General features: G+C 46.1%; 2 protein-coding genes and 1 long non-coding RNA gene across 4 annotated transcripts; 2 read left to right on the top strand and 1 right to left on the bottom strand.

Annotated features, from left to right (window-relative positions):
- The first annotated feature begins 2,452 nt into the window (after window positions 1-2,452).
- Window positions 2,453-7,991, top strand: LOC143268379 (uncharacterized). Its single transcript, XM_076550526.1, has 3 exons — window positions 2,453-2,521; window positions 4,435-5,221; window positions 6,783-7,991. Exons 1-3 carry the CDS (start codon window positions 2,453-2,455, stop codon window positions 6,836-6,838), a joined length of 912 nt encoding a protein of 303 aa, XP_076406641.1. The 3' UTR covers window positions 6,839-7,991.
- A 7,410-nt stretch (window positions 7,992-15,401) lies between these two features.
- On the bottom strand, window positions 15,402-44,771 carry LOC121822388 (uncharacterized). 2 transcript variants are annotated; one of them, XR_013044381.1, is made up of 3 exons: window positions 44,407-44,771; window positions 16,945-17,400; window positions 15,402-15,532 (listed from the first exon to the last, which is right to left on the bottom strand). It is a non-coding gene; the product is annotated as an uncharacterized LOC121822388 (long non-coding RNA). The 2 variants fall into 2 exon arrangements; XR_013044380.1 differs by lacking the exon at window positions 15,402-15,532 and adding an exon at window positions 16,068-16,505.
- A 105-nt stretch (window positions 44,772-44,876) lies between these two features.
- Window positions 44,877-65,446, top strand: Sgpp1 (sphingosine-1-phosphate phosphatase 1). Its single transcript, XM_006973157.3, has 3 exons — window positions 44,877-45,666; window positions 57,479-57,568; window positions 63,040-65,446. Exons 1-3 carry the CDS (start codon window positions 45,010-45,012, stop codon window positions 63,589-63,591), a joined length of 1,299 nt encoding a protein of 432 aa, XP_006973219.1. The 5' UTR covers window positions 44,877-45,009; the 3' UTR covers window positions 63,592-65,446.
- Window positions 65,447-70,962: the final 5,516 nt, after the last annotated feature.

Genomic DNA, 70,962 nt, shown 5'->3' with positions numbered 1-70,962 from the left:
GTTTCCCTGCACATGCGGGATACCCTCGGGGTCCCCTCCACATAATAATAATTCATAACATTGGCACCCAGCATTGCTAGGCAATCCCACTGCTTTCCCCTGCCCACCAGCAGTCTTGAGGAGATTTTGGGACACTATACTTATGTATAACATTAAAGGTCCAGCTTTAATATTATACTCTCCCAGGGGCCCAGTAGGGACGCTACCATCAGCATGGGAACGAATTCAGATGCACAAAGCTCTCTGGTCCAATTCGTTTGGTCGTCTGCCACCATTATTCAGCCACCAGTTCAGCTCTCTCAGCTCAACTCCCTCAGTTCCACTCTCTCAATTCAATCCTCTCCTCCTTCTCGCGGGACTGGTCTCTATTCTTTCCCCAGCAGCAACACCTCATGTTTAGTATACAACACAAGAACGCAAGGTCCCCACCAGAAGCTTCCTGGCAACTTTATTTGCACCCCAAAAGGGGAGAGACAAGGGTGGAGTCAGATAGCATAGGAATAAACCCGAAAAGGAATTTGTGTGATAGAAATATATCCTTACTGTGGTTAGGTGAAATCATTAGGGGTCTATCATAAATGTGTTCAACTACAAGCTTATGGTGATAGGATAGGGAAAATCTGTAGGTCACTAAAAGTTAAAACCGTCACTGTTTTCCTCTGCTGCCAGTTTCCTGACGGGGGTGGGGGTGGGGGGGCGGGGGTGGGGGGGCGGAGGTGGGGGGAGGGGGCGTGGATAGTGATAGCTAGTCAATCTGCATCACAGCTTGGAGCGCCTGGTGAGAGGAAACCCCTTTGATCTAAGAAGTTGCTCTGGCACCTTCTGATTGGTTTAATAAAGAGCTGACCGGACAATAGCTAGGCAGGAGAGGATAGGCCGGACTACCCAGCAGAGATAGAAACTCTTGGAAAAAGAGAGGTGGAATTTGCTGGCCAGATATGGAAAAAAAAATGGGACATACTGTACTGAGGAGAAGTAACAAGCCACATGACAGAATGTAGATGAATACAAATGGGTTAATTTAAGTTATAAGAGCTAGTGTGGGGCTGGAGAGATGGCTCGGGGGTTAAGAGTGCTGATTCTTCTTCCAGAGGACCTGAGTTCAATTCCCAGCACCTACACAGCAGCTCACACATGTCTATAACTCAAGTTTCAGGGGATCCCCAAACTCATGGCAAAAACACAAAAGCATATTAAAATAAAATTTATAGCTGGGCGGTGGTGGCGCACGCCTTTAATCCCAGCACTCAAGAGGCAGAGCCAGGAGGATCTCTGTGAGTTCTAGGCCAGCCTGGGCTCCAAGTGAGCTTCAGGAAAGGCACAAAGCTACGCAGAGAAACCCTGTCTCGAAAAACCAAAATATATATGTGTGTGTGTGTGTGTGTGTGTGTGTGTGTGTGTGTATAAAAGAGCTAGTGTGAACAAGCCTAAGCTAAGGCCCAGCTTTTGTAATTTAAAAAAAAAAAAAAAGTTGCTCTGGGCGGTGAGAAAGAGAAGACCTGACCTGAACCTGAACCTGATTTGCACAAGAAACAAAGCTATGCATCTAGGGGACAGGCACTTGGTCTGGGAGACAGATTGTCTCTGAAAGGACGGTTTACCTTAGTGAGGGTGGGGCTACAAGTGTCTAGCAGGTGGTCTGGTAGCTATCTGTTCCTCACTTGTCTTTCAAGGGTTTGTTTGGGGTTGACCCTATCTTAGAAGTAGCTTTGGGAGGATATTTGCAAAAGACAGATAACCAAAACAAATACTAAAAAGGAGCCAGCCGGGAGCTCAGAGGCAGAAGGTTCTGTCTACGTGACTTTATCCAAGTACTTTGAAATGGAGGTTCACACACACATACACATTCTAGGAGAATTATGACCACAAGGAATTCATAGCAAGGTACAACTGAATATTAAGCTGTGTAACACCAGGTAGACCTTGCTAAAAGGCTTCCCATTTGACTGACCCTTGGTCTGGTCAAGGTAGAGTTTATATTATACAGTTGGACTTTTCTTCTTTCTCCTTCTTCTTTCCTTCTTTCTCCTCCTCCTCCTCCTCCCCTCCCCTCCCCCTCCCCCCCCTCCTCCTTCTCCTCCTCCTCCAAGACAGGGTTTCTCTGTGTAGCTTTGGTGCCTGTCCTGGAGTTCACTCTGTAGACCGGGCTGGCCTTGAACTCACAGAGATCCGCCTGGCTCTACCTCTTGAGTGCTGGGATTAAAGACCTGCGCCACCACTGCCCGGCTACAACTAGACTTCTATTTCATATTCCTGTGGCTCGCCACACTGTAGCACCCACTATTTTTCCTGATGGAGGACCACGGAAAACTCTTGACCCTATTGGATCGGTAGGATTCTTCCCTTTCCTTTTGGCCATTTTCCCACAACTGAGGATTGGCTCGTCTCTCTTGATCATGGTGCTGGTACCACTTCTCTTTCGGGTTCTAAGCCCCTTGGGCCTATGCCCTCCATGGCCCATGGCCATTGTGACGGCAGTCCATTAGCTATCCTGAGCCGTTTGTTCTCTGGGATGCTGGAGGTCAGTCTCGTTTCACTTGCTCTCTGTTAGGCTTATAGCCCCTTGGCCCGTGCTCCCATGCCACAGCATACGGAGGCAGCCTGTGCCCTTCTACAGCCCATGGCCGCCGTGACAATGGTCCTTTGGACATCTTGCACTATTATACCTCGTTGTGGAGAAATGCGCCTACCCGATCCCAGCCTCTTCCCTGTCGTCCACCCCTCCCACGTTTCTCCAGCCTCAGCTGACCGTTACATCATCGCCCGACACATGTACAATTGCCCCTCCGGCAGCCCATGGACTGGCTGCACAAATAATTGGTTACTTTGAAAGACCCCCGCTCCATTATGAGGATATGGGGCGTTGGGCCGATGTTATGCCCCCCCCAATAACTTGGCCTTAGAAACGCCATTCTGCAGGAATCAGAAAAACAGGAGTTCACAGCCATAGCCAGCTACCCGGCCTTGACAGAGATAGCTATGGCCAGCCTTGAGAGAGATAACTGTGGTCAGCAGCCTTGGGAGTAAGACAGTTGATATTTTATGGCTGGCCCCCTGGCCTTGAGGAATAAGCAGCTGGCCTGGACAAGGCCAAATCAGCCACACACATATGACCCCAAGTTCACCCTGGCCTTCTTTGAAACAACCAATAGGGACCCTGTAACTATGCTTCTCGCTTCTGTAACCGCGCCTCTGCCCCTGGGATCCCATAAAAGTCCCCCTTGCCCTAGGAAGGCGCGCAAGTCCTCCAAGAGACTTCGCCCCAGGTACCTGGTCTAAATAAACCCTCTTGCTTTTGCATCTGATCTGTGGTTTCGGTGTGTTCCTTGGGTTTGGGGTCTCTCCCGGAGAAAGATCTCAGCCGGGGGTCTTTCATTTGGTGGCCCGTACGGGGATTGAGACCCCTCCCTGGGACCACCGACCCACCATCAGGAGGTAAGCCGGCCGGCCTTGATTTATGTCATCCCTGTCCAGTCTGAGGGTTGTCTGTTTGTCTGAGTGTTAAATGTTGTTTGTTTGTCTCCGCGCCTGCGTCTGATAATCTGTCTGTGTCAGTGGATCTGAAAGGGGGGACCGACGGGTCTGGACTTCGCCGCTGAACCCTAGGAGACGTCCTAGGGAAATCTGAAACCCTGGAAGGGAGTTCCACGGGAATCTGTAGTGCCCTCTGAGGCACGATCTGTAGTGCCCTCTGTGGCACGGTCTGAAGACCCCTCCGGGGGCACGGTTTAAAGACCCCTCCGGGGGCACGGTTTTTCTGGTTTTGCTTTCGGTTTGGAACCGAAGCCGCGCAGCGCGTGTCAGTGTTATTTGTATTGGTCTGTCGTTTTTTGTTTTCTGTTTAACCGTTCTCCTCTTAAAAACAGCCATAGGACAGACTGTCATCACCCCCTTGAGCCTCATGCTTAAACACTGGTCAGACGTAAAGAAAGACACGAGCCAACAACAAAGGAGTCGTAATCAAGAAAAAAAAAAAAAAAATAGATCACTCTTTGCGAGGCCGATTGGGTTAAAATGGATGTAGGATGGCCTCGTCAGGAAACCTTTAACCTCAGTCTTATTTCACAGGTGGAGAAAAAAGTTTTTGCTTCCAGTCCCCATGGCCACCCGGACCAGGTCCCATACATTGCCATATGGAGACTCCTGACAACAGAACCTCCCCCATGGGTTAAGCCGTTTCTCTTCCCCTCAGCCCCCCGGCGGCAGCAGCGCTCGCCGAATCCCGGGGCCGAGGAAGCCAGATCGGCGGATCCCTCCCACTCCCTGTTCCTCCCTAACCCCACACCAGCGAGTCTTTTCCTCTCCCCGCGGGCCGCTGCTCCGGCGCAGGCGGGCGCGCGGGCAGGCTTGCAGGCGGGTGCGGGAAAAGGAAACGCGCAGGCAGGGCTGCCGGGAAGCTAGGGCGCCGGGACGCCCCCTGCCCAGTCCCCGCAGGCCGTCAGCGGTGATGGCGGTGGCGGCGGCGGGTGCTGGAGCTCCCCGCGCCTCCTCCCGTCCGCGCGGCCGCGGCGCGGTCGCGGGGGTCCGGGACGGCGCTGGGGGGGGCTCCCCTCACTCCCCGCTCTCCCCGGCTGTCCATGTCTCCCGTGCGGGCGGAGGAGTCCGCCCCGCCGGGCCGTGGTTTTCCGCGTGGCGCCTAACAGCGGACTTGGAGCTGGTGCAGACCAGGGGAATCTGATCGCGGAGGCCCGGGGCGGCGCGGACATGGGCACCAAGCAGAGTGGCCCCGCCGCCAACGGCCGCACCCGCGCCTACTCGGGCTCGGACCTGCCCTCCGGCGGCGCGCGCGCGCGCGCGGCGGCCCCCGGCGCGGCTGGCCGGGACCCGGGCGGCGGAGGCCCGCGGCGACACAGGCGGGGCCAGGGGCGGGGCCGGCGACCAGCCGGACCCGGGCGGCGGGGAGCCAGCTGCGGCGCAGGCGGACACGGGATGTGGCAGGGGCACGCAGGCGGGGCCGGGGATGGGGTCGGCGAGGGACCGCCCCCTGGCCGGCGACCCGCAGCGATGTGCCACGACCGGCTCCGGCCCAATATGGGGAAGGTGACTAGGGGGCGGCGTCACCCATGGACGCCGAGTCACCCCGCCCCGAGTGTTACAACCCCCCCGACAGCGCCGGAGGGACCGGCGGCTCCTGCAGCGGCCCCCAAACAGCGGAGGATGAGTTCCTGCTTCCTCCCCAATTGCCGGTCGCCTACGAGAAAGGCGGGACAAAGCAGCGAAGGTAGGGAACACCTACATCTCTGGCCAGTTGCTCTTAGCGGGTCTCCAGGGGCTCTAACCCCCTACCGATTGGGCTCAGGTTACCAGAAAGAGACGCCGGCAGCGCGTTTTTAAAAAAAGAACTTAGAGAGACACGGAGGGAGAGGAAAAACAAACAAAAAAGTCCTGGCCACTGTAATGTCTCAGGGACAGGTCAGAGAGGGAGTTAGGAAGTTAGGACGGGAGATCAAAAAAAGAACACTGCTTGACAAAGACAAAGTGCTTACTGTAAACAGAGAGGACATTGGGCTCGTGACTGATCAAAAAAAGCCTCAAGGGTCTCGGAGACCTAAGCCAAGGGTCCTCAATCTGGAGGATTGGGGAGGTCAAGGCCAGGAGACCCCCTCCCCCCGACCTAGGATAACTCTCAAGATTAGGGGGCAGCCAGTGACCTTCCTAATGGACACCGGGGCTCAACATTCAGTCCTGACCCATACCGGAGGCTCTCTCAATGACCGCACAGCTTTGGTCCAGGGGGCCACAGGTAACAGGAGGTATCAAAGGACCACCGAAAAAAAAAAAAAAAAAAAAAAAAAGGTTCAGCTGACATCTGGACAGGACCCAAAGGGAGCCCCCTACAAGTCCTAGCCCTTTAAACTGTTCGTGGACGAGAACTCAGGCTTTGCAAAAGAAATGTTGATACAGAGACTGGGGCCATGAAAGCCCGGTAGCTGCAGGATGGCCCGCCCCCCTGTCTACATGTGGTAGCCATTGCTGTTTTGCTCAAGGATGCAGGGAAACTGACTTTGGGACAGCCATTAACTGTGTTATCCTCCCATGCGGTAAAAGCTCTGGTCCAGCAGCCCTCAGATCGAATGGTGTGCAGACCAGTTGTCTCCCTCAACCCCGCAACCCTGCTGCCTGGTTCATGGATGGGAACAGCTTCCTCCAAGAAAGAGAACGGAGGACTGGAGCAGCCGTCACCACCGAATCGGAGATAGTTTGGACCTCACCACTGCCACCTGGAACATCGGCCCAAAAGGCAGAGCTGATCGCGCTGACCCAGGCCCTCCGGATGGCGGAAGCCCGGAGGACCAGGAACTAACAAAGAAAATGGGGGCGAAATAAAGCCCCGAGCGACACGCTTACATCATAGATGGACAGAGGCCTTGCCTACCAAGAAAAAAAGACCACTAACGTGGTAACCAAAAAACTCCTAGATGACATCTTTCCCAGGTATGGAATACCCCAGATATTGGGGTCAGACAATGGGCCCGCCTTCGTCTCCCAGGTAAGTCAGGAGGTGGCCAGGCTACGGGGGGGATCGATTGGAAACTTCATTGTGCATACAGCCCCCAGAGCTCAGGACAGGTAGAACGTACAAATAAAACCATTAAGGAGACTTTAACCAAATTAACGCTTGCAACTGGCACTAGAGATTGGGTGCTCCTACTCCCCCTAGCCCTTTACCGAGCCCGGAACACTCCTGGGCCTCATGGCCTAACCCCGTTCGAGATCATGTATGGGGCTCCCCCACCAATTGTAAATTTCCTTTACTCTGATATCTCCTCTTTTGCCACTAGCCCTCCAATTGATGCAAAAGACGGTGCAAAAACCCCTGCCTGCCGGGAGCAACTGAACCGCCCGGTGATGCCTCACCCATTCAAGATTGGGGACTCTGTCTAGGTCCGACGCCATCAATCCAGGAACCTAGAGCCGAGGTTGACGGGACAGCGGCTTGGGTCCACACGTCACATGTAAAGACTGCCAAGGAACCCGACGAAGCTGAGGGCACCGAGACATCTAGTTCAACGCTCTCCAAACCCACTAAAGATAAGACTCACCCGGGGGTCCCCTTGATCCCCCTAATAGTCCTCCTGACATAAGGAGGGACATCACCAGAGAGCCTGTTTCCCTGACGCTGGCCCTGTTACTGGAAAAAAATTACCATAAACAAAATAGCTGCTGGGGTAGATACAGGGACTGCAGCCCTTATGGAGACCGGCCAATTCAGACAGCTCCAAGTAGCCATGCTCAACAAAAATGATTTAAAAGATAGTTCCAAAGGTCACCGTGGTTTATGACCCTTGTCTCCACCATTATGGGCCCCCTAATCGTCCTCCTGCTCATTTTATTGTTTGGGTCATACATCCTCAACAGATTGGTGCAATTCATCAAGGATAAGGTTTCTGTTGCCCAGGCTTTGATCCTAACCAAACAATATCAGAGGCTCAGACAGTCAGAGATAGAGCTAACCCCTTATTCTCCATCCTAAAATGAAAGATTTCATTTGGTACAAAAGAAAATGGGGGAATGAAAGACCCCCGCTCCATTATGAGGATATGGGGCGTTGGGCCGATGTTATGCCCCCCCCAATAACTTGGCCTTAGAAACGCCATTCTGCAGGAATCAGAAAAACAGGAGTTCACAGCCATAGCCAGCTACCCGGCCTTGACAGAGATAGCTATGGCCAGCCTTGAGAGAGATAACTGTGGTCAGCAGCCTTGGGAGTAAGACAGTTGATATTTTATGGCTGGCCCCCTGGCCTTGAGGAATAAGCAGCTGGCCTGGACAAGGCCAAATCAGCCACACACATATGACCCCAAGTTCACCCTGGCCTTCTTTGAAACAACCAATAGGGACCCTGTAACTATGCTTCTCGCTTCTGTAACCGCGCCTCTGCCCCTGGGATCCCATAAAAGTCCCCCTTGCCCTAGGAAGGCGCGCAAGTCCTCCAAGAGACTTCGCCCCAGGTACCTGGTCTAAATAAACCCTCTTGCTTTTGCATCTGATCTGTGGTTTCGGTGTGTTCCTTGGGTTTGGGGTCTCTCCCGGAGAAAGATCTCAGCCGGGGGTCTTTCAACTTGACTGTATTTCTGTCCCCGCTGCCACCTCACGGGCCAAGCCGTGCAGAGTCAGGCCTCCCCAACAGACCAGCTTTTCCCTGCCCTGCAACCAGAGCTCCATCGACTGCTTGGAGCCCTGCCCCGCCCTCCTCCAGCAGCCTGCCTTTCCTCCGCTGCTGCCCCTACCAGGGCTTGAGAGATGGCCACGTTAACTTGTTTCTACCTAACTTAAATGCTGCATTTTGCCTGTTCCTTATCTGTTCAGTTTGCCTTGACAAAAAAAAAAAAAACCCCAAAAAAACTCCCAACATGAACATGTGGTCAGGTGCCATATTTGATAGGGGTGACCACATGATCAGGCAGTGCCATCTTAAATAAGGACAACCACGTGATAGGCCACCATCTTAAGTAAGGGCAGTCACATGGTCTAGCCGCCATCTTGGCTAAGGTCAAAACAGGCAGGTCATGTGACCTCGCTGCCATCTTTACTAAGGGCATCGTGGGTGGGGCGCTCACATCATCAGTATGGAAGGAGGTTAGGGAATTGCCGCCTGCCCGCATATTGTTTCACCATTGTTTTATGGGCGGAGGAAAAGTCCTCTGGCTTTGGCCTGGCGTTCCTTCCTCCACAGCTGCTTAGGTAGGCAGAGGGAATTTCAGTCACAGCCTGGCATTCCTTCCTCCACAGCCGCTCAGGTGGGTGGGTGGGGATAGCATACTCTTATGCCAGGATAGAATAGCGGCACTATTATAAATTTAAAATTTATAAATTTCAGGCCGGGCGGCGGTGGTGGCGCACGCCTTTAATCCCAGCACTCAGGAGGCAGAGCCAGGCGGATCTCTGTGAGTTCGAGGCCAGCCTGGGCTACAGCGTGAGATCCAGGAAAGGCGCAAAGCTACACAGAGAAACCCTGTCTCGAAAAACCAAATATATGTGTGTGTGTGTGTGTGTGTATGTATATGTGTATATATGTATATATGTATATATATATACACACACATATATATATGTTTCAGATTTTAACATTAATACAATTTTTATACTATTTGGGTCACAAACTCAGAATTTTAAACCTATAGGTATGAATCTACTGCTGCTTTTCAGCCGTCCTATCCCTGCTCCAGTTCAGGAGTCTTTCTCATGAAAGACCCCTGGCTGAGATCTTCCTCCGGGAGAGACCCCAAACCCAAGGAACACACCGAAACCACAGATCAGATGCAAAAGCAAGAGGGTTTATTTAGACCAGGTACCTGGGGCGAAGTCTCTTGGAGGACTTGCGCCCTTTCTTAGGGCAAGGGGGATTTTTTATGGGATCCCAGGGGCAGAGGCGCGGTTACAGAAGCGAGAAGCATAGTTACAGGGTCCCTATTGGTTGTTTCAAAGAAGGCCAGGGTGAACTTGGGGTCGTATGTGTGTGGCTGATTTGGCCTTGTCCAGGCCAGCTGCTTATTCCTCAAGGCCAGGGGGCCAGCCATAAAATATCCTGATTCGACTCAACTGTCTTTCTCCCAAGGCCGCCGACCACAGTTATTTCTCTCAAGGCTGAATGGCTGGCCATAGCTATCTCTGTCAAGGCCGGGTGGCTGGCTATGGCTGTGAACTCCTGTTTTTCTGATTCCATTAGAATGGCGTTTCTTAGGCTAAGTTATAGGGGGGGGGGGCGCATTTTATTGGCCCAAAGCCCCATGTCCTCATAATGGAGCGGGGGTCTTTCACTCACATGTCTATTACCAAGGATGGCATTTTTCTCCCCTGGTTTCCAATTACCAAAACTATAGGCCTGAAGGTTCCAAATCAATTCACAAATTTTAACTTCCATCTCTAGCCTATATTCCAGCAGGCTGGCAGAAACATCGAAGCAGCAGTGTAGATGTAACCAACCGTCTTATTAAATAAGAAACACAGAAACAATGTAAAAGAGAAAGCCGAGAAGTCAGAGCTCAGAGCTAAAATCTCACCCTTCCTCCTGCTGTCCCAGCTTCGCGAAAAGAGAGCTACTTCCTCTCGGTTCGTATTTTTAAAGTATGTTGTTCTGCCTTCTCATTGGTTGTAAACCCAAACACATGACTGCCTCGTCACTGTCTGAATGTACAGCCCCCTAGGTCTTAAAGGCATATGTCTCCAATGCTGGCTGTATCCCTGAACACACAGAGATCTTATGGGATTAAAGGCGTGTGCCACCACCGCCACACTCTTGCTATGGCTCTAATAGCTCTGACCCTGAACACACAGATATCTATGGGATTAAAGGCGTGTGCCACCACCGCCACACTCTTGCTATGGCTCTAATAGCTCTGACCCCCAGACAACTTTATTTATTAACATACAATCAAATTAATATTTCAGTACAAATCAAAATAATATTTCAATACAATTAGATTACCACCACACAGCAGTTATAGAACCTGCAGGGTTTTCTCAGCCATGGATGCCAGCAGAGGTTCTTGTCTATGTGACATGGACCTGCCCAGCCAAACGTAATTATTTTCTTCCTCTACTGCTAGGTCAGGTGATAAATACCCTGAACACCTGGCCCCAGTTCAGCTTGAAGCAGCTATGGAGAATATGTCCTCCCGTGTTCCCTGTTCCCAGGACAGGCTGAAAGACTAGGTCAGGAATTAAAACCCCCTGGCATAGAGGACCGATTGGCTATTTAATGCTCATTGATATTTATTAATTAAAATGACTCTGTAATAAGATAAGACACTTGACCTTTATGCAGAATCAGAGAGATATTGTATAATCTTAAAAAGTAATTATTTCTGTATAAATCATTCAGGATTATAATCTGGTTGTACTCAAAGGTTAGTCCCCCAGCCTTGCTAACTTCATTAAGCTGTAACTAACTGGGAAACCTCTATATTCAGCTTTAAGCCATATATATATGCTCTCAAAGTTATAAATACATCTAACAGATTTTCTTCTCCCAGTCCTCAAATACCTGTAGAGATCTGAGAATATGGCATTTAATAGGAAAGCTTTTTATGATAAAGAGACATGTCAGCTCCTGGCAGCAGCATCCTGTATCTTCTCCCAAGAAGACAGATGGCCACAGAACCTTCACCTGGAAGCTTAAGGCAAGACCAGCCATGCAGCAAAAAGCTGAGATCCTGTCCAGACTGTGAATTACTGGAGCAATGGAGATCGACTGTCCCCTGTGCCAAGACAGGTAGGTTGATCTCTCTAAATTCCTACTCCACAGAAAAATCTGTCAGATCTTCTGGGCCTACCACCTGAACAAATGCTTCCTTTGGGGCTCCTGCCCCCACCCCCACCCCCACCCCAACCACAGAGAGACTTGGGATTGCTACCTAGGCAGCTGGAAAGCTGTCTCACTTCTTAAATTTATCCTTCTCAGACCTGATGATGTTTGATGACCAGGGTATCAGTTTGACAGCCCCAATCCCAAGATTACTGACAGTTCATTAATAAGTTTCCTATTGAAACTACAGACAGCTATGCCTCATTCACGGACTTCATGGTACAGGAGAGATGGTTTTCAAATATAACTCCAGACATTCAAATTTTAATATTGATAAATGCAGCTTTGATAAACTGATACAACATTGACTATAAACAGTTCTTTTTTTTTTTTTTTTTTTTTTTTGGTTTTTCGAGACAGGGTTTCTCTGCGTAGCTTTGCACCTTTCCTGGGACTCACTTGGTAGCCCAGGCTGGCCTCGAACTCACAGAGATCCTCCTGGCTCTGCCTCCCGAGTGCTGGGATTAAAGGCGTGCGCCACCACCGCCCGGCTGCGACTATAAACAGTTCTTAAGAGTCCTTACATTTCTATGGATTTTCAGCCCTTTTGCTATGATGTAAATCTATTCCAGCTGTCTTACAGATACTTACAGGTCCCTGTCAAAAGTTCTACTACTGCATCAAAAAAATCTGGTCTGATGAAAACAGTCTACAGGGCCCATTCTGACCTCATCCATTTTTGAGAATATTTTGCAGTTTCCCTACTTCTGCCTGGGCCAAGGGGCTTTCCAGATACGCCAGCCCGTGCACCAGCTGGTACCAGCTCTGAGGATGCCAACCCCCAACTGAGGATGCCAACTGGGATGGATGCACCCCAACATCCAGAGAAATGGCCAGATGGGATGGCTCCTACAATCCTGAAGAACACATCCTGTGGTGATATGTTGTGTCCTCCAATATATTGTGCACCCTAATAAACTTATCTGGGGTCAGAGGACAGAACAGCCACTAGATAGACATAGAGGCCAGAAAATGGTGGCACACACACCTTTAATCCTAGCATTCTGGAGGCAGAGATCCGGATGAATCCAGTTTAAAGCCATACTGGAAACAGCCAGGCATGGTGACACATGCCTTTAATCCCAGGAAGTGATGGCAGGAAGCAGAAAGGTATATGAGGTGTGAGGACCAGGAACTAGAGCCTGGTTAAGCTTTTTAGGTGAGATCCATTTAGCTGAGATCCATTTGGATGAGGACACAGAGGCTTCCAGTCTGAGGAAACAGGATTGGCTGAGAAGTTGGCGAGGTGAGGTTAGCTGTGGCTGGTTCTGTCTCTCTGATCTTTCAGTGTTCACCCCAATACTTGGCCCCTGGGTTTGTTTATTAATAAGACTTTTTAATATTCATGCTACAACATCCCTCATTTCACTGCTGGTACCACCTCTCCAGGCTCAGGCAGGCATCTGCCTAGCAACTGGAACCTGCCTTTCCAAGATGTCCCAATGAAGGACATACCTGCTCTCATGTCTTATTCATTCATGATAACCATCTACTTTTTTCCTCCTAGTAACCTGCCCTCTCAGCACATTCAAAAGAAGATGCCCGAGATCTCTACCATGACAGCTAACTGGATGCTTCTCCAGCCACACCTCCTGCCATGAGTAACTCCAGGGTTCCTCCCGCCCCACTTTGCCCCTTTCCAGCTTGAAGTAGTCTCAAGAATCCAGTGCCCTTGTCCTCCTACTTGCTCTCATAACCCGCCTCTTTTTATAATAATCAAAATGGAGAAATGTTAATATTCTGATCCTGCCCCTTAGGGCCATCCTGTCCTGATGTAAAAGTCTCTTTTTAAGAAAAAACTCCCCCCATTTCTCTCCTCCTCTTCTTCACTCCCATGAGGTATGCGCCCCTCAGCCCCCCTCTGTCTTTCTCCCTCTTTCTGTCTATCTGCCTATTTATCTATCTATTATAATAAACTTTCCATGTGGATGCATTGTATGGGTTGTGTATCACTGGCGGCTGCTGCCGCCATGCCCTGCATGGCATGTATATCTGCCCAGCCCAAGGCTGCATCTGCCCAGCAAGTTTCCCTGCATGCTCGAGATACCCTCGGGGCTTTCCCCCACACCCCGAGTAATAATTCCTAACATAGGTCACTGTATGAAGTGTGTAAGAGAATGTCCTTGTTTTTGACAATACACACAAAAGTTGCTAGCGGCAAAAGGAACAGTTGCTTTATAAGCCTCCTAAGAACTCAATTTCAGTGGTTCAGGAAAAAAAAATATATTCATGCTTGTGCACACACAAAGGAACAAATGAATGAATCCACCATAGAGAGAATTGTGTAAGATGTGAGTAATCTGTGAGTCTGATGGATATATGATAATTCCTCAAACTATTCAGCAAGGGATTGTAATTTTTTTTTTAACTGCATGGCCAGGGCTCAAGCCTTTTGCTAGCTAGCTCTTATATCTTAAATCAGCCCATAACTATTAATCTATATATTGTCACATGTTCCGTGGCTTTACCTGTGTCCCATTACATGTTGCTCCTTGTTGGACGGCTCGCGGGCGGCTCTGGATTGTAAATTTTAATATGTCAAAACAAATCCTTTAAAGGTTGATCACCAGGATATATATGTACATGTACTAGGCAGGGCCTGCATGTATATATGTGCAGTAAGTGTGTGCATTCACCAGCTGCATGGGAGGTCATTCTATTTGTGAGAGTAGAAAAAAAAATGAGAGTCTTGACTATTAAGTTTGAAATGTGGTGGTGTGTGGTTCCCTGTACTCTAAACACCTGGGAGCAGGAGGCAGGAGGATGGCCAAGAGTGTGAGGATGGCCCAGTTTACATACTGAGTTCTAGGCCGGCTGGAGGCTCAGCCAAGATTTTTATTGAAAAACTACTACACAAAACAACCAAACATGGTGGGCGGCGGTGTGGCACACGCCTTTAATCCCAGCACTCGGGAGGCAGAGGCAGGCGGATCTCTGTGAGTTCGAGGCCAGCCTGGGCTACCAAGTGAGTCCCAGGAAAGGCGCAAAGCTACACAGAGAAACCCTGTCTCGAAAAACCAAAAAAAAAAAAGAAAAAACAAAAACAAACAGACAAACAAACAAAAACAACCAAACAAAAAGACATTGTTTAGGGCTGGAGAGATGGCTCAGCGGTTAAGAGCACTGACTATTCTTCCAAAGGTCCTGAGTTCAATTCCCAGCACCCACAAGGCAGCTCACAACTGTCTGTAACTCCAGTTCCAGGGCATCTGACACCTTCACACCAATGCACACAAAATAAAGTTAAATAAATTATTTTTTAAAAAATAGAAAAAAGCTTGAAATAGCATCCTTTTATTTGTTTAGGTTTTTTGGGGGGGAGGGGGGGAACGACAGGATTTCACTGTATTGCCTAGTCTGCCTTTGAACTGCTTTAAACCAAGTGCTGGGATTGCAGGTAAGTATCAAGACACACAGCTGGGACAGTCTGTTGATGTATATTATATATCCAGGCTGGCCTCAAACTCACGACAATTCTCCTGCCTCAGTCTTTCAAATTCAGGCTTGCAACACCCTGCCCTGTGTGATTATCTGCATACTCTGGAGTTAATTAACTGTCACGTTTTTCCATTGACTTATTTTTCGTTTAATTCCAAACCCGTTGACAATTGCTTAAACCGCCCTTCAAAAGCGCTGCGCCGACTGTGGGAAAGCCAATCCCAGGCTGTGGGAGTGAACGCTGGAGGGGCTGGAGTCGCTTTCCACCCTACCGTCAACTCAAGACCAGTTCTGCATGAGACCTCGTCCAAGGAAAACAATAAACAAATAAATAAATGAGAGATTAAGGGCCGGAGATGTAGCTCGGTACCTGCCCAGCGCAGGCGACAGAAGGAAAGAGGGAAAGGAAGAAAGAAGAGGGAGGAAGTGAAGGAGGAGGAAGAGGGGGAGGGAAGGAAGAAAAAAGAAGAGGGGGGAAAAAAGGAAAAAAAAAAAAAAAAGACTCCAATCTAGGAGTCAGGAGAAAGCAGAGTGCAGTGAGTAAGACACTGCTTGCCTCATCAACGCGAGGTCTGCCAGAGAGCACCCAGCTCCAGTGAATGCCATCTGACACTTTGCAGAGGCGGCTGGCTCTGTGCAAAAAGAATTGCCGCAATTTTCCAAGCGCAGCCGAGAGCATAATAACTTTATTGTGCCGCTTGTTTACTTCCTAATGGCAAGTTCATTCTCACTGGGCCTTCTTCAAGCCCTGGTGTCTAGACAGAGAAGAAAATTCCATCTAGAGACCTGGAACAGAGAGAGAAGTGACAATTTAATAGCTACCCCAGACCTGATGTCGGGGGACCATTGTCACCGGAAGGAAAGGATCTATTTCCTTAGTCACCAAGCTCTGTGTGTGTGGTGTGTCTGTGTGTGTGTGTGTGTGTGTGTGTTTTCTCTCTCTCTCCTGCCTTCTCTCTTCATCCATTATTATGTGGGTTCTGGGGATCAAACTCAGGTCTCCAGCTTGCCGTCCAGTCCCCCACCAGTAGAGTCTTTACCTCCACAGACGGCAATGACATTGAACACTTTTGTGTCACCTCTTCTCAAGGACTGGGAATACAGGTATGCAACATCACACCCAGTTTTATGACATTCTGGAAATCTAACCTAGGGCACTGTATATGTTAGCCAAGCACCCTACCCACAAGGCTATAACCCCAGCCCTTCTTTTTTTTTTTTTTTTTTTATTAAGAGATTTTCTATTCATTTTACATACCAACCACAGATTCCCCTGTCCTCCCTCCTCCTGCTTCCCCCCAGTCCCCCCTCCAAAGCTCCCCCATTCCCACCTCCTCCAAGGCAAGGTCTCCCATGGGTCAACAGAGCCTGGTACATTCAGCTGAGGCAGGTCCAAGCCCCTCCTCCCTGCACCAAGGCTGTACAAAGTGTCCCACCATAGGCACTAGGCTCCAAAAAGCCGGCTCATGCACTAGGAACAGGTCCCGATCCCACTGCCTGGGGGCCCCCTAAACAGTTCAAGCTAAACAACTGTCTCACTTATCCAGAGGGCCTAGCCCAGTACCATGGGGGCTCCTCAGCTACTGGTCCACAGTTCATGTGTCTCCATTAGTTTGGCTGGTTGTCTCTGTACTTTTTCCAGTCATGGTCTTGGCTTATATAATCCCTCCTCTCTCTTGTCGATTGGACTCCTGGAGCTCTGCCTGGGACCCGGCCGTGGATCTCTGCATCTGCTTCCATCAGTCACTGGATGAGGGCTCTGTGATGACAGGATATTCAGCCACCCCATCACCAGAGTAGGCCAGTTCAGGCACCCTCTCGACCATTGCCAGGAGTCTATGGTGGAGTCCTCTTTATGCATTCCTGGGAACCTCCCTAGCACTCTGCTTCTCCCTACCCCAATGGTGTCTTCATTTATCATGGTATCTCTTTCCTTGTTCTCCCACTCTGATCCTGTTCCAGCTCGAACCTCCCGCTCCCCTAGGCTCTCATTCCCCCGTCTCTTGCCCTCTATTACTCCCCTTGACCCCCCAGTTTGCTCATGTAAACTCAGAAGAACAAATATAGTATGTACTCACTCATAAGTGGATACTAGATGTAAAGCAAGGGATAACCAGACTGCAACCCACAGCTCCAGGGAGGCTAGCTAGTAAGAAGGACCCTAGGAAAGACGCAAGGATCGCCCAGGCCTTCTTTACCGTTAAGAACTGTAGATTCCCTGTGAATTCCATGGGCTCTGATTCATGAAGGGCCCCACAGGCTCATTTCCAGCTTAGCTCTGTTAGGACTGTTTGGCTTTCACTGGGTCTGCCTTAGTGGTTTGCCGTGGGGTTCTGGATTGTCTCCTTGTGGCAACAGTACCAATGGGCACCTGCTGCCACCCCCAGAAGCTGCTTGATGACTCCTTTTCCATCTCTGGCCAAATTGATAGCCTGGCTCTGCAAGCATTACCACACACAGCTGTGAGCTGTTCCCCTCGGGGCTGGCTTCGCAAGCAGAGTGGTTTTCCCCACTGAAGTCGGCAGTACGGAAAAGCCCCTTGGGCTCTTTATTCGCCTAGAATCCCTGAGAGCCACTGGACTTTAACGCACGTGCATTTCTCAGGCTTTGTGTTTCTCTTCAGTTATTGGAACTTCGGAGGTTTCTGGTGGAATCTGTAAAGAAAAGAGCCAAGACATGTATCTCTAGCTGGCCAATAAGCACGTTTAAATTTTTAGAAACAAAAATAAATTCAATTTCATTGCCATGTTGCACACACGCGCGCACACACACATTAATTTCAAGGGTTGGAAGGACACACGCCATGGCACACATGCAGAGGTCAAAGGACAACTTGCAGGAGTAGGGTTCTCTCCTTCTACCAGATGGGTCCCAGGGGCCAAACTCGGGTTGTCAGGCTTGCCAGCAAGCACCTTTACCTGCTGAACCAGTGATTCTCAACCTTCCTAATGCTGACACTCTTTAAAACAGTTCACGTTGTGGTGATCCCAACCATAAAGTTGCTACTTCATAACTGTCATTTTGCTATTGTGATGTCAACATCTGACATTTCTGTTGGGTCTTAGACGACCCCTGGGAAAGGGCCAGTTGACCTGGGAGTCGTGGGACCCACAGGTTGAGAACCAATATGCTAAACCATATCCTGTAGCGATAACCACCATCCGTTCACCATGTCCGAGCGAGGTGCTGTGGATTAAAAAATAGAGACAAGAGACAGCGAGTCATTCACCATGGCTGAATGCCGAATGCTGTTTATTGAAAGAGGGAGGAAACCTTAAATACAGGCTTACAGCACAATGGAGGATCCCCGGAGGGCAGAAGTTCCCTACCGAACATTCTTGCATCTAACCTGTTTACACCAAATGCAGGATACAGGAACAAAAAACCTCTGGTGATCTCTCCAGGGATCTTTAGGTGAAAAGGAAACCGGCAGGGAATCTGAATAGGGAGGACATCTAGTCAAGGTCAGCAAGCAAGGTGGCAGCCACTCACAGTGGGGGTCCAGGGCCCACAATTTCCCAAGCCCAGGGCTCAGTGTCATAAAGTGCTTGATACATTTGTTGTGCAAGAAAGAGTGAGGAGCTGAGCTCAGATCCCCCACACCCATGTAAGAGCCAGGCTCCCAGAGAAGCAGCTGTAACTCTAGCACCCAGAGAGAGGTGGCAATTAGATCCTTGGAGGCTTGCTGGCCAGCCAGACCAACTGAGAACAGCCAGCTCCAGATTCAGTGAGAGATTGTCTCCAAAAGGATGTGGAGAACAGCCGGAGGGGGATGCCTCAGCTTTGGAACTTCCCCTGCCCAAGGATCTACCGTGGAGAGATGTGCAAACCGCTGGGGCAGCGGACAGCTGTGGAAGCAGAACCCGAGGAAGGCTGACCCAGACAGAGAAAACTGTGGGGGCAGGAAAGGGCAGTAGAGTAAAGGAACGCGGGCAACAGTTTAAGAGTTGGGTGGCTATGGGTGTAATCCTGCTGTGAAGGCTCTTTGTATGCAAATCAGTAACGCCCAGGATTTCAGGCAAAGTGTTTTGCAATCTTCCAGCCCTACCTGGCAAGAATAGTTTACTGGGCACGACTGCATCTCAGCACTGTGCTAAGGGTGCTGATTAACATCAACATTGTTCTTCTATTGGAATTATTTATATGGATTTATACATCAATATGCATGCAGCTTATGAATAAATACTATTGCCCTTAGCCAGCCAGAGTGGAGCACGCCTTTAATCCCAGCACTTGGGAGGCAGAGGCAGATCTCTGAGAGTTTGAGGATAGCCTGGTCTACACAGTGAGTTTCAGGGCAGCCAGAGCTACATAGTAAGACTTTCTCTCTCAAAAAAAAAAAAAAAAAAAAAAAAAAAAAAGCCCACAGAAAATTACTTCCCTTACTGCTGCATCAAAGTCTTCAGAGGAAGGGTTTTCTGGAGAAAAGAGGAACAGAGGCAGCACTTGGGAGAGGACAAAAAATATTTGCTTCATTGACTATGAAACAAAGAACAAAGGAACAAAAAATTCCCTTAACTGTGCAAGAAAGGTATGATTATGAATGTAGATAGAACCCTTACACACACTAGCATATGTTGACTGGTTCTAGATCTAAGGGGAAGAACTCAGGGGTCTCACTAATAGTATGAGGTTATCTCCACGCTCTTTACAGCGGTTCCTCTTTCTCTAGCTTCACAGATGACTAGCTCACTGGCCTGTCTGTTTATTTAATATCTTTTGAGACAGGGCTCACCACAAAGCCCCAGCTGACACAGGACTCCCTATGTAGACCAGGCTGGCCTTAAATGCACAGACATCCATCCACCTGCCTCTGCTTCCTTTAACCCTAGCACTCAGGAGGCAGAGGCAGACAGATCTCTGTGAGTCCAAGGTCAAGCTTGCTCTATAGGGTAAGTTTTAGGTCAGCAAGGGCTGCATACCGAGATACTTAGACCCAAAGGTGTGCGGGGGAGGGAGGGAAACAGAGTTGGTGGCATACATCTTTAATTCCAGCACTTGAGAGCTTGGGAAAGAGAAGCAGGCAGATCTCTGTAAGTTTAGAACCAGTTTGGTCTACATATTGAGACTCTGTGTTTCAGTAATAAATAAATAGATAGATAAATAAATTAAATAAATAAATAAATGAGAAAGATTATATTAACCTGTGTGACAAGTGTAAATAAATGATACTAACCACATAACCATATCTGGACAAGTTTCCCCCAGTACTGGTTCGTTTTTCATGAATGGAAGAGAAAATAGGACTTCCCTGTTCTTGTCTGAGTTGTAAGCACCCCATCTCCTAAGACTATATGAAACAGTAAGCAAGGAAACCTATCAGCTGTGTGCATTCCTGGGTATCAAAAGTCTCAAGTGTGGTTTCTTGACTTTCTACGATCTTTTAAAAAAAGGTTTACTTAATTTGTGTGCACTACATGTGTGCAGTACCCACAGAGGCCAGAAGAGGGTGCTGGATCTCCCAGAACTGGGGCTGTCAGCCTTAATCACTAAGCTGTCTCTCCAGCCCCATTTTCTCCAGTTGTAGACCAAGGAGAATTTCCTACCTCCATCCAGATAGTTCTGTTTTATTAGTTTTATGTGCATATCTATCACATAACATTTTATTTAAAGATTTGTTTTATTTCTGTGTATACTGGGAACCTAACTCAGGTCCTCTGGAAGAATAGCAAGAGCTCTTAACTACTCAGGCATGTCTCCAGCACCATAAGATGCTGTTTAAAGAAATAATGACATTGTTTGCTCTTTTAAAATGACTTGTAAGGGGCTGGAGAAAGGACTCAGAGGTTAAGAACATTTGCTGTTCTTGCAGAGGACCCAAGTTAGGTCCCCAGCACTCACATGGTATCTCATAACTACCCATAATTCCAGGGAATGAAGACACAGAGGCATCTTAAGAATGAATCTAGCCTATCATGGCTGCAGGGCAGTCCAGCCTCAAAGGACTGAAGCACTCTTCCCTTCACCTATGGCATATTTATTTACTCTTTTTTACAGTTTAGATAGTTAATTTCTATACCTTCAAAGCAACCCAAAAGGAGCTCACAGAGACCAAATGCCAGGTGCAAATTACTTGAATTAACAGGTGCCTCGGTTTTCCGGGTTTCCTGGACCAACTTTTGCATAGGCCTTTGATCCTTGGAGCACTCTCTGATCCTTGACTCTCAAATAAGATTCACATAGGGCGATAAGAGAAACAAAAGGTAAGAGAAACAAAAGGTGTGGCTAAACAAAGGAATGATTAGGGCTAGGTGCTGTTCTCTGGAGCCAAGCCAGGAATGCCACTACAGCCCTGTCTGTCCTGGAACTCACAGAGACCCGCTGGCGGCCTCTACCTCCATTTCTTGAGTGCTGGGGTTTTCCATACCTGGTAACATTTTCATAATAACAACAACAAAGAGGCCAGGCATGGTGGTCCGTGCCTTTAACACCAGCACTCAAGAAGGCAGAGGCAAGAGGGTCTCTGTGAGTTCAAGGCCAGACTGGTCTACGTAGGTGAGTTCCAGGACACCAGCCAGGCCTACATAGACAGATCCTGTCTCAAAAGAGCCAAACCATGCTTAACCAACCAAACAACAATAACAACAAAACTATAAGAGAAAAGAAAAAGAAAGAAAGAAAAAAAGGACAAAACTATAAGAGAACATGAAGATTTGGGGCTGGGATGTCCACAGCTCAGTGGTAGAGAACTTTTGCCCAGAATATATAAGTCCCTGTGTTTGATCCCCAATATCAAACTAAGAAGGAAGAAGGGGGTGGGAAAGGAGGATTTTTACTGAGACATTTCCATGGTTTACAGCAAATGTTGCTTGGGTTCAAAGGCATGAGTGCCGCTCCATAGAAGAAAGATGCCTTTCCAGAAGAGCTTCAGTGCTCCGGAGTGTGATGTAACCATTCCTCTGGTTTATTGCAAGCTTCAAGGTGAGCATCTGGATTTTCCTGTTTATCAAGGAAGTGGGACTCATCATTATCATTATCACTGTGACTGCCTTATCAGCTCCATCAAGGAGAGGGCTATTGAAACAGACAATTACTGCTAACCTCCCATGAACCAAGGCATCGGGTAGTTACAAAACACTGTGGGCATATAGGTCACTCTGTTCCCTCCCCCTTGGTGTGCACACACTCTGAAGGTTTTGATGGTAAAGGAAAAGTACTCGGTGCTCTTCTTAGTGGGCCGAGAAGACTACGGCTCCTGCCTTAGATCACAAACAAAGCTATTAGAATTCCTGATCTCAAACCCTGGCAGATTGCACCTCCTCTACTACATGGTCACCCTTGATCTTTGTAACTTCCCCCATGCTCACCCCTCAGTTACTGAGGCCCACAGTTACTCAGATGTGTTTAACCAAATTGTCATCAAACATTTGTGAAGTAAAATCCATCAGTAAAGCTCATTGGTTTGACTTTATTTGGGGGTGCAAAGGATTAAACCCATGGTCTTCTGTGTGCTACGCAAATGCTCTACCACTGAGCCACCACCCAGGCTGACAGGAATACATCAGGACCTGACACCTTTTTTTGTGCACCTACCAGGTGAAGCAAGCTTGAACCTGAGGCCTTGTACATGCCAGGCAAGTGCCCTACCACCAACCTACGTCTCCAGATCTGTTTTCTAATTTTTATTTTGAAATGGTCTTCCTAAGTTGTTCCAGCTGCCCTGGAACTCACTCTGTCGCCCCGGGCAGACCTTGAACTTGACATTTTCCTTCCTCGGCCTCTTGAGTAGCTAGGATTACAAGCCTGAGCCACGAGGCCTTGGTCTGATAACTCAGTTGTCTTTTTTAGTATCTCACAGGGATAAACTCCAGGTCCCCTTTGGAGACTGAGCATGTTCAAATCTCTTATGTCAAATGATTTAATATTTGCATATAACATATACATATAATATGCTTTACATTATCTCCCAGTTATTTATAATACCTTTACATTGTATCATCCTTAGGAAAGAATAGTGAGTCTGCATTGGGGGTGGAGAGTCTACACTGTCTGGTATAGAAACAATGTCGTTTTATTTTGTTTTAGAGAAGGAGGGGATGGGGGAAGAAAGGAGAAAGAGGAAGTCTTCTTCCTTGTCTCTTCCCTGCAACTGGAGAGCTCAGCACGAAGGCAGCTGCTCACAACCCAGGCCAGGGTCATCTTGAACTTGGCCATGACCTCCTGAATTCCAAGACTGAAGAACTGTGAGAAATGGGTAAGTCTATGTTTAAGCCACTCAGTTAGGGAGGGCTGGAGAGATGCTCCAGCCCTGCCAGAGTCCTGATTGCTCTCCTAGAGGACCTGGGTTCAATTCCCAGCACTCAATTGTTCATGACTCTAGTTTCGGGGCATCTGACACCCTCACACAGACATACACGTAGGCAAAACACCAGTGCACATAAAATAAAAACAAATTATTTCAAAAGGAAAAGAAGCCGGGCGGTGGTGGCCTTTAATCCCAGCACTCGGGAGGCAGAGGTAGGTGGATCTCTGTGAGTTCGAGGCCAGGCTGGTCTACAGAGCGAGTTCCAGGAAAGGCACAAAGCTACACAGAGAAACCCTGTCTCGGGGGAAAAAAAAAGAAAAGAAAAGAAAAGTTACTCAGTGAGGACATTTTGTAAGTGTGGCCAAAACTGGCTGAGAGAGCTATCATGGTAATTAAAACTCTGTTTACCTTAGAGTTATTTTGCTGATAAGGCCTCCTAAACTGTGAAAGAGGAAAACTTTTAGTGACAGTTGATAAGCAGCAGAGTGCCACACAAAGCATTGGTGGACCAGAGTTGTGAAAGTCCTATGAAGGTCAGGATTCCAAAATCTGTAATCATATTGCCAAAGCAAGAAGCGCTCAGTTCAGAACAAAGAATTGCCTGTCAGGAAGATAATCATCAGGGATCCCTGATAATTGCACAGTGCCTGCTCCCTTTATTTTAAACTTAAGTCTAATGCTTCGGGCACAACCATCCTGATACTTAGAATCATACTTAAAAAGCACTTTAGAAGAGCTTTTTAAAATCAACTTTCAGAATATACTTCATTAACTGTGGGGGAGAGGGAAGGCGGTGGAGACAAGGTGTCCTATAGCCCAAGCTGTCTTTTAACTCACTATGTAGCTCAAGCTGGTTATGTACTCCTGATCCTCCTGCCTCTGCCTCAGGACTATTAGGATTGCAGTGTGTGTTGCCACACCCAGCTGTCTTACTAACTTTTAATCGTTTTTCGGAGGCTGGAGAAATGACTGTTAAGAAAGTGCCTGTTGCTCTTGCAGGGGACCCAGATTCACTATCCAGCAGCCCACGGGTGGTTAGATTATCTGTGACTCCAGTTCCAGAGGATCTAAGATCCTCTTCTGACCTCTGTGGGCACCAGGGACACATGTGGTGTGCATATGCATTCCAACAAAACATGCACACACATGAAATAAAAATAATAAAATCTTTTAAAAAATAGAAATGAAGTAGCTTTCTCCTCTTTTCTTTGTTTTTGTTTTGTTTGAGATAGGGTCTTGCTATGTAGCCCTGAAAACTCACTATGTAGACCAGGGTGGTCTCAAACTCATGGAGATCCACCTGCCTCTGCCTCTTGAGTGCTGGGATTAAAATCATGTGCCACTACACCCAGCTAAAACAGCTTTCTAAGATACCAAAAAAAAAAGCATTAACATTAAAATGTTACTACTAATCACTAAGTAGTTAAAAAAACTACTAATATTTAATTCTACTATTAATAAATTAAATTGAGAGGTAGGGGGAGGGAGGGGTGTGTGGTTGGTATGTAAAATGAATAAAAAAATTTCTTTGTTTTAAATCTTAATGATAAAAAATAGAAAAAAACCAAAAAAATGAAATTCAACAAGATAAAACTGGTTATGTTATGTCAAGTGTGGCGGCATATCCTTTTAATTCCAGCACTTGGGAGGCAGAGGCAGGCCTGGTTAACCTAGCAAGTTATATCAGGTCTGGGAATATAGCTCAGTTGGTAGAGGGCTTACCTAACAAAGCCCTGGGTTCCATCCCTAACACCACATAAATTTGATGTGACGGTGCTTGTCTATAATCCTGGTATTTTGGAAATGAAAGCAGAAGGATCAAGATTTCAAGGTCATCTTTAGCCACCGTGAGTTCTAGGTGTGCTAGGTGTGTAGTGGGTAGCTGCTGTCTATGACCTTGAAGCACCGCCCCTAGAGATACAGCAGATAACTGCTTTACTTGCCTATGACCTTGAAGTGCATGCCCCTAGGGCATGGCCTTTGGGTGACCTTTAAGACCTGAGATACAGGGAGGCAATTTCTCTTTGTTCCCTCTTGGGTGTGGATGCTGAGAAGGAAGACCAGCGTGGGAATATAAGAATTTGGGACTATAACTTGGCTTCCCAGGACCCTACAATAAATCTCCCATGATGTAATGAGTTTTTATCCCCTAATAAATTCCTTTGCTCATTAAGCAGACTCCATGGATTTCTTGTTATATCTGGCACCCCCCACATGGGTGGGCCATCTGTGGCCCTTATCCATGCAGAGAAGCTTCCACGTGAGCCAGCCTTTTACCCCTTCCGGCTCAGATCCTGCCCACAGACTCCGTGAGCAGTCCGTCAATCCTGGTATTTTGGGGGTGAAAGCAGGAAGATCAGGTTTCAAGGTCATCTTTAGCCACAGTGAGTTCTAGGTGTGCCTGAGTTGCATGGGATCCGGTCAAATTAAGAGTTCTCTGAGCCAGGCGGTGGTGGCGGTGGTGGCGGCGGCGGCGGCGGCGGCGGCGGCGCACACCTTTAATCCCAGAACTCAGGAGGCAGAGGCAGGTGGATCTCTATGAGTTCTAGGACAGCTAGGGCTACTATACAGTAAGACCCTGTTTAGAAAATAAAAAGTGTGCAGGGTGGGGGTGGGGAGCCACCAGCCGGGAAGGAAGTTAGGTGACTTCCTAACTTCAGATACAATGTGACCTCCGGCCTTAAGATCCAACCATCATTACTTCTGCCATCATAGTGGATTTGTACCTCTTGAACTGTCCTTAGATTGCCTCTTGTCAGGCGTTTGGCTACAGCAGTGACCGAGGTACTAATACATTGGCTGGTCTCAAACTCCTGGCTTCAAGTGGGGCCTTCTGTTGGTTAGGCGGGGGCGCTCCTGGCTGGTCACCACCCACGGCGGCCTTGCCGATGGATGTTGCGGTGGCGGAAGAATCACGAGCCATGGTTACCTTTCTAAAGCCTAGAGCTTTATTGGGAAAGGGGGGGGCGAGAGAGAGAGAGAGAGAGAGAGAGAGAGAGAGAGAGAGAGAGAGAGAGAGAGAGAGAGAGAGAGAGAGAGAGAGAGAGAGAGAGAGAGAGAGAGGCGGCGGGGAGGGGGGAGAATACGGAAGGGGAGAATGGAGAAGAGAGAGGGCACAGAGAGGGCATGCCTGCTTGCCTTTTTAGGCTGGGATGTCCTTGCAGGCTGGTGACGTAATTAGGACATAATCCTTCCACTTTCCACCTCAGCCTCCTGTCCCACTGTACTTGGTTCTATCAAGTTTTTAAAATGATGGTAAGAAGTATGATTTTTTTTTTTTAAATTTTAGACTCACTTATTTTGTGTGTATGAGTGTTTTGCCTGTCTTTCTGTAGGTTCACCTTGAGCATGCTTAATGTCCATGGATCCCCTGGAACTGGAGTTACAGACTGATGTGAGCCACCGCATGGGTGGTGTAAATTGAATCCAGGTCCTCTCTTAATGGCTGAGCCATCTCTCCAGTCCCCAAAAGTATAATTTTTTTCAGCAGATGTGATCACGGTCATCTTTGGCTACATAGTAAGTTGAAGACAGCCTGGTTTGTGTAAGAGTCTGTCTCAAAAGCAGAGAAACAGTCCGCTGTGCATACAGGTGTGTTTAATCCCATCACTCGGGAGGAAGGGGGTGCAGAGCTCTGTGAGTTTGAGGCTGGCATGATCTACATAGAAAGTTCCAGGCTGAACCAGGAGGATCACACAATGGAAAAATCACAGCCTAGGCTACACAGGGAGGCTCTGTCTCAAACACAAACACGAAAGGCGGAAGTATATGTGAAAAAGGAACCGGAGAATAGTAAGAATTGCAAAGGAAAAGGCCAGAACTGAGTGAGAGAAGTCACCGTGTTCGTGGACTGGTGTGTATCAGACCTTACTATAGAAAGCAGGACAAGGTGGTCTGGATGACACTGAGAGCCGTGGATCCTCGGGGAGGAGTTCGCCCACACTATAGGTAGGCCTGCCGGCTTACAGGAAACCTCAACGGCTCTGGAGCTGACTCTGATGTTTCCTGCTACTGACGGTCTTGTTCTAACCTAGTTACCACTGGAAACTAGTAATGGAATCCTGGCACCTCCCACAACCTCACTGCAAAGGACAGTTCTTTCTCAAGATTCTTATCAGAAAACCAGTTCTTCTTCTTTAATTGAATTTTTTTGGTTAGCATACATCATGCAAATGAGGTTCCCTGTGGCCTTTTCTTTTCTTTCTTTTTTCCTTCCGTCCTTTCCTTCTTCCTTCCTTCCTCCCTTCCTCCCTTCCTCCCTTCCTTTCTTTCTTTCTTTCTTTCTTTCTTTCTTTCTTTCTTTCTTTCTTTCTTTCTTTCTTTCTTTCTTTCTTTCTTTCAAGACACACCTCTCTGTTATGCAGTGCTGGCTGTTCTGGAATTCACTGTGTAGACTAGGTTGGCCTCCAACTCTTCGAGGTACTAGAGATCCCCCTGTGTCTGCCTCCCGAGTGCTAGGATCAATGGGGGGTGCTACCATGCTGGGCTCCTACATACATATTCTTCATATTTATACATTTGAAATCTAGCGTATATAAGAGAAATCACATTTGCCCTTTCTTTTTCTTTTCTTTTCTTTCTTTTTTGGACAGGCCTTAACTCTACAGCCAGGCTGACTTGAAATTCACTACACAGCCCAAGCTGATCTTGAACTCATAGAGATCTGACTCAGCTTTCCAAGGGCTACACTTACAGGACTGTTCCACACATCCAGTATTGTAAACCGACTTTGCTACACATCAGCTCAGTCTTTCAGTTGCCCAAAGAGATGCATTTATGCATGTCATCACAGAATGACTCCCGTGCATCCCTCTTTCCCCCCAGAATCTGAAGGGGCAGATCAAAGGCCACTGCACACTAATTTCTCACTTGTGTTTTCATTAGCTCAATTAGTGACTTGGCAGGTGGAATCTAAGCTTTGTAGAAGTTGATCAGATGCAAAAGGACAGACCGTGAGGGCTCTAGTGCAGATCCTTAGCTGATTGAAAATGGAGACGAAAGAGGGTGGCCCCGCCCCCGCCAAGCAATGTCATCCATCTTGAATATCTTCCAAATGCCCATGTCTTAAAGGTTTGGTCCTCAGGATGGTGCCACTGGCAGATGGTGGAACCATCAGGAAAAAGGGCCTGTGGGAGGATTTTAGGTCACTGGGAGCATGCCTTTAGGGGGAACTCTGGGGGTCTAGAGAGGTGATTCAGCCAGTAAAAGTAGTAACCACACAAGCCTGACAAACTGGGTTTGATCCCAGGACCCAGGTAAAAAGTCAAATGTATCAGTAATCCCAGCGTTCCTAGGGAGACAGAGACGGAAACTGGCCTGAGGCTTGGTGGCCAGCTGATGGGAAGTCAGCCTGCAGCAGAAATGAGAGCGCTTGTCTAAAACAAGGTAGAGGGTGAGAACTAACTTTGGAAAGTTGTTCTCTGACCTCCACATTTGTGTTCCCTCCCTGACCACCACACAAAATAAATTCGCGACATTAAAAGCAAAACTTTCAGGGAGGATTGTGAGACCCTGTCCTCATTCCATTCTTTTCTCCTGTTGCTTCCTAGCCACAAAGGTAAGCCTTTTGACCTGCTGTGGGTTTTCTACCACAATCGTCTGGCATGCCTGCCAGAGGCCCAAAGCAATGTGTCACCCCGTTCCTGGGCTGGAACCTCCCAAATGATGAACCAAGACAATCTTTCTCAGTTCGTAATTATCCCGGAGTTTCAGTATTGTGATGGATGGCTGATTAGCACATCTGCCCGCAGGGGCCAGGCATGAGGAAACGAGTGAAAGCCAGGTGTGTGTGGGGGGCTGGGAGACTCAACCCCCTGCTGCTGTGTGAGCTGGGGAGGGTGAGGAAAGGCTGCCATTTGCAAAGCCAGGAAATCAACACTCAGCCAGAGGAGGTAAGAGTCGGGGTGCCACACACTGAAGAAGTGGCTCACACTTCCAAGAATTAAAGGGCATCCATGGAGGCTTTGAAACACGATTTCCATCAAGCTAATCCTCCTCTAAGTCCTGGATTTCTTTCTTTGGTCATTTGCCCTAAATTGCTCAAAGCACGATACTGTACTTGGCAAGAAACAGCTAAAGCAATTTAGGCCTTTAGCTTCCAGTTGCAGAGGTGAGGCCAGTGCCTCTGATAGCGTTTGAGGTTAGACCTTTACTTGTGTTGCATAGATAGATAGATAGATAGATAGATAGATAGATAGATAGATAATATTCCTATATAGTTTATATATATGTATAATTATAGAGGATAAATCTTTTGATAAGTATAAAGTTGGTTTAATATCTCCTTCTGATTTTTATTTTATTTTAGACCAGAGTCTCACTCTGTGTCCCAGGCTACCCTCAAACTCACCGCAATCCTCACCATGCCTGGCCTGGCGGGGTCACTTACAAAACCGCTGGTGCCTGAGAGGCAGTGGTACTGCTGAAACCAACCAGCCCCAGGGATCTCTGTCTTTCTTTATTACCTCCTATTTACTACAAATAGCTGGGCAGACGGGAACGGTGAATGGAGTCTAAGGGAAGATGTCGGGAGGGTCTTGTACCTAGTTAGTTGCTGTGCCCTTCTGCTTCTTTCTTTACCAGTAATGTCTGGTTTCATTTTGAGACTACCTCATTAGCACAGGTTGGCCTCTGAGCACAGAAGACCATGAGCATGGTCTGCATGTTTTTTTGTTTTTTTTTTCTAGTATGCCTTCCTTGTGGGAACTCCGTTTTGAGGGGCCAAGTTGGGCTAGCCCAATCTCCTTTCTTACGTATCCCAACACCATCATTGCCACAGCAGCAAATGACCCTGACTCCCCACATCCTGCATCCCTGAGGTGGCAGAGCCCAGGCTCAGAGGAGCCACACAGGGTCAGCACAGCGTTCTTTCCTGGCCTTTGAACTCACTATGTAGCTGAAGATGTCATCAAACTTTGAATCCTCTTGTTTCTACTGCTGGAGTGCTGGGGTCACAGCCGTGTGCCACCTCAGCAGTTAGGAGTTCCAAGACAGGCGCCAAAGCTACACAGAGAAACCCTGTCTCAAAAAACCAAAATAAATAAATAAATAAATAGGAAGTAAAATTAGATAAAAATGTGAGCTGTAGGGGATAGTGATATTTGTTGCTCAGTGGTAGAGACACCCCCCCAAGCCCCTATTTTCTGAGGTAGTCTTGTGTCATGTAGCCCAGGCTCCAGCCTCAAACTCACTATGTAGCTGAGGATGGCCTTGAACTCCTGATCCCAAGTCCTGGGTTACAAGTGTGAACCACCATGCTTCCACATTACACTAAGACCCTCATCTTAACACGTAAAACAGTCTGGGGAGATGGCTCAGATGGGACCTGAGTTTAGATCCCAGCACTCACCTTAAAACATCAGGTGTGGCTGCCTGTAACCCCAGTGCCATAGAGTCTGGAGACAGGAGGATGACTGGGTCTTGCTGGTCTTCAGCCTAGATCCAGGTTCAGCAAGAGACCCTGTCTCAAAGGAACAAGGTGGAGAAAGATACAGCAGGATCCCCAGTGTTCTCCTGGGCCTTCCTATACACTCAGGTGCATGTACTTGAGCATACATGTGTGCTTATACATCTCGTATAATACACACTAAACCTTAGAGTGTGCTATAGTAGACTGTACGTTTAGCATGCTCAGTGCACCTGCCCTTCAGTTCTAAACCCAGCAACAGAAACACACACACACACAAACACACCATCAACAGTGTGTGTGTGTGTGTGTAAACAATACACATTTAACTCCCAAATGACATTAAAAAACAAGCATACACTACGGAAATGTTCCAGGACATGGCCCCAAACACATCAGCTCTGCGTGTTATTTTGAGACGCACCGGGTGCAGGAGGGGAGCCTTGCCCTGCTCGTTTCTTCCTGAAACTGACAGTGAAACCTCCCTTGAGATAATGTCCTCTTTGCCAGGAAGGAAGAAATCTCTTATCACAGGCCTCTGCAAACCCACGCTGGGATGGATCCGAGAAAACAAAGCTCCTCCAATAACTCTTCTCCGCCACCCCACCCCACCCCCAGCACCCAGTGACTTCTGTACGAGTTACCGTTTCCTGGCTCAGATCCCTCACTTCTTTACAATGTAGAATTTCTCTAAAAGATGCGGCAGCTTTCTGTCCTGGCCACTTAGTGGTCTGTCCATTCCCCTTCGCAGGTCCCCAAAATTAATAGAGTGCGTACACTGTTCTTCTGTCCCTCCATCTTGGCTCATTTTATTTCTTGATCACAACTGTGGTCTCAAGCACAAGAGGAGAATTTTTTTCTCTCTCTCTCCAACACTTCCCATTGAATTGGACCATATAATAATGGTCTATTGTGCCTGAATTTTCCAGATGAACCATGCTACTTAGATAATCAATCACTGTGAACGACAAGAAGGCAAGATTACACTAGAATCACACAGAGTTTGACTTTAAGACGTTAAATGAGACAATCTTTTTATTTTCTTTGTGTTGTGCTGGGTATGAAGGTCAAGGTCTTACACATGCTAGGGAAATACTATTACCACTGAGCTCTACTCCACAGACCAAAAATTGTTTTGTTTTGTTTTGTTTGTTTGTTTTGTTTTTGTTTTTTTTTTAAACTTGAGTATATACCCTGTGAACGAAGATGTTCACAGAAGCCTGAAAAGAGCATCAGATACCCTGGAGCTGAAGCTACAGGCACATGTGAGCCACCAGGTATTCGTGCTAGGAACCAAACCCAGATCCTCTGCAAGAGCAGGCCTTGGATCTTAACTACTGGGCTGTCTCTTCAGTCCAAAAAACTAGTTCTTATAAAACACACTGGTGCCGGGTGTGGTGGTGCACACCTTTAATCCCAGCACTCGGGAGGCAGAGGCAGGTTTAAGGCCAGCCTGGTCTACAGAGTGAGTTCCAGGATAGGCTCCAAAGCTACACAGAGAAATCCTGTCTTGAAAAACAAAAACAAACAAACAAACAAAACAAAACAAAACAAAAAAAAAAACCAGCTATGGGACCAGGACCTGTCCTTGGTGCGTGAGATGACTTTTTGGAACCTAGGGCCTATGCTGAGACATTTTGTTCAGCCTTGGTGTAGGGAGGAGGGAACTGGACCCTGCCTCAACTGAATCTACCAGGCTGAGCTGAATCCCCAGGGGAGACCTTGCCTTGAAGGAAGCAGGAATGGGGGGGGGGTGAATTGGGGGGGAAGGCTGGGGGGTGGGAGGAGGGAGGACAGGGGAATCCGTGGCTGATACGTAAAATTAAATTAATTATAAGATGAAAAAAAAAAGAAAAACCACATTGATGATTTCATTAACTCATTCTGGTAGCCACGGTGGCTTTATGTTAGTAAGGATTGGCAGAAACGATCAAGATTAGCTATGTAACTCAGGTCTCGGATCAGGTTTTATTTCTTAGGGACCACACATACTACAGGAATTGGTTTGTAGCTCTACATGTAAAAAAATCATGGTAAGTGACTGCATACAATTTGAACCCAGGGCGTGCACATAGACTTATGCTTATACTAAATGCTTATTTTACTAATCCAGGTGTTTATGAGTCATGCTCTCTGCATTTATAGATATAGATTAGTCATACCTGAATGCAGCCGTTACTGCAGAGACTCTGGTGAAAAGTGCTGAGCGTAAGTGACCAGTGAATGCTCAGCCCCAGTGGGGACATTTGTACCACTCTGATCCTCTAAGGCTGGAAGAGAAGGCAGAGAGAGAGAGAGAGAGAGAGAGAGAGAGAGAGAGAGAGAGAGAGAGAGAGAGAGAGAGAGAGAAGATGGAGGGAGAAGAGGATCAGGAGGAAGTCTGTCTCCCTGCATGACACAGCCAGAGCAGCAGGGACCCTAGGGTAAAGTCACTTTGATTGAATTCTGGAGAGAGCCACCCACATAATATCCAACCTTCAAGTTCACTACACAGTGCCTCGAGTTGGTCTTCAGCTGAGATTTGGTCACTGGGTCTCAGAGAGTGTTTATCAGGGAAATCTTCGTCTGCTTCAGACTTCAAGAACAGGGGTTTCCCATCTCAGAGAGGATATCTGCACTGAGGTCCTGACTTCACCTTCCTGTCCTGCAGGCCCCACCGACCGCATGGCACAACGGATATCCTCTGCTCTGCAGCCACAGGGCAGCAGCAGGTTCTTCTCTGCAGCCACAGGGCAGCAGCAGGTTCTGCAGACACTGCTGTCTCAGTCGGATCCCTATTAATTCCCTGGGGAGCTAAATAAAGCCTTCTGGATGCCGCCTATGTGTTTTCTGTAATTCTATACTTTTTTTTTTCTTTGTTTTGTTTTTTTGAGATAGGTTTCTCTGTGTAGTTTTGGTGCCTGTCTTGGATCTCACTCTGTAGACCAGGCCTGAGTGCTGGGATTAAAGGTGTGTGCCACCACTGCCTGGCCAGATTCTATACTTTTAACAGATATGTCATAGATATTTAAACTCCCCTCTCATTGTTTTATTGATTTAGTAGTGTGTGGTTATTACTTTTTTTTTTTGTTTTTCGAGACAGGGTTTCTCTGTGTAGCTTTGCTCCTTTTCTGGATCTCACTCTGTAGACCAGGCTGGCCTCGAACTCACAGAGATCCGCCTGCCTCTGCCTCCCGAGTGCTGGGATTAGGTTATTACTATTTTTACAAATACCATTTAATTTTATATACTTATGGTTTTGAGTACATGACATATACTAAAAATATATAACCCTACATACTTATATCTAGCCAAATAATATCACACACCATATAGTAATTACTTTTTACCTTATTCTATTTAATTGTTTATTTATGTATTTTTGAGACGAGGTCTTACTCTGTAGCCCAGGCTGGCTTTGGACTCACAGTGATCCTCCTGCCCAGTCTACTGAGTGCTGGGGTGATGAGGACAAGCCACCACACCTGACTTTTTGTTTTGTTTGAGTATTATTGAGAGGGAGCCATAGTGAATACGTGGCCAGAGGACAATGTTATGGAGTCATCTCTCTCTTTTGACCCTAGCTTTAAAGTAGTGGTTCTGTCTTTCTACCTTATGTCGGACCTGGGAATTGAACTGGCGCATTCGGTTTGGTCCATGAGCACCTTGACCACTGAGCCAACATGCTAATGTGTACTCGCCCCCCCCAGCCCCTGCACGCTCCATGTTTTTTATTTTGTTTTATGTGTATGGGTATTTTGGCTGCATATATATATTTTACCACCTTCATGCCTGGTGCCTGTAGGAGCCAGAAGAAAGTGCTGGATTCCCTGGAACTGGAGTTACTGACAGGTATGAACGACCTCATTTGTGCCGGGACCTGGACCAGGTCCTCTGGAAGAGCAGTGGTACTCTCAGCCATCGAGCTCTCTCTAGCCCTTCTCCCCAGACGTTCCCCCACCTTTTCTCTCTTTTTTTTAAGATGAGCGGTCTCTTATAGTACAGGCTGGACTGTAATCAAGGAATATCAAACTCTTATTTTTTTTTTTTTTTGGTTTTTTGAGACAGGGTTTCTCTGTGTAGCTTTGCGCCTTTCCTGGAACTCACTTTGGAGACCAGGCTGGCCTCGAACTCACAAAGATGCCTCTGCCTCCCGAGTGCTGGGATTAAAAGCGTGCACCACCACCGCCCGGCAGCTAGGAATATTTAATTCTTAATCTTTCTACCTTCATCTTCCAAGGACTAATGTCGCATGGTAACTGTCAAGAACACACATGGATATTCTTAAAGCTGAATATAGCTGGATGGTCATGCTGTACGCCTTTAATCCCATCACTCAGGAGGCAGAGGCAAGCAGATTTCTATGAGTTCAACACCAGCCTGGTCTACAGAGTGAGTTCCAGGACAGCCAGGACTGTTACACAGAGAAATTCTGTTTCAAACCAAAACTAAAACCAAACCAAACCAACCAAACAAACAAAACAAAAAAAACGCTGAATATAAAATCTTAACACTGACAAATCATGCAGTTTTTTTTGTCTTTTATACACACACACACACACACACACACACACACACACACACACACACACAATCCTAGTTGACACACTTCAGTTGGCAAGAATAGTTAGTAAGAAGCAGAACCACAGACGCCAAAAAGCAAGGTTAGTACATTTAGGGACCTTCCTGGACCCTGGAACTATGGACTAGGCCTTTGATGGATTGAGTCTTTGTTCCCGTTTTGACAGGTGCTGGGTTTGAAGGTCAGCATGGTGCCACTACCATGGTGTCGGTTGTGCTAAGGACTGGGAGCTTGCTTCGATAGGATTATAGGCCAGGGTCATCATGCTGGACCAACAGTTTGTCATCCTCACTTCCTGTTTGTTTGGGAGATGTTAGTGACTGACCTAGCCATGTGCTCTGTCACTGAGACATTTCTTTAGTCCTTGATTATGCTCCCACCCTCCACCTCTCCCTTCCTCCATCCCTCCCTCCCTCTATTCCTCCCTTCCTAGCTCTAATGTCACTATGTGGTCCTTGTTGACCTAGAACCTGTGGCCTCAGGTTTTTCTCCTGCCTCAACCTCTTGAACACCACATACCGCCAGGCATGGCTTCCATATGAATTTGTTTTGGGATTTCAAATAAATGGAAATCATCAACCAGTAATGTGCTTCCATCGTAGTTTGAATCCTCTGAATTTTCATGGCTTCAAAAACAAAACTTAGGCGGATCGCTGTGAGTTCGAGGCCAGCCTGGGCTACCAAGTGAGCTCCAGGAAAGGCGCAAAACTACGCAGAGAAACCCTGTCTCGAAAAACCAAAAAAAAAACAAAAAAAAAAAAACTTATCCCCCGTGTGGTAAGTGACATTAAGAGGGCTGCCATTGGAATTGGAATACAAGTGACTGATTATTGAATTAACCATCACCCTGTGGATTGGCACATCTAGAAACTTGGTGAGATCAGCACCAGGGTTTTCTCTTGTCTTCTCTCTCCTCCCTCTTCTTCCCCCACTCCCTCAGTACTGAGGACTGAACCTAGAGTCCCACACGTCCTAGATCATGAGTTCATTAGTTCTTCTCCACTGGGCTACGGCCCTAACCTTCCTTTACCTTTTCTTTTGTGCCTTTGTCCCAGGAAGCTGCACAGGCTGGCCTTGAACCTCACAGCCCAGAGAGGATCACCATGCCTCCCCGCCTTCCGAGGTTTTCAAGCCCAGGCCCAGCCTTAGCCTTGAGTCTCTTAAAATAATAGGAGAGTAAATTAACTTATGCCGTGTCAAGGGGAAAACTATGAGGTTTTGTTCACTCAACCAGCCAGAAAGAAGTGTTTGGATATGAGTCACGGGGAGAAGGATGGTTTCACAGTCAACACTGAAACAAAACCAGCAAAAAGCAGATGAGTTTGCTCCAACGTCCCTTTCCTTATCCAGCAGGAAAGAAACAATAGGAAATAACTGCTCAGTTAGCATCAACTTATTTAGAAATAATTTGGGTGGTTTGGTTTTTGAGACAAGGTCTCACTTAATAGCTCTGGCTGCCTGGAACTTGCTATGCAGACCAGGCTTGCCTCAAACTCACAGAAATCTAAGCCTGTGGCTCCTGAGTGCCTGGACTAAAGGCGTGTGCTGGCAAGGCCAGCTTGGTAAATCATTAATGGAGGATTAGGGCGCAGGACCATTCATTATCATCCTGACTTTGATCGGCCTCCTGGTGAAACCCAGGCTGTTACCTCTCGATCTCTCTCCTGATTTCCTCAAAGGCCAGATAACAACTTAGTTCCTTGTTGAATGTGGAACTTTGATGTGGGTGACTGCATTTGGATTCTGAGCTTGATCTCTTAGGAACGAGCAGAACATTGGCCTAAAACAATGTTGATCCAATAACATCAATCAGTTTATATTACTCTTCATTAATTTTCTCTTTCTTTTATAACTTATTTTTGTTTCATATCCATTGGTGTTTTGCCTGCACATATGCCTGTATGAGGGATCCCTTGGAATTGGAATTACAGACAGTTGTGAGCTGCCCTGTGGGTGCTGGGAATTGAACCGGGGTCTTCCGGAAGAGCAGCCAGTGCTCCTAATGGTTAAACCATCTCTCCAGCCCTGATATTCCTATCCATCCAACACATTTACATTAACTTGTTTGCAAACTGTTCAGGAAGGAGGGTGCGCTGGTCTATCCCTGTAGTCTCAGGACTCAGGAGGCTGAAGCAAGACCTTTGAGAGTCCCCGGCCAGCCTGGGCTACATAGACAGGCTCTGCTAAACAAAACAAAGCCTTTCGGGGGTGCCATTTCTCCCTAGAGGAAGCACTTATTCATTTGTGCATGTCCGTTTGATTACTCTCTTAGTAGAGGCTTCTGAAGTGTGTAGTTAGCGAATGTCTGTCGGGAACCTGGAGATTTAGCACAGTGGTGGAGCATTTCCTTGGCATGTGCTGGGTCTGAGTTAGAAGCCAGCATGGCAAGATGAGAAAGGGGGAAAATGTGTAGCTCAGGTGTATTCCAAGGAAATGCTTTTAGTAAACAGTCATGCTTTGTGGATGCTTTGTGAATCTTCCAGTCCTGCCTGGAACTTGGTTCAGTTTCTGTAGCAGGAGTGAAAGGAAAATAAGACCCTACCCCTGCCTGACAGACAGTTCTCCTCCCAGCCCTCCCACCTCCATTGTCTCCATGTAAACTGGTGACCATGGGACTGGGGAAATGGTTTAGCAGGTCAGGGCTCTGGCAGCCCAGCGATGATCGATGATTGCCTAAGAAACTGAGTTCATAATCCTGGGCACGACACCGTGTGGAAGAACAGACTCCACGAAACTGTCCTCTGACCTCCTCTCGTGTGCCAGAGCATGGGTGCCCCCACACAAACATACAGTAACAGTAACAGGGGGCTGGAGAGATGGCCCAGGGGTTAAGAGGGCAAAGCGCTCTTGCAGAGGACCTGAGTTCCATTCCTAGCACCCTCAAAGGGCCGCCCGCTCCCAACCATCTGCAACCAATACCTTCTTCTGGCCTCTGAGAACGCCTGCACTCACATATCCACACACAAATGTATAGCCGTATAATTAAAAGTAAAATAAATCTTTTTTTTTTTTTAAAAGATAAAATAGTGACAATAATTTATTCCAGTATCATTGTAAGGATCAAAGGAAATAATGTATTCAAGTTTTTGGGAATGTGCTATATAGCATGCTGTTGATATTCCAGTATTCATTTTGTTCGCTTGCTTGCTCATTTTAATTTTAAAGGTTTTTTTTTTTTTTAATTTTTATGTGTGCCATGTATGTGCACCAAGTGTATACCAGGTGCCCTCAGAGGACAGAAGAGGATTGCAGGTCCCCTGGAAGTGGAGTTAAGGACAGTTAGCAGTCTCCATATGGGTGCTTTCTGGGAACCAAAGCCAGGTCTTTGGCAAGAGCAGCAGGTGTTCTTAACTGCTGAGTCAAATCTCCAGCCTTGTTTAGGTACCAAAGTTAGCGGCTAAACCAAAATGGGAAAACCTTTGAGAAGGGGAATGATTATGTTCCCAATAAATGTAAAATGGTATCCCTGGCCAGGTGTGATGATGCATGCCCCTAATCCCGGCCCTGGGAGATGGAAGCAGAAAAAGAGAAATTCAAGACCAGCTTTGGTTACATTACAAGTTCAAGGCCAGCCTGGGCTACATGGGACCTTGTGTCAAAAAACAAAAGTAAAAACAAAACTAAGCCGGGCGGTGGTGGTGGTGGTGGCGGCGGCGGCGGCGGCGGCGGCGGCGGCGGCGGCGGCGGCGGCGGCGCACGCCTTTAATCTCAGCACTCGGGAGGCAGAGCCAGGCAGATCTCTGTGAGTTCGAGGCCAGCCTGGGCTACCAAGTGAGTTCCAGGAAAGGAGCAAAGCTACACAGAGAAACCCTGTCTTGAAAAAACAAAACAAAACAAAACAAAACAAAAAACAAAAAAAAAAAACCTAAAAAAAAATCAGCCCAGCACTGAAGCTGGGTGATAGGCTTTTGTACCCCGATATCAGGTGTCTCCACTGAAGCAGTAAGCCAGATCAAGCCGAATTAGAAAGACTAGGTTTCTTGGGCCAAGCACTCTCAGGTGACTTTCCATCCCCTAGAGGTGAGGCGGGGAAAGGGAACAGGAGAAATCACATGGCCTGGAGGGGGCTTAATTACCCTGCAGGCTCTGCCTTGAGCAGGGAAGGAGCTTCGGGGGAGAAGCCTGGACTTTTGGTGGTCTTTCTGAGAGAGGTGGGGTTTGGAATGGGGGAGCCGGGGATGCCATCTGAACACGGGGCACTGGGGCAAATGTCCAGAACTTGAGAAGTTGAAAGAGAACCTTTCATTCCAGGCAGACTGGACTACCGGGCAATACTTGATTTGAAAACAACAACAACAACAACAACAGAAACAGTTGAGTGTGGAGGTGCACACATGTAATTACAGCACATGGGAAGAGAATCAAGAAATTCCAGAGTTCAAAGCCATCCTTGCTGCGTGTAGGGGGGCACACCTTTAGTCCTAGCACATAGGAGGCTGAGGCAGGTGGATCCTGGTGAGTCTGAGGCCAGCCTGGTCGGCCTGGTGAGTTCTAGGCCAGCCAGTGCTAGGCAGTGAGAAAATAAGGCAAACAAAAAGCAAGAGTTCAAAGCCATTGTAAATTACTAGTGACTTCCAGGTCAGCCTGGGGTATACTAGACTCTTTTCAAAAATGAAAATGTATCCAACGAACAAGACAAAAACAAAAAAACAAACAAAAAAACAACCAACCAAACAAAAACCTCCCAAACCTTGAAAGAGAATGTGGGTGTGTGAAAAAATATGTTTAATCCTAGGTGCTGAAATGAAACCCAAATATGGTTGCACCTTAGCTCCAAAGGAAGGCTTCCCTTTACCTGCCTTCCTTCCTTCTTTTTTTTTTTTTCTTTTTGGCAGGTATAGGCGCGCTTTGTGTGTGTGTGTGTGTGTGTGTGTGTGTATCTGTGTGTATCTGTGTGTGTGTGTATCTGTGTGTGTGTGTGTGTGTATGTGTGTGTGTGTGTGTGTGTGTGTGTATGTGTGTGTGTGTATGTGTGTGTTGTTGACATTCCATGCTGTTGAGCTGACTGCAGGCTGTGCAGTGTGTTCTGGGATCCCAACTTGGTGAGCTGTCACCCATGTTGGGCTGGGTCTTGGTGATCAGCTGTCTTTGAGTCACATCTTGAAGGGACACTAGCCCACTCCAGCATGTGGCCCTGGCAGGACTTTCCTCTCTCCTCCCCGTTGCCTTGCTAAAACCCATTAGATTACATTCCTAAAGCTAGCCACCAAGGTCTATTCTAGCCACCAAGGTCTATTCTAGCCACCAAGGTCTATTCCCTTATTTGGCCACTTCCTCCTCCTGCGGCTGACCACTAAGGTCCAGCTATCAAACCATTGAAGTCCAGCTATCAGAAGCCCCCTTTGGCTCACCTAATTAACATGCCCAATCAAAATTAAACACCTCATCCTAACACAGGGTTTCCCATTTTACCTTTACAGACCGCCACATCTGTCTCCTCTCTACCCAGAGGCAGTCCTTTGTCCCACCGGGACAAATACCCCTGCCCCCTTTCCTTTGTCCCCTTCCCCTTCTCCCTCGTCCCTTATCTCCTCTACCACTGCATCCTAGCCCATTCTAACACAGACCTCCCCCCTTTTCTCTGCTTAAAAATTACACCTGGAGGTCATTTGCTGCTCTTTTTCTGCCTGAGTCAGAAAGCAGCCCCTTTACCTTTTCCTCCCTGCTTAATAAAGGAGCTAGCTCTCTGTGAAAACAGGTGTTTGGGTGTGGTTTGTGCCTAATCTGGGGTCTGGGAGGGAGCCCTTGATGTGCAGAAGTCCCCTTCCCATCTGGTCCTCTGAGTAACCCCAATAAAATTGATTCATTACGTTGGACTTTGGTGGTATCCATAGTTGGTCTGTCCTGGGATCCCTATCTGGGCTGAGTAGTCCTGTATGTGCTGTGTCTCTCAGGAAAAGTTCTGTCACACTGTAACAGTGTTGATAAATTGGTCTGGTTTTTGAGACTGCGCTCTTGTAACCCAGACGGCCCCTAATTCACAATGTAGCCAATCCCTGTAATCCCCGTTCTTGGGAAGTAGAAGCTGGAGACTCAGGAGACCAAGGTCATCTCAGCTTCATGAGACTGTCTCAAAAATAAAAATGATTTTAAAAAGGTATTTACCATTCAACCTCGAGTTTCTTTTTTCTCATCTTTTCCTTTTGACTGTAGTCTATGTAAGGAGATTCTTTTTCCTCTCAAGAGGAGCTTGCTCCACAATATTCTAATTGCTCATTCCGTAAGCCTTCTCCACCTTGTAAAACTTTTACAAAGGAATTCAGATCTTTTAATCTTCCCCACCTTGCAAAACTTTTATGCAAATATTTAATCCTCCACCCTGCCTCCCTGTTAAACATTTGTTTACACACACACACACACACACACACACACACACACACACACACACACACACACACACACGGCGATGGCCTAGGGCAGCAGACCTCTTTTCCTTTTTCTTTACCTCCTTTATTCACATTTTTGAAAAACTAGCCAATCTTGAAAGAGTGTGAGGTTAGACGCCAGTCAATGGGGAAACAACATCACAACCTGCATGCAAATAAAAGCCACGTGAGGCTGGGGTTGCTGGAGCCCGCCTTTAATCACAGCCCTGGAAAGGCAGCTGCAGGTTATCTCTGAGTTTAGCTACATAGTGAGTTCCAGGCCAGCCAGAGCTATATAGTAAGACATTGTTTCCAAAAAAACCCAAAGAAAACAAAGTGAACCTCCTGTCTCATCCTTTCCTTTTGTTTGTGTGATTGTTTGTGGGATGCCAAGAATATCTGTTTGCAACACCTAGAAATTAAGTATCATTCCTTAGCAGAACTTGAGATCTCCTTGCAATGAACTTTCATAGTCCCCCTCCCTCTGATGGACTCCTCAGACAATTTAAAGATTGTCAATGAAAAAAAATTTTTTTTATTATATTTAATATGTATGCGTAGGTTAAAGGTCAGAGAAGAAACCTGTAGAAGTCAGTTCTCTCCACCCTGGGATTAAACTCCAATGCTCATTTGGCGGCGGTCACTCTCTGTCCTGAGGCGTCTCATCAACCATCAGAATGTGGATTTAACGAGTTAAATGTCTTCTAAAGTAAACGGAGCACACAGACATTTCCAATTTCCATTTCCATTTCCCCGGATTTCTGGAAGTGTTTTCTTTTCAGGCCGGCAGAAGCCACTGAGCACACAGCTTTTTACAATGTATACAAGACCTCCTTACAAACGTCTCCTTTGTTCAAATGCTCTAACGGAGGTGGCAGACACAGGGCCACGAGAGAACAATGAAAAATGCTTGTTCCTAGCAGGGAAGGAGTAGGATTTGAGCTAGAGATTCAGACAGAATTTGGGAGGAGAACTGTATTTGAAACACTGAAAAGAATGTACAAGCACGATGTTGAACAGAATTTACGGAAGACCCTTATTTTAGACAAGGCCCCACTAGGCTGCAGCAAACGAATCAAAACAGTCTCTCTGCTAAAGGCGTATGCCACCAAAGCCCAAACTGTCTCTGTCTCCACTTCTACAAGGAGAGTTAACTTTGAAATGGCCACTTCGCCCACTTTGTAACCTTTGAAACACTTTGGATCCTCCCGCCTCCACCTCCCAAGTGCTGGAATTACAGGCATGCACTACCATACACAGCTTGTAGGAATGGATTTTTTAAAGTTCATGCATTCATTTATATTCATTCAATTATTCAATAATATTTGTTTGAGGTGCTAAGGATATAAAAATCAAGGATAATCTTCCTGGGGCAGAGGCAGGAGGATAGCTACAAGTTTGAGGTCAGCCTGGTTAACATAGGTAAATCCCAGGGTATCCAGGCTACATAGTAAGACCTTGTATCAAACACACACACACACACACACACACACACACACACACACACACACACAATGCATGGTGGTTCATCCTATAACCTTACAATTTGGTAGTCTGAGGTTGTTTCAACACAAACAAAATGCCCAGTTGTAGCACACACCCATTACCTCAGCAGTTGGAAGTCGGGCCCAGTGGAATCTCCTGAAGTTGGACCGGTCACAGCATGTCCTGGGTCCACTCCCCTAGCCATGTGTCCTCAGCCGTGGAAGATGTCATAGCAGCCCAGAGCATCACTTCTAGGTGCTCGCATGTGTATGTGGCAGTGTGTGTGCCACTGGGCTCAGTCAGATAGTTTGGTCTACACAGCAAGTTCCTGGCCAGCACAGCATGTCTTATTATAAATTATTTTCAGCAAATGCTAAAGTTTATAATGATGGCCTATATTCTTCAGAAACATCAACCCCCCCCCCCCCCCCCGTGTGTGTGTGTGTGTGTGTGTGTGTGTGTGTGTGTGTGTGTGTGTGCATGTGCGCATGCGTGTGTGTGCTGGGATTGAACTCAAGCCTCCTGCTTGCTGGATAAGCAGTAACACTCTCCGTAAACAGTGGTGACTTCGTACCCTATCCTACAGGCCCAGGGTATCTCTTTTCATACTTTGTCTCCTTTACTGGGCTGTGAACACTTTTACTTATTTATTTTGATATGGTATCTTGTTATGTAGACCCAGTTTGCCTCCAACTCCAACTCCTCCCATCTCCACCTCCAAGTGCTGGGATTATAGGTGTGTACCATCACCTCACGCTCCACACTTGCAGCAATTCGAAGGCCAGGGCAATGAGGAATTCCTCTCTCTGTGACTTCAGCAAGCGGAATGGAAGGAGGTGGGATTAGTCTTTCTCGAGAAATAAAAAATATATATATATATATATATACATGTATATTTATACACATGCACACACACACACATTTGGTTTTTGGAGTCAGGGTTTCTCTGTGTAGCCCTGGCTATCCTAGAAGTCACTCTGTAGACCTAACTAGTCACTCTATGGCTTCTAACTCAGGGATCTGCCTGCCTCGGCCTCCTGAGTGCTGGATTAAGGTGTGTGCCACCACCTCCTGGCTTTTTGGCAAACGAAACTATTTCTAATGACTTACCAGCATGGAACATTTTTCAGCCTGTTTCTTGGAAGTAGTTCAGTCTTTAATTATAGACATTCATTTGCCTTGCCTGAAATAACTTTCTGGAACTAAAACTTTGAAATCTTTTAATAAAAATCGGTTCCATCTAGAAGTCAAGTTTGTAACTTGCAAGACAGAAAAGTTAAGAGTCTAAATTCTAAATAAGCCTCTTCAATTCAAAATTCAAACCTGAAATGGCAACGGGTGCCTGTACAAGCTCTTGGGAGGATCAGGAGTTCAGGGCCAGCCTCAACTACACTGCAAGGCTGATGCCAATCTAGGCTAGACTACACCATGGTTCAAAACAAGAAAAACAATGACAACAAAAAAAGAAAACAAAACGAAAAACCACCCTCAGAATTCCACATGCTGCATTCCCCCATAAATTATATGCTCTGTGCAATACTGGTAGGTGTTAGAATTCATTTAGAAAATTTTACACTTAAGTTCACTAAAGGTACATACGTGATGAGTGAAGACAGAGAGCCTGGTTTAACTTAGTAGGCGACTGGCTTTTCTCTTGCAGACCACAGCAGTGTGGGCGATCACATACCCAGGCTGTGTCCTGGATATCTACATCTTCCTAATCTTGCCACCCTTGGTCAATTGGCACGTGGCTTTCCGGACATCAACCATCCGAGACAACTCTGAAATTAGTTGCTAATTAATGACGTGAGTCGGACGATTCCGGTTGCTCGGCGGTTATTTACCTCCATTCATCACGCCCCAGTTGATCCCCGACCAATAAAACCTGCGGCTCCTGGGTCACCAGCCCTGCCCAGGACCGCACAGCATCCGGCGGGGAACCGGGCGGGAGACCGAGAGGCGTGACTTCGGCCAAAGCTCGGGTCTGCGCGCGCGCGCGCGCGGCGCGGCGCGAGCCTCCGTGAACGCGCGGGGCGGGGAGCGCGCCAGGGGAGGGGCGCGCGGGGCGCAGGGCGCGCGCGGCGGCCGCTGCGGCCTGTTGGCGCGGTCGCCGGCAGCCTCGAGCGAGTCGCGCTAGGAGCCGTGGCGCCTGTGACTGGCGGGGAGCGCGTGTCCCGATCAATTCCCTAGTGGCCCGCGACCATGTCCCTGGGGCAGCGGCTGGCGCTGCTGGCTGTCCGGCTGCAGGAGCCGCAGCGGGTGGCGAGCTTCCAGCGACTGTGTGGGGTGGAGGCGCCGCTCGGCAGCCCCGCGGAGGGCGAGGATGGGGAGAGCGAGGTTCGCGGGGCCGCGGGGAACCCTCGGCGACGGGGACAGCAGCCGGGCGCGGAGCGTAGCCCCGGCCCCGCCAAGCCCGACTGCCGTGGCGCCCCCAACGGCGTACGCAACGGGCTGCCTGCCGAGCCGGGCCCAGTCGGGCCCCGCCGCGCGGGCTCGCTGCGCCGCAACTCGCTGACGGGTGAGGAGGGCGAGCTGACGAGGGTGAGCAACTGGCCGCTCTACTACCTCTTCTGCTTCGGCACCGAGCTGGGCAACGAGCTCTTCTACATCTTCTTCTTCCCCTTCTGGATCTGGAACCTCGATCCCTTTGTGGGCCGGAGGCTGGTGATCATCTGGGTGCTGGTCATGTACCTGGGCCAGTGCACCAAGGACATCATCCGCTGGCCGCGGCCGGCCTCGCCGCCCGTCGTCAAGCTGGAGATCTTCTACAACTCAGAGTACAGCATGCCCTCCACGCATGCCATGTCCGGCACCGCCATCCCCATCGCCATGGTCCTGCTCACCTACGGCCGCTGGCAGGTACGCTGCGCCCCTCGGCTCAGACCAGTTCCCAGTCTCTGCACTTGTTTTAATTTGCCTCTTCCAGTCCTAAACCCCAACCCACGGGTACGCACAGTACCCACAAGCAGGCCCTGTCAGAGTTCTAGAAAATTAAGTGATGGCGGAAATCTAGGGACTTGACCACTAAACCATATTAATACAGTTAAATATAGTTTCTTAGCCTCCCCCACCCCCCAGGCCCCCACACAAGGAAACACTTTCCGTGTTGTGCATTTCCTTGAGCTTGGACTGACTTTTTAAACTTAGTTCGTCTTATGCGTAATAGTGATGCCTTTTTCTTAAAATGAAACACTGGGTAACCAAGACCCAGTCTCGCTGCAAAACATGGTGTTTCCGATGTAAAGTCGTTAACTTTCTTGCTAGACAGTGTTTGCAGAACAGTAATGTAATTCCGACACAGGCACATTCCAGCAGTTAAGCATGAGAGAGAGTTAAAGAACAGCAGAAAGGGAATGGAGCAGAGTCTAGGTGAGTTCCTTTTTAAAGGACTGGTTGCTGATTTGTTGAGACACAGACTTCTCTCTCGGATCTGGAGAGCCGGTTGTTAGTTGCTACACTGTTTCTGTGGCGGTAACTGTAACCAGGCACGGTTTTGCAGCCAGAGGAGTTGGATTGATTATAATCGTATATGACAGACAGCGGGAGCAACTTGACCATCAAGGAGTTTTTTAACGGTAGTCATTTTTATTTTGCCTGCTTCCTTTGGCTTCCTCATCTTGAGCTCCCTAGGGTGTGCAAGTGATACTTGAGTCTAAAATCTAATCTTTCACATGGAAGCAAAATATAGACTACTCCCTTCCATTATCTACCTTAAATTGTATTGTTTGTTAGTCTTTCTGACAAATCTCTTAAGAATAAAGTACACAGTTCTGGAGGCTCTAGGGAAATTCATTTCCTCTTTTAACCTTTCATCACACGGAATTGGGAAATGCCCACTGTATTGTAAAACTCCATTGTAGGCCTGCTTAGCCCACGCTGAGTTTCAGTATGGGTAAATCTTATCTGAAATCCCCGCCTCCCTTACTGTGCAGAGCATCTCGTTTATAGTAACAGAAATCAGGCATGCACCCAGGAAGAATGACGGATGGAGGAGGGAAGCCTAACATAGAAAGTTCTTTCCTACTTCACCCCTCCCCGGTGATCCTTAGTCACATTGAGATTGCAAAGCACTGCTGCCTGTTCTGGGTGGAAAAAATATCTAAAAATCCCCATCGCATCTAAATATTCCAGAAAGCGAGATTGGCAGTGGGTTTGGCATGCTGTTTACTATGTGCATGTGTGCTGCTGTTTGTCTACATGATCAGGGGACTTTTTACTGCCTCCTCCCTGAGTACTTTTGCTGCTAATACTGCCGAGAGAGAGAGAGAGAGAGAGAGAGAGAGAGAGAGAGAGAGAGAGAGAGAGAGAGAGATGGATTGGGTTTTGCTCTTCAGTTATTCAGGACACATGCTAACAGGAAGTCTGAGAATAGTACTGCTGAATTGTTTATGGGATATAGCTTTCAATCAAGGTCATTTGAATAATCAGGCTAAGCTTATATTCTAGTGTGTATTTGTTTGTTTTTAGGCAGGGTCTCACTGTGGCGCTGGCTGGCCCCAAACTCAGAGTTCTGCCTGTCTCTGTCTCCTGAGTGCAGGGATTTTATACAACCCACTGTATTCTAGACAGGGTTATAGAAATCATCTAGTCTCAAACAGAGCTCTACACAACTACCATCTCACTGTATGTATATAGGTTTTCCTATTGTGAGCATTTCATACTTGTGGAAATATGCACCAGGTAGCCAGTTGTGACTGGCTTTTTTTACTTGGCATTCTTAAGATTCTTTTAACAGTTTCATACATGAGTATATATTTTTGAACAGTTTACCTCCTCAGCAGCTTTTCTTTTCTTTCTTTCTTTCTTTCTTTCTTTCTTTCTTTCTTTCTTTCTTTCTTTCTTTCTTTCTTTCTTTCTTCTTCTCTCTCTCTCTCTCTCTCTCTCTCTCTCTCTCTCTCTCTCTCTCTCTCTCTCTTTCTTTCTTTTTTTCTTGAGACAGAGTTTCTCCGTGTAGCTCCTGTAGTTTTGGCGCCTTTCCTGGAACTCACTCTGTAGCCCAGGCTGGCCTTGAACTCACAGAGATCCGCCTGCCTCTTCCTCTCCAGTGCTGGAATTAAAGGCGTGTGCACCACTGCTGCCCGACATCCCAGCAGCTTTTTAAAGTTCATATTGTGGCATGTATCCAGGACTTCTTTTTTTTAGTGAATAGTGTTTCATTAGATGTATGTATTGCCTTTACTTATTCTTCCATCAGTTGGAGGCCTTCAGATTTGTTTGTTCATTGATTGATTGATTGATTGATTGATTGATTGGGTATCCTGACTGGCCTGGAACTCAGTATAGAGGAGGCCACTCCTAAACCTATAATCTTCTTATATTAGCATCCAAGTGCTGTGATTGCAGACAGGCATGTGTCACTATGCTTGGGTGGGTTTATTTTTTTTTTAATGATTTATTTTATTTTGTGTATGTGTGTGTGTGTGTGTGTGTGTGTGTGTGTGTATGTACAAGTGTGTATGCAGGTGCCCCTGATAGTCAGAAAGGGCTATCAGATCCCTTGGAGTTGGAATTAGAGTCATCTGTGAACCATTATGATAGAGGTGCTGGGATCCAAACCCAGGTCCTCTGATAGAGCAGTAAGTGCTCTCAACTGTTTAGTCATCTCTCCAGCACCATTTTTGGTTGTTTTGAGGAATGCTGCTTCTAAAAATTTTCATACAAGTTTTTGTATGGATGTTTATTTTCGTTTCCTTGGTCTGTTTATTGGGGTTTGTTTTGGTTTTGAGATGGGATCTTGGTGTCTCTCAGGCTGACTCTGAACTAGACTTGAGCTTTCTCAGGAACTGGAACATGGGGTACACCACTGTGCCTGGATATTTATTATTATTATTATTATTATTACTATTATTATTGTTTTAAGACAAGGTCTTGCGGTATAGCTCAGGCTGGCCTGGAACTCATGGCCCACTATCTTAACCTGACAAACCTGATGACCCGAATTTGTTCCCAGGGCCCCTATGGTGGAAGGAGAGAGCCTATGACCTCCATACATGCTTTTCACATTTCCTCCCCTCCCCATTAATAAACATAATAAAAATATGGAAAAGTGCAGGGTGATGGTGGCGCACGCCTTTAATCCCAGCATTTGGGAGGCAGAGGCAGGCAGATTTGTGAATTCGAGGCCAGTCTGGTCTACAAAGTGAGTCCCAGGACAGCTAGGACTGTTACACAGAGAAACCCTGTCTTGAAAAATCAAATATGTATATAACTAAAATTACCATCATTATTGTTATTCTTGGTACTAGGAATTGAGCTATTTAATTTATCTTTTTTTTTTTTTTTTGGTTTTTCGAGACAGGGTTTCTTTGTGTAGCCCTGGCTGTCCTGGAACTAACTCTCTAGACTAGGCTGGCCTCGAACTCACAGAGATCCGCCTGGCTCTGCCTCCCGAGTGCTGGGATTAAAGGCGTGGGCCACCACCGCCCGGCTTAATTTATCTTTCAGTGATTTTATTTGAGAAATGAATCTGGTATAATTTCTTCCACATAGATAATTGACTGCCCTAGTATCATTTTGAGTAGTTTATCTTTCTTTCATCTATTTGCAATGCCACATCCATTGCTAATCAAGTTCCTTGATGTGTGCGGTTTTGATTCTGGCTTCCCTGTTCTGTACAACTGGGGCATTTGTCTACTGTTTATCAGCCCCTCTATCTTACTTCCTTTATTCTTTTGGACCATATCTTGATACCAGTTCAAGTGAAGTATCTTATCGGTCTACCTTTGAGTGTGTCGTGGCTAATTTGAATCTTTGCTTTCCTCTTTGCTTTCCGTTTATTTTGTTTGCTTCATGGTAGTAAGTGTCGAAACCAGGGCTTTTGGCTGGGTTTAGTGTTGCTTGTGTGTGTGTGTGTGTGTGTGTGTGTGTGTGTGTGTGTGTGTGTTTAGGTCTAATCCTTTTCCATTTTGAGGCAGGATCTTGCTAAGTTGCCCAGTTAGCCTTGAACTCACTCTGTAGCTCAGGCTGGTCTCCAACTTGGAATCCTCCTGTCTTACCCTCCCAAGTCCCTTCAATTACAGGTCTGTACCACCATACCCAAGTCTCAGTTTATATTTTAAAGAATTGCCCCCCAAAATGTTGAACTTTACTGAAGTTGCAATGAAATTGTAAGCTGAAGAGTATTGATGGCATTACACTAGTGAATCTGAGCTGTGATGAGCTATGAATAAGGCGGATAGACTCATTATTTCTTTTTTTATAGTTCCCCCAAAATTGAGGTTTATTTCTAGTTACTTCACTTTTTTGCTTTGTTTTGTTTTGTTTCTCTGTGTAGCTTTGAAGCCTTTCCTGGAGCTCACTCTGTAGCCCAGGCTGGCCTTGAACTCATTGCCTCCCAGTGCTGGGATTAAAGGCGTGTGCCACCACCACCCAACCACATTTTTGTTACTATCATGAATGAAATAAAAATGCAAGAGATTATATTATACATTAGACTCAGCTACAGTGTCCTTGTTGAACTTTCCATTAATTTAATAATTTGTACAGACATTCCCATGTGTTCATTACAGAGGAAATCATGTCAGCTGAGTAATGACAAGTATATTTCTTTCGTTATAATTATATATATTTATTCTCCTGTTCAAGAAAGAGCTCTAATCAAGATAATGCTCGAGTCAACAAATAAAAACTTATCAATTTGTCATCACTTCTATGCAGTATGGGCAGGCTCTGCACACAGGCCTGGGAGACAGCAAATATGATTGTTATATCAAGTGGAGTAGGTTGGTATTTGGGGAAGAATCTTCTGTCTTTAGCCCAGGGAAAGTTCTAGATCACTGGGGACAGGGAAAGCAGCTCACGGAGAAGGTTGTTTTACCAGCTCCAGGGAGAGATGATAGGGATCTGTCTTGCTGTCAGCTCTTCCTTGCAAACAGTGGCCTGCTGCCCAGCTTTGCTCTGTTTTATTTTGGCTTTGATGATATTGGAGATCGAACCCAGGGCCTCACGTGCTAAGCATGAACTTGTGCTGTACCCCAGTTCTGCTGTCTGGTGGTTTTTTTTTATTGGCCTGTCAAGTATGAATGGATTTTGTGTGTTTAAAGAATTAAGAAGGAAAGCCGAGTGGTGGTTGCACACGCCTTTAATCCCAGCACTGGGAGGCAGAGGCAGGGGGATCTCTGTGAGTTCAAGGCCAGTCTGGGCTACAGAGTGAGTTCCAAGAAAGGCTCAAAGCTATGCAGAGAAACTCTGTTTTGAACCCCCCTCCCCCCGCAAAAAAAAAAAAATAATTCAGAAGGAGCCAAAAGCATATTTTTGGGGGGGTGGGGGGGTTTCGAGACAGGGTTTCTCTGCGTAGCTTTGTGCCTTTCCTGGAGCTCACTTGGTAGCCCAGGCTGGCCTCAAACTCACAGAGATCCCCCTGCCTCTGCCTCCCGAGTGCTGGGATTAAAGGCGTGGGCCGCCGCCGCCTGACAAAAGTATATTTTATGACATGAAAATTGTATGAATCTCAAAATGTTCTTGTCTAGCTAAAACTTACAGGAACTGATCACACCCCAAAAGCTCACAACAACAACAACAAAACACAACAACAGAAACATCTCGTATTGAGGGGAGGACAGCTGTCACCAAGGAGCTGGAGCCTTTGACATCTTTAACACAGCCACTTGCAGTGATCAAAGAGGCAGTTCTCTCCATGATAGATGTGCACAGATTTGGTGCCAGCACTTAACTGGCAGGTAGAATCACATGAATGGAATATTGTCCTGAAAGGACACACAATGAGAAGAATGCGGCGGCCAACCAAATACCTTTTAAGATACCAATATTTAAGGACTCTGTAAAGTGTGTGTCAAAAGTCAGATGGAAAAATGGCCCAGCCATCAAGAGCTCATACTGCTCTTGCAGAGGACCCAACATATCCCAGCTTCTCCAATGTAACTCCAGCTCCGGGGGATCTGGCGCCCTCTTCTGGCTCCCAAGAGTACCTGTACTCAGGTGCAGATACTTGCAGGCAGACATATAATTAAGAAATACATCTTAAAAAATAAACACCCTGCTGGGCATGATGGTGTAAGCAATGATCTCAACACCGGGAAGACAGGCAGGTAGATCTCTAGAACTCCCTGGCCAGCCTGTAAGCCCCTTGGCGAGTGACAGGCCAGTGAGAGCGGTATCTCAACAAAACATAGATAGCTGTCCCGATAACCAACATCCACGGTTGTCCTCTGGGCTTCCCCATGCAGATGTAGATGCACACATACATGCCAAGAGAGAGACAGAGAGACAGAGACATATTAACATTTAAAGAGAGGATAAAGAAAAAAAGAGAATCTAAATGCCCATCTGAGAGATAAGAAAATATCTTAGGGAGTTGCCGAGATGGCTCAGCATTAAAGAGCACTTGCATTATAATTATGAAGACCACAGTTTGGATCCTAGCATGCACACCAGGCTGGGCATCCTGAGGGTGCCTGTCACCCCAAACTCCTGGCAGGAGCAGAGACAGAATTGCTAAAGCTTGCTGGCTTCCGCCTTGGCTGAGAAAAACATGAGCCCCAGGTTCAGGGAGAGACCCTGCCTCAAAGAATAGGCAGAGAGTGGTAGAGATTAATGACACCCTCTTCTGCTCTCCATATGCACGTATAGGCACTTGTCCCCACACAGACAAATTCTGTCTCTCACACATAAAATACGAAAAGTCGCCTTGAAAAAGCTATCTTAGAAATATCGAAGGTGAGGTAGACGTGGTGGTACACTTCTTTAATCCCAACACTCGGAAGGTAGAAACAGGTGATCTCTGTGTATCTGAGGCCAGCCTAGATTATATAGCTTGTTTCAGGCCAACCAGGGGTGCATAAAGGAATCCCTTTCTAAAGAGGGGTGGTGGTGGTGTAACTAGGTGTGTGCATGCATGTATATGCAGGGTTCTCATAACAAATGCATCTGGACTAGGTTAAGCAAAAGGAGGAAGTTGATTTGTAGACTATCTGAAGCATTTTGTAGAAACCAAGATCCAGGAAGTGCTGCTGGGCCACTTGAGGGGTTGAGGCCAGGCTGTGGAACGAGACCCTGCCTCAGAGCTCACTCTACACCTTCCCTCCTGCCCCTGTCCGCTCTTCTGTGCCTGGACTTGCATGTGTCCGCCTCATCCAGCTCTACATTATTTACAAGTTCCGTCAGACCGCAGACTCTCCAGCCGCTAGCTCCACCTAGTCAGGGCCAAGCGTCCACACTAGACTCAAATATTGATGGTCAGGGGAGTGGCGTGAGCATGTCTCTAGGGCCACACTGTGGGTGTGCAGGGCACAGTTAGATGAGACAGTACCATGAAAAGAATACGCCACAGACAAAGCCAGAAGTGAAAGCAAGAGCGTGCGTTCTGGAGGAGCCAGGAGCATGGGTAAATTCAGCACAAGCACTGAGACTCACAGGCTTGCAGAGGCTAAGAAAAGTTGGCTGACTGCTGGCATGCCTGTTTTCTTCGTTAGGATTTGGAAGCGGTGGGGACCATATTGTATATCAAGTTCATGATTCTGTATTTAATATCATTAAGACCACATTATACGTCGCGCTTACTGCTTTTGTTCAGTAGTATGGGTGATGCTTAGTTTCCTGTATCATTTTGCTACGCCACCGTGTATAGATTTTTGACCAGTGATCTAGATGCTTCTGTAAAGGTACATTTTTAGATATATAATTAATGTTTTTATTTCCAGTAAACTCTAGCTACACACCATCAATATTTATTTGTTTGTTTGTTTGTTTATTTGTTTGTTTCTTTTAAAGACTGTGTTTCTCTGTGTAGCATGGGTGTCCTAGAACTCACTCTATAGACCAGGCTGCCTTCAAACCCAGAGGTCTGCCTGCCTCTGTTTCTTGAGTGCTAGGATTAAAGGCACATACCACCACTGCCTGGCTTATTTTTATTTATTTATTTATTTATTTATTTATTTATTTATTTATTTATTTATTGGTTTTTTCGAGACAGGGTTTCTCTGTGTAGCTTTGCGTCTTTCCTAGAATTCACATGGTAGCCCAGGCTGGCCTCGAACTCACAGAGATCCGCCTGGCTCTGCCTCCCGAGTGCTGGGATTAAAGGTGTGTGCCACCACTGCCCGGCTTTTTTTATTTTTAAATTTATTATTGTTGTTGTTATTCTTTTTTTTTTTTTTTTTTTTTTTGGTGTTTGTTTTTGAGACAGGATCTTTCTGTCCTGGTACTCACTATGTAGACCAAGCTGGCCTTGAACTCACAGAAATCCAATTGCCTTTGCCTCCTAAGTGCTGGGATTAAAGGCATATGCCAGTACACCTAGCTAAAAAAATTTTCAAACATGTCTGTCTATTAATTTATTTATTTGGTGTGTGTGTGTGTGTGTGTGTGTGTGTGTGTGTGTGTGTGTGTGTGTAAGTCAGAGAACAACTTGGTGGGAGACAGTTCTCTCCATCTGTAGGTTCCAGGTTTTGAACTCAGGAAGTCGGGCTTGCCCTATAAGAGGGAATTTTGCTACCAGATTCCTTCAAATTTGAGCCACATCTCAGTTCTTCCTTGGATCCCCAGCCCATGGGTTTGGGACTTGTGCGACTCCACAGTGGCTTGAGCTAGCTCCTCAATGTAAATTTCTTTCTATATTGTAATGTGCAGACATGTTCTATAGGTTATTTCTCTGGAGAACCATGGTCGAAGCATGTCATGAAACTGTTTAATTCTGCCTGGCGGTATCGCATGCCTTCAATCCCAGCACTCGGGAGGCAGAGGAAGGCGGATCTTTGTGAGTTCGAGGCCAGCCTGGTCTACAGAGCAAGTTCCAGGAAAGGCTCAAAGCTACACAGAGAAACCCTGTCTCAAAAAAAACCAAAACCAAAAAAAACAAAAAAACCCAAACCGTTTAATTCCTACACAGTACTATAGAAAGAACCAGGCCTCACATGTGCTAGGCAAGTGCTCTACCACTGAGATACCTGTGGCCTCCCCCACCCCCGCCCCCGCCCCCTTTTTATTTTAAGGCCTTTTCTTGCTAATTTACTACTTCCTCTGTAGCCCAGACTTACTTTGTGCAATCCTCCTGCACCAGCTTCCCAAATAAAATGTTCTTATATTCCTCAAAGATGATTTTTACACTGTAGGCTTAGTTCTGTCTTGAATATTAGTTCCCCCCATTTAGACAGGAGGAGCCTGAGACGGAAGACTGTGCTGTGGCCACCCCAGGGTCCCACAGCAGAAGAAACAGACGCAGTCAGCCTAGCTCACAGCCCTGTGAAAACCCTTACCTAGCAGGTAGCCCTGTCTTCCCCGGGTCAGCTTGCACCCGGGCAGGTAAGGACGTGGAAGCTGGTCCCTGCCCCTGAGAAGAGGCAAACTCAGAACCCTCCTCTGCCTGATGGACTCGAGAACCCAGAGCCTGTCTCTGTGGGACATGGCTGTGCATACAGCTGGTGTCTCTTCCGAGTGAGGGTTCTCTGGGATACTTTGGGGCTTTGCTAAAGCTGCTTTTTCTCGTCCAATACAATTTAAGCTGATTTTCGTCGTTCACTTTTGAGACTTCCGGTAAATGCATTTTGTAAATGGCAGGCAGCAAGTCTGTGTCTGTGACCAGTGAGTGCTGTTGACACGGCTCCCACACACAGACCAAGATAATGATCCCCTCTGTGTCCACCAAGTCCGCAGCACGGTGTGGTGTAAATCGTCTTGTGACAGTTTTGATATGTGAGTCCTCACCCACATTTCTGTCCTTAGTGTAGACTCCGAGAATTGCCCAGCCATTGTCTGTGAACGTGTATGTTGTGTGTGGTCTCTCACATCCTGACATGCTTCCCACACAGACTACAACTTTCACTTCATTAGCAGAATACAAGAACAGGAGAAATCTGTCCTCAGTGAGCCACCGTTGCCCTGTTGTGTGATAGGCTGTGTACTTACTAAAACTCAAAACTGTTTTTTCTTTTCCCCTGCTGTCTGTCTTTGTCCCATACTGCAATTATTCTGAACAAATTAAATTGTATTTAAAAGGGTTGGAGTGTAATTCATCGATAGAGCGCTCCCTGGCACTCAGCCGTTGGTTCAATCCCTGGTGTCTCAAAAAAAAAAAAAAAAAGGGAGAAGTATTTTTAGAGACAGTTTTTGAAATTGCTTTAATTGCAAGTCGTTTTACTGGCTCTTTTCGCTCCCTCCCATGGAAGGCGCCACAGTGTACCAGACAGTTCTGATCATGTGTGATAAGCAGCCAGGAAAGCGTGTCCGCCTGAAGAAAACCATTTTGTAGAATAACTGAAGGAAACGGTTCACTTGGGTTTCCTTGTTATCAAGGCCGTGCAATGAAAAAGTTAACAGCGTTGCGAGATGAAAAGGCCCTAAACCAGGCTGGCGGCTCACGCCTGTAATCCCAGTACCCGTTATCGGTCCGTCCACAGTGAGTTTGAGACCAGCCTGGGCTGCATGAGAGAGACCCTGTCTCCAGAAAACAAAACCAACCAACCAACAAATGCATCTGGGAGAGCCAGGTGTGGTGGGGCACATGCCCTGGCACGGCCAAGGCCCTGGGGTCCATCCCTAGCCCCGTAAGAAGAATTGTTTAGGGCGCCGTGGAATCTGTTGGGCACACATCTGCGTGCACTTGGAAATCATGTAAGGCACTTACTAATTTGTACTTTTGTCATCCCCCTCCCCCTCAGCCCTTTTTAAAGACAGCATCTCACTATGTAGCCCAGGCTAGCTTCAAACTTCAGCAACCCTCCTGCTTTTTTTTTGGTTTTTCGAGACAGGGTTTCTCTGTGTAGCTTTGCGCCTTTTCTGGATCTCGCACTGTAGACCAGGCTGGCCTCCAGCTCACAAAGATCCGCCTGCCTCTGCCTCCCGAGTGCTTTAATCCTCCGGGATTAAAGGAGTGCGCCACCATCGCCCGGCGTATTGGAATTGAACCTCTTTGCACTCTGCTCCTCCAACCACTGTTTGTCTTTAGTTTCATTGAGGAACTCAATGTATAATTAGGGTGTCATGGAATCTGTTGGGCACACACATTATACACCACCCAAGTACGCTCTTCCCAGGTTAACTCTGCTCTCCATCATCCCGTTTTCCTTCCCACAGCCAGCTGATTCCAAGAGCAGCCTGCTGGTCATGTAGCCCTGGCTGGTCTGCAGCTCACTGTGTAGACCACCAGGTTGGCCTCAAACTGGTGCTAAAGTTACAGGCATGTGTCACCATGTTTGATTCCCACCAAAATTTTTCTCAATGGGATTTGAAATATAATGGAGGGCACAGAAGTAGAAAACTAATTACAAAGGGTTCCTCTCCAATGGGGAGGGAAAACACCACACTGCAGCTGGCCAATGGCAGCCACTCCTGGGTGGGAGAGAGTGAGGGTGCCAGTCTTCCTCCCAGGGAAGTCAGGGTGCTTATATAGACTGGACTCGGGTGGTGTTCAGAGTGTCTCCTACCTGTCCTCCTGGAGCATGGGCAGCAACCAGGTCTGGACAGTCAACCAGGATGAGCCACTTCCCACAAAGAGGGATGGGGCAACGGGACCTGTCATTGACTTCATTGGCTCAGCCATCCTCGCCAAAGCATTTTGTCAATGTCTGCCGTGGGCCGCGCCTCCCTGGGCACTGAGAAGGACAAAGAGGAGTCGAAAGCCTACAGTGTTGATAGGGTTTTATAGCATGGTGATTTTGTTTTTTTTTTTTTAATTTGCTTGTATCTGTCTTAACTTCATTTCCTCTCTCTCCTTTAGTACCCTCTTCTGTACGGGCTGATTCTCATTCCCTGCTGGAGTTCTCTGGTTTGCCTGAGTAGAGTCTACATGGGAATGCACTCCATCCTGGTAAGAAAACAGGCTGTCCTTAATACTTGTTCTCTTCTGAGCCTGGCAGAAGAAAACTTTGCAAACTGAAGTCCAATGATGATATGACCTGTTGTCATACAAAGGAACACACGGACAGAGCAAGAGTAGCTTGGCACGGCAATGTCTTTCTGGAAAAAGAGTGTGCCAGAACCCAAACCAGCTATTGAGAGTTCACTAGGTTTTTATTCAGACACACCCAGGCGTGGCTGTGTCTCCCCCCACTGGCTGGGGCACCATCTCTGTCCTTCGGGATGGGCTGATCTTAACACTGGTTCAAAGGAAATGGGGGAAGGAGTCAGGCCCTCAGGCCATCAAGTTCCAGGACCGGGGAAGGGCTTTGTGTAAACAAGAGTTTTACTGGCTGTGGGAGATTAAAAGATTTACATGAAATTTTTACAAGACGGGGGATTAATGGAATGTTGGCCCTGGACGAGCGAGCTACTTTTGATAGCTAGGCAGGAGAACACATTTCTCACAAAGCCGGAATGAGAAAATACAGTTTGTAAGTAGTCCTCATTTTGCAAAACCATCATCATAATGACCTGTGGCTTGCTGATATGTCAGACCTTGTATTTCGCTTTTCCCTGCAATGCTGAGCATGCGTCAGAAGCTTCAGGCATGCGGAACCCTCGGTGGGATGCCTCTCCTTCCTGCTTGGCTGTCTCTTGTGCTCCGCCCTCTGGGGATGCTCCTCAGAGCCTTTCATACCTTTCCCTTGTCTTTCTCAAGGGCGGTCAGGTGCCTCTTCTCCCCTTCGTCCTGAACTGGACTCCCTCTGCCTTTCGGCCGCCCCACGGTGGACTGTCAGTTCTTTAGATCATATCAGTGTGTTTTGTCTCTCCACCCTCAGGATCGAATAAGACGTCCTAGGGATTTATTGCATATTAGCTTGTAAATGGAGGATCAAATAAAAAGATGGCAAAGTAAACTAATTTATGAAATCATAAGTTTTCTGATGGGTTATACTGATTTTTTTTTCTTGTTATTTTTAGAAAGTTTCGTTTAGGGCTCTAGTTGGTGTCGTGAACCTGGGAGAGTGGGGCCTAAAATTGAGGCAGATGAGCCTGGCTTGGCTAACGCCTTTAATCCCAGCACTTGAGAGGCAGAGGCGGCGGATCTGAGTTCGAGGTCAGCCTGGTCTACAAACGAGTTCCAGGACAGCCAAGATTGTTACATAGAGAAACCCTGTCCCGAAACCCGCCACCCTCAAAGAAAAAAAGAGGCAGACAAAAGTCTCATGCTGTACCAACTTTATTCAGAGGGAGCATCAGAGGGTTAGGAAAGGTCACCCGAGTAACGTGTTTGTGAGTCCACGCTGTATGTAAGCAACAAAGACAAGCTACTTGTTTCAAAAACCTGTCTCTCCTTAGAGACACATGAATAACAACAGCTGAAGTCAACTCTCTCTATCCACTACACCTGGGAGGAGCACAAACACATTCCAAGAACAATTTGGTGTTTTGAAGGAACTGAGGTCACAAGACTTGTTTTCTCACAAGCATGTAGAATTCTCACATAACTCCATTGTTGCTCTGTGTTCTGACAGTGTTCTACTTGTAGCAAGATCTCCGTGGCTTATTTCATGGCTGTAGAAATATTGGTATTCTCCTCACTCTGCCTATTTTATTATCAGACTACACTTCTTTTTGTCTGGTTGTTTGTTTTGTTTTTTTGTTTTTTGAGATAGGGTTTCTTTGTGTATGTAGCCTTGGCTGTCCTGGAACTAGGTCTGTAGAACTCACAGAGATCCACCTGCCTCTGCCTCCCCAGTGCTGGGATTACCTGATATTTAGAGTGTTTTTAATCTTTTTGTTGTACTGAGAATTGAACTGAGGGTCTTGGACATACCCATCAAGTACTCTACGAACAAAGCATATCTCCAGCCCTGGCCACACAATTTTATCTATCTATCTATCTATCTATCTATCTATCTATCTATCTATCTATCTATCTATCTATCTATCTATTAGTGAAGAAAGTGAATTGCTAATATTTCTTAGGGAAAATTTACTTTTATCTCTAAATTTATTATCATTCCAAGAGGAATAAATATCTGATTATTGAATATATGATCTCAAAAATACTGTTCTTTAAAATTGAAAATGTAGCCATGCATACATCTTTAATCCTAGCATTCAAGAGGTAGAGACTGGAAGACCTCTGTGACCATCCTGGGTCTGCATTGTGAGCTACAGGCCAACCAGGGCTATATGAGGAGACCCTGTCTCAAAACAAAACAAAAATGTTTAGTGATTGATCAAACATTTCTGCTGAGTTCAGTGTACTCTTTATATACCAGATTACATCTATTCTTGAATCATCTGGAGTAAAAACAATATTGCCACTAGTTTTATCTTTTTTAAGATTTACTTTACTTTTTTAATTATGTGTATGTGGAGGGCATGTGTGTGCACATGACTGCAGGAGCCTGCAGAGACCAGAGACATTAGACCCCTGGAGCTGGAGCTGCAGGCAGTTATGAGACCCCCTACATGGGCTAGGACCTGAACCTGGGTCCTCTGCAGACACAGTGCATTCTTATAACTGCTGAGCCATATCCACTTTTCAATTCCTGAATCGGCAGGCCTAACTCTTTATGGATTTGATTTTTTTTTAAACTTTTTTTTTAAAGATTTATTTATTTATTATGTATACAGCATGTATGACTGTAGGCCAGAAGAGTGCACCAGATCTCATCACAGATGGTTGTGAGCCACCATGTGGTTGCTGGGAATTGAACTCAGGACCTCTGGAAGAGTAGTCAGTGCTCTTAACCTCTGAGCCATCTCTCCAGCACCATGGATTTGATTTTTATGTTATTTTGTTTTTACGTATTTCAGCACCAAGGATTGAACCTAGGGACCTCACATGTAGCCAGACTAGCTACATGCAAAAACCTTTTTTTTTTTTTTTTTGAGACAGCGTCACAGACAAGTTGCCCAGGCTGACCTTGAACTCCTTCTGTAGCCGCAGCTGGCCTTGAACAGTCAGCCCTCCTGCCTTAGCTTACTTAGTCCCCCAAGCAGTTGGAATTGTTTTCCTGTACTATCATGCCAGGCACCCCTAATTGTTTAATTACTCAATGACCAGTTTGCCCCCAAAGGACATATAACTTGTCTTATTAAAAATAGCTGCAGGGTGGGGCTCCATTATTCAATTCCCAGCACCCACATATCCACTCACAAGTGTCTAACCCCATTCCACAGGATCTGTTGCCCTCTAATGATCTCCGAGGGCTCCTCCTGCATGTGTGTGGTGCACATGAACTCATGCAAACACACACACATACATATAAAGAAGAGTAGCTACAGGGGCCAGCAAGATGGCTTAGTGGCTGGACACACTTAAAGGCATATACCACCACGCCTGGCAGTTTTCCTTTTCATAGTAGCGTCAGGTATAGCTTTCAAGTATTGCAGATAATAATTCTGTACAGTAACTATGACTGTCACTACCAGTCAATAATATATTGCTTGATGATATTCAGCAGTCGGCATTTTGTTTTCGAGACAAGGTTCCACGTAGCTTACGTTGGTTTGGACCTGTGATGCTCCTGCCTCCAGAGTGCTGGAATTATAGACATGCACTACCATGCCTGGCCCAGTTCTGTAACATTATGAATCTGATAATATTTCTTCAATTTGTACTTCTCATATATGTTAGCATTTAAAATAGTTACTTGTGTTTTGAATTATTTTTTATAACAATTGGTGTCTGTTAACTATTAAACTAGTATGGACTATAGGTAGAGTGTACCCCACGGACTGCTCTCAGATACTCATACAACCCTAGGCTGCTGTCTTCACTAGCATTAAGGGCACTCAAGTAATGTTCGAGAAATAATTTGTAAGAAATACTTCATTCAGTGCCTGACATACTTTGTTATCAATATAATTCAAAGAACAAACACTTTGTTTTTAATATGTTCTTTCCTAGTCCTCAAAAAAGTAAAGATTAGTATATCTGTTTTTATTTTTGTTTTTTTTTTTTCAGTCATTACCAAACATAGCTTTCAAAATTCGATTTCTTAAACACGTTTTTTTTGTTTGTTTGTTTTGTTTTGTTCTGGCTTTTTTTGGTAAAGGTGTATTTGTGTATGGGGCAGTGCTGGGAACTGAACCTGGGTCTTCTGGAAGAGCAGCAAGTGCTCTAGACCACTGAGCCATCTCTCCAGCCCTTTGTGGTTTTTTTTGTTTTTTGTTTTGTTTTTCAAGACAGGGTTTCTCTGTGTAGCTTTGCACCTTTCCTGGAATTTGCTTTGGAGACCAGGCTGGCCTCGAACTCACAGAGATCCGCCTGTCTCTGCCTCTGGAGTGCTGGGATTAAAGGTGAGCGCCACCACCGCCCCAGCCAGCCCTATGTTTTAAACCTGTTTGTTTTTTCGATACAGAGTCTTGCTCTGAGTGGCCTAGAATTCTCTATGTAACCTAAACCAGCCTCCAGTTCACAGTTTAAAGAAAACACACACAAAACCATTGTGACAGGAGACTTTGATTCTAATCTTAACATCACTTACAGCTGCCTAAAACTGTAATCTCTGGGCTGGAGAGGTGGCTCAGAGGTTAAGAGCACTGCTTGCTCTTCCAAAGGTCCTGAGTTCAATTCCCAGCAACCACATGGTGGCTCACAACCATCTGTAATGAGATCTGGTGCCCTCTTCTGGCCTGCAGAGATAAGTGCAGACAGAACACTATACATAATAAATAAATAAATTTTAAAAAAAGATTACATTTATAAAAAAAACTGTAATCTTTGTTTTCTTACTAATATTGTTATTTCCAGTCTTTCCCCTCCAAACATAAACTTCATGATAGCACACAGCATCATTTCTTTGAGTAATAAATATAATCTTCCTTCTGCATGTAAACATCACAGTAGCCAACATATTGTTCATAACCTGACTATAAATATACATACATCGTACATGTAGTTAATGAAAGAGCAGAACTAGAAAAACCGTCTTTTATTAGCAAATCCTTTTTATTGGCCAGGTTGTGCTACCGCACGCCTTTCATCTCAGTACTCCAGAGCCAGAGGCAGGCGGATCTCTGTGAGTTCAAGGCCAGCCTGGTCTACAGAGTGACTTCCAGGGCAGCCAGAGCTACATAGAGAAACCCTGTCTGAAACAACAAAAACAAAACGAACTAAATAAATAAATCTGATTCCATGGATATCAGTGGTTAGAACTAGAGCAAAAAAGGGAAAAAAGAACTTCTGATCTCCTGCCTCTACTTGCTAAGTGCTGGGGTTATGGGTGCACACTACTCTGCCTGATTTTTACAGTGCTGAGGATCAAGCCCCTAGCTCCATGCATGCCAAGCAAACACTCTACCCACTGGGCTACATCCCAGCCCACATTCTAGTACTATGCCGTGGTTGGTTTGTAAGGTTTATTTTAAAGTTAAACACCCCAAATAGCATTATACTAACTGTACTTTTATCTTTTCTAGGATGTCATTGCTGGGTTCCTCTATACCATTTTAATCCTGGTTGTCTTCTACCCGCTTGTGGACCTGATTGACAACTTCAACCAAACTTACAAATATGCCCCGCTCATCATCATCGGGCTTCACTTAGCTCTGGGCATCTTTTCCTTCACTCTTGACACCTGGAGCACATCCCGAGGAGACACGGCTGAGATTCTGGGCAGTGGTGCTGGAATTGCGTGTGGCTCTCATGCTGCGTATAACCTGGGTCTGTTATTAGACCCTTCTCCACACAAATTACCCTTAGCCAGCCCCCCTTTCACCGCCACTCTGCTTGGAAAAGCCATATTACGGGTCGCCATAGGAATGATCTTTGTCATGATGGTAAGGGACATAATGAAGAAGATCACCATTCCTTTAGCCTGTAAACTCTTCAGTATTCCGTGTGACGATGTCCGCCAAGCGAGGCAGCACATGGAAGTGGAGCTACCGTATCGGTATATCACCTATGGAATGGTTGGGTTCTCCATCACGTATTTGGTTCCTTGCGTATTTTCCTTCATTGGTATCTCGTGATGGAGAAGTGTTGTTTATTATAAGAAAGGAGGCTACCAGTTATATCTAAAACTATGCTCCAGGTAAAACTCGGGTCAGAGGCATTTGCAAGAATTTAACTTAAACAAGTAAATTCTGCAGCCGGTGCATTTTACCTTTGCACATCCAGACGTTTTGGGTGGCCTGAGCTCTTTCAGCACTGAGAAGTGATACGGCCATTTAGAATGTTCACAAAATGTTTGGAGAGTTCTGTGCTGTTACAAATTGTAGTTATATATAATATATATTAAGGTATGCAGTGTGCAAATGTGTATCTAGTATGTATTATATATATAATTATTTACCTAAGAACTGTGGGGTGTGTTGAAAAATCAATAACAGTATGCAGTTGTGCCTGCATTTTGGGGATTAATGCAGGCAGGTTGTTATTAACAAATGGGTTTACCGTTGATTTCCTATGGGAGCCATTTCCTAGTTGAATTGATAACTACCAGACAGAATCCACATGCTACCACATCCTGATTTACCGCCTCTTTTACACTGCCATCCCCTTCCATGTTATCCATGATGTTGAACATGGGAGGCATTTTTAATGGACCAAGTTTTGGGGAAAATGTGTTTTTTGGATTTATTTCTTTCTTTCTTTTTTAAAGTTCTGTACACTGTGTTGAATGTACTTTTTTTTTTTCCCTCAACTGTTTTGGTTGTCAGTTTAAGAATTCAGGTACCGGATTTTATTGCTTGCTAACTGTGCCTTTCCTTTGCTGAATTCAGAGACACCATGTATACTGTGATGTAAAAGTAAGACTCTAATTCTATCTTAAGCTACATAATCAGGCAAATATTTTAAAAATATATATCAAACTAACACATAGAAGTAAATGACCCATAACTCTTCAGTGTTTTTAAGAAGAAATGTGGAATAGCTAAATTTTCTCACTAATTTATTGGAAAGTTAAATGGATACGTATTTCCACTTTTGTAGGTATTTTTCTGCGTGTTGCAAGTTATAGGAACAATATATATCTTGATTGTTTATAATACAGGTAAATATTTCCTGTGAGTGGAAATGCAACTGAAATTTATAGATGAGAAAATGTACACCGTTTCTATGTAAAGAAGCCATTTTTTAAATTATTTGGCAAGGATTGGGTTTCCCGCTGTTAACTTTGAATTACCCTCTCTTTAGCAACCCACAGTAGATGATAAAAATCCAAATGTGAAATATCAGTAGTTTAGATTCTATTATTTTCCCAACTTATTATTTTTACAGTGGAAAACTTTAGTGTGATAGTGAACTATTTTTTTTCTGTCTGCCTTTATATTTTGAAGTGTGATTGTAATTAGGTTAACATTACATTTATTTATAGTGAGCTTTTCATAAAGAAGAGAATTAACTTTCCATATAAATGAGCATCAGGTATGGAGTTAATGACTTTAGTGCAATATCTCTGATTATTCAGAAGGAAAATGTTTCTATTTTGGACAACATAAGTATTTGAGCTCATATTTTTATAATCCTGATTGAAAATTTAGGGGCCTGGTAATTTTTACCCAAACGGAATCTGATGAACGTAAGCAAACCAGTTTGGGCCCCTGGGCTCCCGGGAGCAGAAAGTGGGTGCTTAGAAAGCGATCGGTACGCTGGAAGCTGGAAGCCGGCAGCGGCGCAGCTTTCTAGAAGGGTGTACTTAGCGCATTGAATTGTAAGGAGGGTCCCATGCTTTGGGTCTGTTATCCTATTAATTTTTTTTTTGTGTAGCTTAAAGAGAATTTGAAAATAATCTATTTCTTTGTGTTATATTATTTTTTGTTTGATGACAGGTTCTATGCTAAATGTATTTGAAAATAAAAGCCAAATTCAAGATTGAAAGGACCTCCGTTCTGTTTGCCTCTTGTGTACATGTCTGGGTTTTTGTGGGGTGGGGTGGGAGAGGTGATTCTAGACAGGGTTTCTCTGTATAGCCCTGGCTGTTCTGGAACTCACTGTGTAGACCAGGCTGGCCTTGAACTCACAGATGGACCTACCTCCTGAGTGCTGGGATTAAAGTTGTGTGCCACTGTGCCTGGTGACCAGTGTCTGTAATACCTGGTGAGGTTTTAAATATTATTTCTAGGTTTCCATCATCCCAGCAGCTTTTCTTCTAAAGCATTTTCTTTTTCAAAAATTGGTGAATTCTGTTGTTTTTAGAAATGAATGACACTGAAGAATTTTTTTTTTTTTTTTCCGAGACAGGGTTTCTCTGTGTAGCTTTGCTTCTTTCCTGGAACTCACTCTGTAGTCCAGGTTGGCCTCGAACTCACAGAGATCCGCCTGGCTCTGCTTCCCGAGTGCTGGGATTAAAGGCGTGTGCCAGCACCGCCCAGCCTCGCTGAAGAAAATTTTAAGAGTCAAGCTTTTCCTAAAATTTCTGATTCATTATGTTTTTGAGGCAGAGTCTCATGTAGCCCAGGGTAGCCTTGCACTGCTCCTCTGTCTCTACTTCCCACGTACCGGAACCACAGGCTAGGCCACCACACCCGACTGCTCTACATTACTAAGCTTTCTGAAACTCTCCAGATCTTATGAGGAAACACGTCTTCCTTGTGAAAAACACACAGAGGGAAACTTCGAAGAACAATAAAAGATTTCCAAAAATGCTTAAGGAAGGAAACAATAATTTCATAGCCTCGGGTGAGTTAGTTCATGGTCGTCAGCCCGACTGTGCCTCCTCCAGACACAGAATTCTGTATCCAGCAGCAACAAGGTGCGAGCGAGCGAGCGAGCGAGCAGCACCCCTTGTCCTGTGTCTGCGAGCTGACCGTCCGTCCTAGACAGAGCTTCATGGTTCTGTGGCTTACAGCTCCCAACAGCTGAAAGGACCACAGCTGTCTCTTTGCCATCTCAGTCTTGGTGCGTTTTGCATTTGTTTAGAAATCCTGTCCCTGGTTACAAGGGACAGACACGACAGGGAATCTTTTTGTTTCCTAAGGTGCCTCTTCAATTTTCTTTAAGCAAATGATTTTTAAGTTGTTTTATTTATTTAAAATTTTTTTAAGATTTATTTATTTATTTATTATGCATATAATGTTCTGCCTGCGTGTATGCCTGCAGGCCAGAAAAGGGAACCAGATCTCATTTTAGATGGTTGTGAGCCACCATGTGGTTGCTAGGAATTGAACTCAGGACCTTTGGAAGAACAGCCAGTGCTCTTAACCGCTGAGTCATCTCTCCAGCCCTTAAGTTGTTTTATAGCTTTGACATCTTGTCTTATTATTATAATATTTGTTTATTTTGAGACAGGGTCTCTGAGCCCTGGCTATCTTGGAACTCACTAGGTAGACCAGGCTGGCCTGAACTCACAGAGGTCACTCTGCCTCTGCCTCTCTTCTGTCTCTCCCTCCCGAGTGCTGGGATTAAAGGCGTGTGCCGCCACCACTCAGGCATCATTTGTCTTTTATAAAAATGGGTATTGGTGGTTTGTCTGTGTGTGCCTAGTGCCTGAGGAGGTCAGAAGAAAGTGAGTCCGCCCTACTGGAGTTACAGGTGGCTGTGAGCTGCTACGAGGGTGCAGGGGATTGAATTCTGGTCTTCTGAAAAAGCAGCAAGGCCTCTTAAGTACTGAGTCGTCTTTCCAACTAAAATGTATTCTTTACTTTTCCAATTTAGCATAGTCCCTAGATGACTGTGATCCCCCTTGCCTGTAATCCCAGCAACCAGGAAGCGGAGGCAGGGGAATCAGGAACTTGAATTCTTGACCACATGACAGGTGGGAAGGCCGACCTGGGCTACAAAAATACCCCATCTCAAAAAGCAAAAAATAGGGCTGTGTACAAGGTCAGTGGGAGACCATCTGCCTAGCATGCATGAGGCCCTGGGGTTCAACCCCAATATTTCAAAAAATGAACCAAAAATAAACAATTCATTATCTTTCTTCAGATGTCATCTCCATGGGGGAAAAAAGATACTTGTTCATCTTTTTCTGCCATTGCTGGGATACAGCATTCAATAGATATACTGTGGATTGTCTATGGATTGATTATGCAATTCTTAGACAAGCTTCAGTAAGTGCGCACGCGTGCGTGCGTGAGCGTGTGTGTGTGTGTGTGTGTGTGTGTGTGTGTGTGTGGTAGTTAGGAACATTTGTAGCATTCTGATTTGGTAAAAGTTTAAAATTGCTTTTTAGCATTTTATTTTTTCTTTGTTTTGTTTTTTTTTTGAGACAGGGTTTCTCTGGGTAGCCCTGGCTGTCCTGGAACTCACTCTGTAGCCCAGACTGGCCTCGAACTCAGAGATTCTTCTGCCTCTGCCTCCTGAGTTCTGGGATTAAAGGCATGCACCACCAGGCCTGGCTAAAAATAGAGCGTTTACATGTAATATATTTCCCTAAAAATTATTTTCACCTTCTTGAGACGCTGTGCAATTATAGAGTGATGGAGTATTTTAGGGCTACTTGGGATCTTAGAACAGCTTGTAAGACCTCCTTTAGAGTATTAGTAGATAACCATGTGCAATATCCTATTTGTTTATCCCTAGAGATATGATTTCCTTGTTGCCCAGACTGCCTGGGAACTCACTATTTAGCCCAAGCTGATCTTGAACTCCATTCTGCCTCTGTCTTCCAAGTGCTAGGATCACAGACAAGGTATGCACATTGCACTGGCCCTGGCTTAGAATATTAATTTTAAAAAGTACTCCATCGCTAGGCGATGGTGGCTCATGCCTTTAATCCCAGCACTCGGGAGGCAGAGGCAGGCAGATCTCTGTGAGTTCGAGGCCAGCCTGGTCTACAAAGCGAGTTCCAGGAAAGCGCAAAGCTACACAGAGAAACCCTGTCTCGAGGAAAAAAAAAACAAAACTCCATCAAGCCATTTTAACTTTTGGATGAAATTACACTAATTTGAAAGCAATGAAAACTATTGTTTGATAGACATTTAAATATTTATTTTCTGCTTTTTAAAAAAATCTGTAATAAGGGAAAATATACATTTTGAGTATTATTTACCAACTTTTTTTATATTAGTTGTGGACTTGGGTGATATACCATGGCTGCTGTAACTGCAATTACTTTAAAGAGGAGCCCCAAGGTGTAAGAGGAAGCTCTGATAGCCACCACCTTCGAAACTCCTAGAAGGTTAGATAGCAGCTCAGCGACACACCCATGAACCTACCCAGAGAGGGTGAGGAATTCCATCAAGGGGCTAAGGACCTTTGCAGACCAGCTACAAAGGTCCCGGTTCTGCGAAGAAGGCTCCCTCTGGGATTTGCTGGCATGCCCTGGGAAGGAAGTTCAAGTTTATTTCTTATGCTGCTGCACTTACAAGACCTTGGGACTTCCTCCATGCATTGAAATAGAAACCGGCCACACATCTGCCTCATCTGACTCCTGGAGACGTGAAGATTCTGGTTGGGAAGGGTGTTTGCTGCCTGAAGCAAAAATACCATGAGTTTTGCTTGTATGTATGAAATGTCCGCAGCATACAAGTGGTTTTCTTTCTTAAAAAAATTACTTGCACCTTATTTATTGGAGTGGGGAGGTGGGCATGTGGGCTTCAAAGGGCAACTTGAGGAAATCAGTTCTCTCTCTTCGACAAGGAGGTCCTGGAGATAGTTGAACTATGATGTTCTGCCTGTCAGCAAGCACCTCTACCCACTGAAACATCTCACTAGTCCTGTTGTTTTAACATTTCTAAGAAGACTCCTAGCTTCATGAGGTTTTCTGTTACTTAGAAAAGACTTGATGGCCACATTGTCATGTGTTGATCTAAGTAACTGACAAAAAGTAATTGTTGAGGACCTGCAAATACAGACATTGCACACAGTGCCACACAGACATCTGGAACTCCACTTCAGGGGGTCTGATGCCAAATTAATGACTCTCTAGGCACTAGGGACTCATGTGGTGCATGTACATAGAGACATGCAGGCATCATTTACATGTATAAAAAATAAAAACATTTGAAAAGAACTGGGTATGGTGGCACATGTCTTTAATCACAGCATTCTAGAGACAGAAGGAGGCAATATCTGAGTTTGAGGCCAGCCTGATCTACAGAGCAAGTTCCAGGGCAGCCAGGGCTACACAGAGAAACCCTGTCTCAAAAAAAGAAAAGAACATTTAACGATATAATTAAATCATATATAGAAATTGATTGGGGCTGGAGAAGCACATATTGCCCTTCTAGGACCTGGGCTCCATCCCCAGCACCCACATGGTAGTAACCACCTCGGGCACCAGACATTTTTGTGGTAAAGATACACATGTGTAGGCAAAACACTCAAAAAATAAGATAAATCTAAACAATAAAAAGATCCATGATATCTGGGTGATGATGGTGTATGCTTTTAATCCCAGCACTGGGGAGGCAGAAACAGATGGATTAGCCTGGTCTACAGAATTAGTTCCAGGACAGCCAGAGATACACAGAGAAACCCTGTCTCAAAAAACAAACAAACATCCTTAAAATGTAATCTGGATGTTCCTGAAACAGTCTTTAGAAAGATTTCCTTTAATATCCCAATAGTGACTTAATACCCCTACCCCTTAAAGAACACCCAAAACCAAAACCCAGCAAACAAAAACAGCCACGGAATAATGTCTCAGGTGAGCAAAACTAAAGGGCTTTTGTGTTGTTTTTAACTAAGTTGTTCTATTTACCAATAAAGGAGTCAGATGTTGGGGTGAAAACCTACTAGATCAGAGAAGCCAAAAAGCAGCCAGCTGACCTTCCTTTTTGCCTGGAGACCCAGGAAGAGAGCTTCTCTCCACACCGCCCCAAATCTGAGAGACCTCAGATCTCTACGTCCCTGCCTTCCCCTTCCTGTCAGCTAGTTGTTGGCTCCGAACCCGACTCAAGGTTGATTTTATTAACACAGTCCAGTCTCAGAGAGCAATCAAATATCCTACAACACTTTTGTTTCCACATCTTTTTATTTAATGCTAATCGGTAACATGGTAACTTCTTGTTATGTAAAGAATTATATGGGGGATGGAGAGATGGCTCAGAGGTTAAGAGTACTGACTGCTCTTCCATAAGACCCAGGTTCAATTCCCAGCACCACATGGCAGCTCACAACTGTCTGTAACTCCAGTTTCAGGTGGTCCAACACCCTCACACAGATATATATGCAAGCAAAACACCAATGCACATAAATAAAAATAATTTAAAAATTATGTGCATTGTTATAATGCATGTCTCAAAACTATATAAAAGGGTAAAATCCTAATGACATTTCCATCTTGTATCTGTCAGAGAACTTTTACATACTATTGATGATATTGTATAATGGGTTCGAGGCCAGCCTGGTCTACAGAGGGAGTTCCAGAATAGCCAGGACTACACATGTAGCGGTAACGCCCGCGTCACCGCTAACCGTTCACCACGTCTGAGCGAAGGGCTGCGGATTAAAAA

This window comes from Peromyscus maniculatus, chromosome 14 (assembly GCF_049852395.1).
Source record: "Peromyscus maniculatus bairdii isolate BWxNUB_F1_BW_parent chromosome 14, HU_Pman_BW_mat_3.1, whole genome shotgun sequence".
Classification (NCBI taxonomy): Eukaryota; Metazoa; Chordata; class Mammalia; order Rodentia; family Cricetidae; genus Peromyscus; species Peromyscus maniculatus.
Note: the sequence above shows the minus strand (reverse complement) of the source record. Positions and strands in the feature narration are given on the sequence as shown.

Bases quoted from the DNA above. Each gene is read 5' to 3' on its own strand.
- LOC143268379 (XM_076550526.1), top strand. From the start codon at position 2,453: ATGGCCCATGGCCATTGTGACGGCAGTCCATTAGCTATCCTGAGCCGT. The intron at 2,522-4,434 runs GTCAGTCTCGTT...CAGTCCCCGCAG, and splicing joins TGTTCTCTGGGATGCTGGAG to GCCGTCAGCGGTGATGGCGG. The intron at 5,222-6,782 runs GTAGGGAACACC...TTTTGCCACTAG, and splicing joins GGCGGGACAAAGCAGCGAAG to CCCTCCAATTGATGCAAAAG.
- Sgpp1 (XM_006973157.3), top strand. From the start codon at position 45,010: ATGTCCCTGGGGCAGCGGCTGGCGCTGCTGGCTGTCCGGCTGCAGGAG. The intron at 45,667-57,478 runs GTACGCTGCGCC...TCTCTCCTTTAG, and splicing joins TCACCTACGGCCGCTGGCAG to TACCCTCTTCTGTACGGGCT. The intron at 57,569-63,039 runs GTAAGAAAACAG...TATCTTTTCTAG, and splicing joins TGGGAATGCACTCCATCCTG to GATGTCATTGCTGGGTTCCT.